Raw genomic sequence first — 71197 nt, 5'->3', positions numbered from 1 at the left:
CGTGGTAATTCTGTGAGAGTAAGGGAAAAGGTCTGCTGGGTTTGGGTGTCCTTTATCATAAAAAGCTACTGGGGAACCTTATCGCAAGTGTTTATAGACCTGCAGAGAGGAGAAGGGGGATTGTCACGATGGAGAGAAACCTACCTCCTCTCGGGGCAGAGGAGAAAAATTAAGTCCCAGCAAGCCTAGTACCACTATAAGCTGCTGTCTCCACCACAGTCTGAAGTCCTAAGAAAACAAGACCTGACTGCCCAAACAGCCTCAAAGATCCCAGCACCCAGGAACATGCTGTAGCTTGCAATACCTGGTGCAGCTCTGTACTTTTCTTGATCGCTACTGTAGAAAATTCAGGTATTGTCCATCATTTTTTGCACCCATATGTACCAAGAGCGCACTGATACAAGGCATAGAGCTTACCCTTTGTAGAATATTATGAGCAAAAAAGTGACTGGAGAAAACACAAACATTGAGAAACTCATATCTTTTAAAAAGAACTGTTGAGGCACAAAACTGTAGAATCAGAATCTAAGTTTCAGATGTTATCTAAAACTTAGATCTTACCTATAACTTACCCAAATACTAAAACGCAAATCTGGAACAGGTATATGGCCTTCAACGGCACACTCTTTGTACTCCTTTACTCCTCACCTAGATGGGTATCTCTGGCTACTTGAAATGACAGCTGGCATTCACGTGGAAGGACAGAGTTTCTTGTTTCACTATTACCTCATTGTATACACAAAAACGTTCTGAGATATGATGTGATTTGACACGAAGTGAAGCAATGGTAAAAGAGTTTTTAAAGATTTCTTTCAGCTTGGGTGATTCCTGTCAAATTACAAAACCACCACAGAGCAAAATGTTTTGTGAATAATTAGCAGGTTAATTACCCATAAGCAGTGAGTAATTTGTAGTACCTCTGTGGTTAGCTCACCACCCTAAGAGCCATGCTGATTGCACATGTCTGTGTTGCCTTACAAATTAAAGGATCAGCCCTGCAAGGCACTGTCTGTCCTCAAGTCCTGCTGTTGTTACAATAGGGCACAAAACCTAATCCAAAAGGGATTCCTAAGGGATGACAAATGTGTGGTGGATTTCAGATCGGATGCCCTAGGACAATGCACTTTATAAAATAGAACAGTCAAGAAAAGCAAAGAAAGATCCAAATTTAAATAACTGAGCCCCATCAGAGAAAAATGAAACAATTGTTGTTCTGGTTATTATAATAATTTTCCTTTATAGTCTGTTCAGTATTTATAAAATGACAGGAATCCTCTGTTGTTGGAGGAGCTGCAACAAACATTACTGCAGGAGCCGCCACTGCTGCTGACCGTATGTGTGCCTGCACACCTCATCTGCACACACCCCATGGTTAGACCCCCAGAGAAATTTCTTATTCTGCCCAGAGACACGTTCACAGAGTTCCCATCAGCCTTCTTTAGCAGGTGTCTCTACTTCTCAGCCATACAGAGACTTCCACATGGAATGTGCAGGTCAGCAGAGTTGGCTACCCCTTATTAAAAAGACCGTTCCGATTAAATTTGGAGAAGTTTCTGGAGTTTTATTCTACTGACCACAGTGAAACCAAAATTTCCCCTGACATCACTGTAATCCCAAGTCCCAGGAGAATCCATGAGGTCATTTGGTGCTCACCCTGACCCAAGTAGATGTAGCATAGCACCATGCCAAGACGCTTGCCAGGAAGCGAGTGGGTTCACAGCCCGTCCCCGCGGCACACAATGAGGCCGAGCACCAAGGACAAAGTGCCTCCTGGGGTGCTAGAACACAGCGAGTTGAAGGCCCATCCCTGCCACCCAACCACCTCCTCTCTCACCAGGCTGTGCAGCCCACCTATTATCTCACAAACGAGCCACTACTTTGAATAGATTTCTTTTTAATATCATAAATTTCAGGTGAGCTAAAGGACAACCTGCCTCTGGACTTTGCCTCAACTGGAAACTGCAATTTTAAAAAGGAAAATTACCAGTCAGCAACAATGACTCAAAAGTGAGTTCCCACTCTTTGGTATCCAGAAGCTATAAGTAAGCATCAGAATGCCAAGCAACCTAGGCTGCAAAGAAAAGTGTGTGTGAATGAGGAAGAAAAAAATATCCTGAACTATGTAGAAATTTTACACTGCAGTCCAAGGGAAACACGGCTGGAAGAATAATCATCTTTTATTCAATATCAAAGAACAGATACTGCTTTACAGTAGGCATAAAATAATGCCAGTTCCTTCAGTTTTCTGCAAACTGTGCACAAATTTCTTCCAGTAGAAAATTTTGCTTTGCTTTCTCACCAAAATTCCTAAAGGCTTACAAGGGCTTGCTTTCCCAAAGGCCTTGAGAACTGTTGGTAGACAGAGCTGTGACTCTACGGCTACAGATCCTACTACATGAGAATTACTGTATGCTACATATAGGAAAAATTAAAATTGCAAGCTGTAATATGGTCTAAACATAAAAATTAGATTAGTGCTTGTGTGAAATGGTGCTCCAAATAATGAGCAACTAATGTCCAACACGCCACAATTCTTCGATTCAACATTTGCTTAAAGATGGGGTTTTAACTCCGTTTCTGAAACAATCTGCTTCTGTGGGTTTGAACAAGACCTTTAATCGTTACTTGAACATGGATTTATGGGTGACGCATTTACCAGAAATTAAGTGTGTGAATTCTTAGTTGCAAATCATCAGTCTGTGGTCTGTTGAACAGATGTGCCTCCCTCGACTCAAAACCTGTGCACAAAATGTTTGCACTGGTGTTCGAAATGTTTCTTAAAACTGCGACTTTAACCACCGGAATAACGTCAGCACCACCTAGAGGCACACGTTAAAACCACGCTTACATTTTATCCGGAAAGATTTTAATTTGAAAACATCTGTATGTTTTACCTCTTCAGTTTAAGGAGGTCCGCCTATGGTTTTGAGGATTATTTCTGATATAAACTTGTACTCCAATGTCTTCATCCAACATGAGATTTTTAATTACAGAAAGGTATGTTTTCTTTGCTCATCTTCCACCTTGAAATAAAGAAACCTAGAAAGAAAATTAATTCAGATGTATTTTCACACAATTAAAATGGACAAAATCTCCTCAGCAATGAAAGAACAGATGAAAAGCACAAACTGTTCTGTTTCACTGTCTTTAAACAAATTAACAAATTCTATTAAAACTGCAATCTTACTACACCTGATATTGAACGCAGCTGATCTGTCCTGCAAGTGAGCTCATTCCCTTGAGAGTATATAACCACCACATGTAACCACCTTCAGCATCTCCTTAAGGCTCCAAAATATTTTGCCGGCTTGCTGTTGCCGCCTTCTTGGCCCTTATCATGTCAGGGACCCCCAGTCATCCTGTGTTTGTCTGGCACATCTGGGTCCTTCACTTCCTACCAAGGAGTTCTAAGTTTCTAGGAGAGCTTTGCAGCTGATCCCTCAACACAGGACTTCACATTCCACCATATTTTTTAGCCTGTGCCACGAAATGACAGGAATCCTCTGTTGTCGGAGGAGCTGGGACAAACATTACTGCAGGAGTGGCCACTGCTGCTGACCGTATGTGTGCCTGCACGCCTTGTCTGCACCCACCCCGTCCGGGGACCCTGAGAAATTCCTCATTTTGCCAAGAGACATGTTCCCAGAGTTCCCCTCAGCCCTCTTCAGTACGTGTCTGTCGTTTTCGGTCCTCCAAACACTTTCTATCACTCCGCTTTTCAAAACAACCTGATTTTTCTAGTATTTTTTTTCTATTTTCTGGTACAGTATTCCAGTTCTTCATCATCTCGAAAAAGTTTCCAAACTCATTTTGACAGAAATGTCATTAGCAGATGACAAAGGCATTTTCATTCTCATCTCTAAATAGCTTGTATCTTTTTGAAGACAAGGCTTTGAATATTTGTCTGTTTCTTATTATATTTTATTTCATTTGAATAAATTCAGTTACTTTACCCAGCTCCTCTATGGTATCCTAACAGCTTTTTAAAAGCTTGTTTAATAAAACATACTGGTATTCTCAGATCGGAGACTCTTTGATGAAGAAGTCTGTTAACTTTCACTAGGAATAACCATGTCCCACTGTTATTAATATAACTTCACTCTCCGGCCTTTACTGGGAAATTAAATCCAGCCGTCACGACTAACCACTTCATTGAATTTATCTTCCTAATAACATTAGGCTCTCAAGACAGGCGTAACCAAATGGGAGTCAAAGTTTTCAGCAGATACCCAACATGATACATTTTTTAATTTTTTCTGGAAAGTGAATTTGAACCTACCCATCTCTTTTCCTCTCCCTTCAGTGTCTGTCACCAGCACACAGCAGTATCTCATCATTTCGCAGTGTCTTTATTTCTCACTTCCTTGAACAGCAAAATATTTTTGCTTGTCATGATGTTACTCCATCTCATGATTTAAGATTTTACTATTGCTATTCCACCATTTTGTTTCTTTGAGATCCAGGTTTATATCTGTTACGGGTTTGCGTGTGGCAAGGTTTTGGTAGTGGGGGGGCTATAGGGGTAGCTTCTGTGAGAAGCTGAGAGAAGCTTCCCCCATGTCTGATAAAGCCAGTGCCAGCCGGCTCCAAGACGGAACCGCCGCTGGCCAACGCCAAGCCCATCAGCAATGGTGGTAGCACCTCTGTGACAATGTATTTAAGAAGGGGAAGCAAAAAACTGCGGTGAGACAGCAGTCGAGAGAGAGGAGTGAGACGATGTGAGAGAAACAACTCTGCAGACACCAAGGTCAGTGAAGAAGGAGGCGGGAGAAGGTGCTCGAGATGCCAGAGCAGAAAGTCTTCCCTTGCAACTCATGCTGAAGACCATGGTGAGGCAGGTTGTCCCCCTGCAGCCCATGGAGGTCCACAGTGGAGCAGATATCCACCTGTAGCCCGTGGAAGGGACCCCACATCAGAGCAAGTGGATGCCTGAAGGAAGCTGTGACCTGTGGGGAGCCCGCGCTGGAGCAGGCTCCTGCCAGGACCTGCAGACCCGAGGAGAGAGAAGTCCATGACGGAGTAGGTTTGCTGGCAGGGATTGTGACCCCATGGGGGACCCACGCTGGAGCAGCCTGTTCCTGAAGGACTGCACCCCGTGGGAAGGGACCCACGCTGGGCAGTTCGTGAAGAGCTGCAGCCCGTGGGAAGCATTCATGTTGGAGAATTTTGTGGAGAACTGTCTCCCATGAGAGGGATCTCACACTGGAGCAGAGGAAGAGTGTGAGGAGTCCTCCTCCTGAGGAGGAAGGAGTGGCAGAGACCACGTATGATGAACTGACCACAGTCCCCATTCCCCGTCCCCCTGCGCCGGTCGGGAGAGGAGGGAGAGAAATGGGAGTGAAGCTGAGCCCGGGAAGAAGGGAGGGGTGGGGGGAAGGTGTTTTAAGATCTGGATTTATTTCTCACTATCCTGCTCTGATTTGATTGGTGATGAATTAAACTCCCTTTCCTCCCCAAGTTCAGTCTGTTTCGTCTGTGACAGTAATTGGTGAGTGATCTCTCCCTGCCCTTATCTCGACCCTTGGGCCTTTCATCATGTTTCCTCTCCCCTGTCCAGCTGAGGAGGGGGAGTGATAGAGCGGTTTTGGTGGGCACCTGGCATTTATCCAGGCCAAATCAAAACCATATCTTACCACGATTATTTCTAGTCCTTTGCGTTAGCATGAAAATACACCAGTTTGGGTTTTCTTCCAATCTCACCCAATATCCCAACACTACATTACATATAAATTCTTTCATGACATGTATCGTCTGACTTCTACCAGTGTAATTTTCTTTCTCCTTGCTACCTTACTCTTTCTAATAGGTGCGAGCAGTTTCAGCCCACCGCATACCTTTGTGACACCTGAACGCTTCAAAAAGCCACACAAAACGGGTATTTGTTGGGAGTCTCTGCCTCAGCCTTCATGCCTGCATTTTCCTGAATTGACTTAAGCAGGAAAACATGCACTGGACGGTTAAATATTTCTTCCAGTCCCCAGAAAATATGAATTTTATTTAAATAAAGGTGTGAATGTGATAGCAGGTTTCTTGATCCTGAAAAATTAATTCACAGAAGCACAGAGGTCATCCAGCCCAACTGCTCTCCTCGCTTCACTGTCACCATGGACACATCATAGAACAGAATCATGGAATGCTTTGGGTTGGAAGGGACCTTCAGAGGTCATCTAGTCCAACACCCCCTGTAGTGAGCAGGGACATCTTCAACTAGACCAGGTTGCTCAGAGCGTCATCCAACCTGGCCTTGAATGTTTCCAGAGATGGGGCCTCCACTACCTCTCTGGGCAACCTGTTCCAGTGCTTCACCACCCTCACAGTAAAATATTTCTTCCTTATATCCAGCCTAAATCTACCCTCTTTTAGTTTAAAATCATTATTCCTTGTCCTATTGCAACAGGCCCTGCTAAAAACTTCATCCCTATCTTTCCTATAGGCACCCTTTAAATACGGGAGGGTGTCCCTGGAGCCTTCTCTTCTCCAGGGTGAGCAGCCCCAACTCTCTCAGCCTTTCCTCACACTAGAGGTGTTCCAGCCCTCGGATCATTTTTGTGGCCTCCTCTGGACCTGCTCCAGCAGGTCCATGTCTTTCCTGTGCTGAGGGATCCAGAGCTGGATGCAGGACTGCAGGTGGGGTCTCACCAGAGCAGAGTTGAAGGGCAGAATCCGCTCCCTCACCCTGCTGGCCACGCTGCTTTGGATGCAGCCCAGGATACAGTTGGCCTTCTGGACTGCGAGCACACACTGCTGGGTCATGTCCAGCTTTTCATCCATCAGTACTCCCAAGTCCTTCTCCGCAGGGCTAATCCACCAGCTGTGCTCTGCAAAAAACAAAACATGGTGCATCCTCATTTCCAGATAAAGCTTAACGGCTGAGACTCCTCACTGCTATACACAGGTGCCATTTTCTGCCACACAAAAGTGTTTAAATGCAGGAAAACGGGCAGTTTTCCCGCTGGCTGGACTGTGCATCTCTTTTCTCAGCACGGAGGTTGTGACACCGTCACTCCCAAATGTTTAATAACACAGCCCAGAGAGGCGAGCGCGAGCTCCACGACACGGCAGGACGCTGACGGGTGACACCACCAGGTCTGCCTGCCCACGGCCCGGGCCAGCACAACCTGGAAGATGACCGGTGACCCAAACCCTCCCACCCGCACCGGCCTCCTTGCCCTGCGCCAGGCCCGGAGCGGCCTGCTGGCCCTGCGCCGGGGCCTGGCCCTCGGGGCGGAGGCCTTGCAGCGGGCAGGCTTGGCCGAGGGGTCCCTCCAACCTCCTCCGGCCACCCCACGGCCCAGCGCCCCCTTGCCTTCTTTTTTTGCCACCGAGCGATCGCTTGGGGGCGGACACTGAGGCGGCAGCGAGCCACCCAGGCGGGCAGACAGGGGCAGGCCGACAGCCACGCTGGGAGCCACCCGCCCCAGGGGGCACGCAGGGAGTTCACACTAACAAATACAGCAAATGGCCGGCTGGGAGGGGGCACGGCGAGGGCTTCTTTGAACGGGGAACTAAGGAAATCGCAGCAACTACAGACACCTGCGAGCAGACAGCGATGGGGAAACGCCCTCCCGGGCACAGAGGAACAAGGGCGAAGCTACCACCACCCACAGCCTCTCTTCACAGAATCACAGAATAGTAGGGGTTGGAAGGGACCTCTGTGGGTCATCTAGTCCAACCCCCCTGCTGAAGCAGGGGCACCTACAGCAGGCTGCACAGGATCTTGTCCAGGCGGGTCTTGAATATCTCCAGAGAAGGAGACTCCACAACCTCCCTGGGCAGCCTGTTCCAGTGCTCCGTCACCCTCAGAGGGAAGAAGTTCTTCCTCATGTTCAGACGGAACTTCCTGTGCCTCAGTTTGTGCCTGTTGCCCCTTGTCCTGTCACTGGGCACCACTGAAAAGAGCTTGGCCCCATCCTCCTGACACCCACCCTTCAGATATTTGTAGGCATTTATAAGGTCCCCTCGCAGCCTTCTCTTCTTCAGGCTGAACAAGCCCAGCTCCCTCAGCCTCTCCTCGTAGGGGAGATGTTCCAGGCCCCTCACCATCCTTGTAGCCCTCCGCTGGACTCTCTCCAGTAGCTCTTCATCCTTCTTGAACTGGGGAGCCCAGAGCTGGACACAGTACTCCAGATGAGACCTCACCAGGGCAGTGTAGAGGGGAAGGAGAACCTCCCTCGTCCTGCTCGCCACACTCTTCTTGATGCACCCCAGAATGCCATTGGCTTTCTTGGCAGCCAGGGCACACTGCTGGCTCATGGTTAACCTGTCGTCCACCAGGACACCCAGGTGCCTCTCCGCACAGCTGCTCTCCAGCAGGTCCACCCCAAGCCTGTACTGGTGCATGAGGTTGTTCCTCCCCAGGTGCAGGACCCTGCACTTGCCCTTGTTGAACCTCATCAGGTTCCTCTCTGCCCAGCTTTCCAGCCTATCCAGGTCACGCCGAATGGCAGCACAGCCTTCTGGTGTATCTACCACACCTCCCAGTTTGGTGTCATCAGCAAACTTGCTGAGGGTACATTCTAACTCTTCATCCAGGTCGTTGATGAAGAAGTTAAACAAGACTGGGCCCAGTACTGACCCCTGAGGGACACCACTTGTCACCAGCCTCCAACTAGACTCAGCGCCGCTGATGACAACCCTCTGAGTTCTGCCATTCAGCCAGTTCCGCCATCTTGGTTAAGGGCAACACTCTCCCTCTGCCGGGAACGAGCGAGGACGCCGGCGCCACGGGACTTCCACCCCAGGCAAAGATGTCTGCCTCTTCCCGCGGGAAGGAGCGTCGTCGAGCTGTCGGCGCTCTACCCTGCTGCTCTGCCCGCCGTCAATGGTGCGGGAGGCCGCCGGCCGCCGGGGGGCAGTGGCGGCGGGAGGCGGTGGCGACCCGGCCCTGCGGGGGGCGGTGGGCGATCCCCGGGCCCGCGAGTTCGCTCCCGCCCCCCCTTGCGCCGTGAGGTGAGGGGCGCTCGGCCCCGGGGGAGAGTCGGGGCTTCGTTCCGCTGCCGGCGGCCTCGGCTGGCGCTGGGCGCCGGGGGAGCGGGTGCGGGGAGGGCCTGGCGGCGGGCGCTGTGCGGGCCGCCCGCGGGCAGCGGCTCCTTAAGGCGCCTTCCCGCGCTGCGGCAGAGCCGCGCTGGGAGGCGGGGTGCGGAGGGTGCCGCCGGCTGTGGGGGCCCCGCGGGTTCGAAACCCCAGGGCATCGCAGAGAGGAGCTGGAGCGTTGCTGGTAACGACCTGGCGGTGCGGACTGAGGCTCACTGGAACGGTCTGCGAAAGATCTGTGCTGCCTCTTGTTGCTGACTTTATTCTGCTCTTGCAAGAGCGTTAAAAGAAAGAAATTGCTTTCCCTAATACGGAAACAAGGCAGTCTTTTTTTTCTTTGTTTGTTTTGAGGCTGCTGCTTGCCTTTAGGTGAAATGTCAGTTTATGTAATAAAGCCACACTTATGATTCTTTTTTAAAAAAATTAAATATTGTCTTCTAATGTCTGAAATAGCAAAGGGCTCTGTGTGTTCTTGTGTGATTTCTTCAGGTGAAAGGATGAAGTGAGGCAAGGGCGGGGGAAGATGGTTGGTTTCAGCTGTGTCTGACAAATCTACCGTAATCCAGACATCTGGGTTTAAGCACTAGGCATGAAATGCAGCCGTTGCTACTCTTTTTAGTATAGATCTTTGTGTCTTTCTCAATCTGTTATCTTTTTTCAGAACTTCCTTAGGGTCGATGGTGTTAAAGGCTTCTGTGGCTGAGGAGTTCTGCTGGCAGTCATGGGTGGCAGCTGATCTGCCCAGCTCCTGTGCCTGTGTGAAGGCTATGCAGTGTGTGTGTGTGTGTGTGCCTTCACTCCTGTGACACCTGCACAGGGGCGGGTCCTCCAAATCTTACAAAACTTAGTGCCCTTGTGGAAGAGAAAGTCACAGGTTACTTGTACCACCCAGTGAAGGAATTAGGCAGCTGAACTGTTGCAAGAGGCAGTAGCCAGGTGGGCCATCACCCAGAGGACGCTGGTCAGAGCTCAGAGTCTCAGTGCCTTCAAGTCAGGTGCAGCACATCTTGCCTGTAATCCAGGTGGGTAGATAAGGGAAACTGGGGGAGTAATTTTAACAAAGTAAAAGGGAGAGGGGAAGAGTAGGAACCTACAGAGGACCTCCTTGGAAGAAGCCTCATCAAGAAAAGCACGGATTCTGTCTGATCTGTTAAATGCGTGGTTTGGCTCAGTCAAAATACGGCGAGGAGGCTTCGTACACTTGTGAGGTGCAGTTCTTTTTCAGCATGTGTGACTTGAATGGCGCAACAGACTGGACAGCCTCAGCTGAGGGTTCTCTTGGGAAGGAGTGTAGCCTGCACAAGAGAATGCAGGAGCTTTATTTATGTGAAGCTTGTGACTTACAGGTTTGTGTTATGTTTACGTTGTTGAGTGATAAACTGACAGTTGTGGCTGAAAACAACTTCTTAATCCGTGCCTGGCAGGAATGTGACAACTGTATCAGTAAATAATCTGTGGTTTTTCAGTCTTTTGTTAATTAAATGCATTACATTGGGTTTGCACATTTATTATTTTAGGATAGTATTGAATTTGTGGTTCACGGAGCAAGACTTGACACAGGGCTTGCTGCTCATGCTCCAAGGAACTTGGTAACTGCTCCTGAGGATTTTTTATGGTTCTTTGGATGTCAGGGTTTGAGACTTTTGATTTTTCTTTGTATATCTAAAAAAAAAATATGTGGAGTATGAGAGACTTCTATTTGGATGTCTTTTGAGACAGAGTCAGTGAGGAGTGTATCTCTGTATGTATGACTGGATTATGCAGGATTGGTTTATTTCATTCAGTAACTTTCATAATTGTTGTTTTGAATTCCAGAGTCGGGCTGGCTAACTGTTTCTGTTAGGATGATAGTTAAAAAACAAGGGCTGATCATCTTTGTCTTCACAGACTTGTGTGCTGGAGGGGAAGTATTTAGACTTCCCTGCCACCACCACCCCCCGCCGCCACCCCTTCCCTTTTTGTTTTTTTAGGAGGCTTTTTAGTTGTGAACTGCTGATGAAGGCGTCTCTGACCAACAGGTATTTCATGGAACACTGCCATTGAGTTACTTCGATTTCAGAAACCACACCGTGTGATGGCAGAAGTATTGTGTAGGTTTAAATAATGTTAACAGTTTTCCATTAAAATAATTGAAATGAGGAATTTCAATTCTGAAATAGTTGTGAAAAATAAGTTGTCATTCATTGCTAAAATGCGAGAGTTGCAAAATCCTGAGCCAGTAAAAGCTTTTCAGCTTTTAAAATGTTAACTTTGTGGCTTATTCTGTAAATGAAATGTATTTGGGCCTCTCAGTGCATCTTTTAAATAAGATGTCTGTTACAAGTCAGTGGTGTTTACAAGCTCTTGTCTGATGTGGTGTTGTGGTAGTTTCAGTGCAGCATGTAAATATGTGGCTAATATGACGAATATAGAACGTTGTGATCCTTAACAGATCCATTGGATAAATGCAAATCCTCTCTTTAAAGAGAGGTGGAGAAGTTGCCTAGAATGTCCTTTTTGTATTGACATCTCTCTGAATCTTTATTCCATCACTCCTTTCTTTCATGTATATTTTCTTTATTTGTAGTTTTGGGGTTGTGGTGTATGTCTGTGGTGGTTTGATTTTTTTGGAACAGTGTTTCCCAAATGAGCTTCAGGGACCAGAGTTAACTTCCCTGTTGTTTCCCTATTTGTGATGACAGGATCAATTAAAGCCTCATCTCTTAGTCTCTCAAGAACCTGCTTGGCTCCTCAGTGACCAAACCAGCCCCTGAGACCACCCTGAGCTGCAGCCAGCTCCTGTTAATGAGCTGAGAAGCAGGCAGGTGAGTTGCAAGTGAAGTGACTTGATGTACATTTTCTTGACCCTGCACTGCCTTCCAGGATCTGCCAGCTGTGAGCATGATTAGAAAGACAAAACAATAAAAAAGGTTAGTGATGGTAGTAAGTATTTCTGTGAAGGTTTAAAATTATTGAACTGAATTACAAAATCAAGATTACTTGTCCTGAAGTTCCTACAGAAGCCTTAACTGATAACACTTACTGGCTTGATTTGTTCCTGAGGTACGTTCATTGTGACTCTTGGTTGCATCACTGATTAAGTTTAAAAAAACACAGATCTTCAATTTTATGCATTCCCTTCACTGTCTGCACGTAACAGTTCCTGTAACAGTCTAAGACGAACAGGGTGCCCTGGTATTTATTGTCTGACTCCCTTGCATGGGAAGGAACATCACCAGAGCACTTGGTGCTTCTACCCCATCGTTCTCAATTGGAGCGCTAAATCAAAGTGGAAGTAATCATCTAGAATTGGAGTGTAATGTCAAGGCTGAAAGCGCAGGCTAATAATTTAACCTCCACATTGAAAAGGCAGGAGTTAGTTTGTTTTTGTCTCTTAAGAAATTATGACCTGCCCTAAGAGAAATTTTTCATGGGAAAGGGATGCCTGTAATATGTATGTAACTGTAAGTCAAGGGATAGGAATGAAAAATTGAAATCAATTGCATGGAAAGACTATTGGATTGATACTTTTTTTTAAAGAAACTAAAATGTGCAAGCTGAAACCTGTTCTTCTGACTCAAAAGAATGAAAACAGTATGTTTATTAAAACAGATCTCAAAGGTCCAAGTTGTTGGATTATCAGTGTGCCATTCTGGGCACTTGTAGTACTAGCTTAGCAGTTCCACTGGCAGGAAGAGCAACATGTTGTTTGGAAAGCTGTGCTAAGTTTTCTGACAAGTGCAGAGCAAGAATGAAAATACATTATTAGCTCAATTTTGTAAATTACTTAGCATCATTTAAAATTTTGTATTACTTTGGTATTTCAAATAATTTCTGTTAGTGAAGAGTTACTCAAAACCTGTCTTCTGTACGCTGTCTTCCATATATGTTAGTCCTCGTCTAGGTACTTTCTCTGCTTCTCTCTGCTCCTTCAAGTTGGTTGGTTTGGTTTTTTTTTTCCCCTGTGTAAAGATTAAGCTCATACATGCTGAAATCTGCAATTTTGGAATTTGTAGAAGTCTGTCCCCATAGCTCTAAAAATACTTTGGATCATCTTCGTTCTATCTATAGCTGTGTTATATCTGCTTGATTGTATTGTCCTATGTAGTATCTCACAGCACAGCCACAGGGGATGATTAGAAGCAAAGGCAGGATTAATCTTTCTAGCTTCAAAGCCCAGTACTTAAAGCATATATACACTTGGTTTGAAAAGTACTTACTTTGGTCTTAAGGCTTGAGTTGTGAAGCTGTCAATCAGATGAGTGTTCCTCTTATTTTTCTGCAGAAAAAGGTAGTGTTTCCTAACTTAAAATACACTGTGTCTACTGTCTAATTTATTAATGCATTATAGGTCACTTTGCATCTGATGAGATCTGTCTCATCAATTTTCTGAATTTATTTTTATCTTGGTTTTTATCCAGGTGTCCCCCTTGTAAAAGATTGCAAGTTCATCATTTTATGACCATTTCTCAGAGCTTGCTTCCACTTTAGTTTTCTTAGCTAGTTTCTCTTTGTTAGAGTGAAATCAAGGAGCATCTCATAAATATGTAAGCTGCAAGTCAGCCCAGCAAAACTGTTTTACTAACTTTTTTATAGATACATTCCAAGAACCTGCTGTCGTTCTTTCTATTTTCTTTTTGCACAAATTGTCTGAGTAATCAGCCAGTCACATCCTAGTGAAAAAAAACTGTTCCAAATATTGTGACAAGTTTTATAAATATTTTTTGTTATCTTAAGACAGCGACAAAGTTTTAATCTTTTGGGTCTGGTTTTTTCACACTCACCTACTTCTGTCCTTAATTCTTACATTCATATTAGCTTAATAGGAAAAAATATTTTATCTGTTATGTTTGGTAATTCAGTGGCAGCCATCAGAAACAGCTATAAAGTTTTAAGATAAACTGAAAAAAATGTGGTACTTAGTGAAAAATAAGATTTTGTGGGAGGAAAAAGGGTGTATGTTTACATTACCTAATATAAGCTCTTCTGATTTTGTCAGAGTACAGTTGTCATGTATTCCTCTTAATTCCTGTGTTAACTTTCCCCTCTTACTGTTTTCTGCCCCTAAGTAATATTCTGTAAGTCGTCTTTGCTGTGAACTGCTGTCCTTTTCAGCTCCTCAGTTGTAAGTTTGGTTTTTTTTGGCTGGGGAAGGGTGTGTAGGGGAGTTGTTCTTTTCTAAGAACTGCATTATTTAGTCTTACACTAAAGAACTTTTATGTGTTGGAGACTTCAAGTTAGTTTCTCAGTGGGTATCAAGATGCATGGTGCAGTTTTGTTGAACTGAGCATCTGGGCCGTATCCACTTACGGAAGCTGGGAATACAGCCTAAAGGTTTTATGGGGGCATGTTTGGGGGGGTGGGGGTGTGTTTTTTTCACTCTGGGACTTTGTCCAAACTTGTACACCACAGTTATTTAAACTTTAGGGTATTTGTAAAGGACCTTCAGATTCCAAAGGGAAAAGATTTCTTTCTCTCCTTCCCCCTCTCTCCCCTCCTCCGAGTTGCATTTTGGGGACAAACCTCAGGGTGTTTGTGTTTTCACAGAAGATCATAAGATCTTTGGACACATTCATGTCCAGTTTTGGCAGCTGAACACACTGTTGTCCTTGCTAATGCAAGTCTTGACTGTTTTGTTTTACCTTTTTATTTGGACATAGAGATGACACTTCACTAAAACTTTGTTTGTTTCTCATTTTAAATGACTTTCATAAAGTTATGCAGTGTGAGTTGGGCTTCACTAAGCAAGAACAATAGGGTTCTGGCAAGCACTAACATTCCTCTTTCAAAAAAGGACACGAAAAGTTGCTGCAAAAGATAAAAAGGAAAGTAAGTAACTTCCATTTATGTGTCTAGGTAAAATATCCTGAGTTCTTCAGTTTTAAATGTTATACTTCTACTTAGGATATCTGACAGATACGGATGCATTCTAGTCTTGGGTTAGTCATTCAGCTTGTAAGGTATGAGAAGCCTTTATCAAATGTTGCTGGAGAGCATCAGTATTGCTACTGTTAGGTTATTCTCGTTGCAGACATTATGACTACTGCTTCTGTAGTGCTCAATATTTGCACTGTGGTGCAAGAAAAGTTCATGGTGAGCAACCTAATACATTATCTTCAGTTAAAAGTGTCAAAAGACTCGAAGGCACCAACTCTGCTGTCTCAGAAGGCACAATTGTGTATGATCCCAAAACGCTGGCAGTTCTTGCAAATGTAACATCTGTGTCCAAAGAGCTCTATAAGCAGCATTCTTATTTTGGAATTTCAGTATCCCATTTCAATTAATGTGAATGTTAGATGTGCACAAGCTTGGTGTTCTGGTTCTTCAACCTCATTTTCCTTCCCCTATTCTGTCACCCGCCACTAAGGGGACAGAGGAGTTCTTTTGGAGATCCTTGGGAGAATGATGATGGCACTAAGCTCTGGTTAAAATTAAAGTTTCATTTTCTTTACAGGATATTATGATTAGCACAGAATTTATGATTAGAATGGCACAAGATTTCTAGAAGCGGAATGAACGTAGTGCAATTTGTATGTAGCATAATGCAGCGTTTATAATACAACTTAACTTACGGTTTCTTATCAGGTCAAACCTTAGCACCCAGTTTTCTGTATCAGTATAACCACCGTAATCCAGAGCTGAAAGTGAACAGGAGTCACCCCTCAGTCCCTGGGGAAGCAGACAGCAGCGGGGGCGTCCCTGGGCCTCGCTGTCCTGCAGCAGCTCCGGCCGCATTCCCCGCTTAGGGCTTGGCATTAGGGACGGTGCTCTGCGCTGTCACGCATCCCTGTCCTGCGACGGGGTCGCCCACGGCGCCTGGCTGGCTGGGAGCCTGGGACCTGCGGGGCCGGTGAGGGAGGGAGCGATGGGCCCGGCACCCGGGAGCCCTGGGGCCGGTCGGGAGGGGAGGAGGAGATCTGTTGGGTTTGTCTGCTTGGTTCACGGGACCTTCTGAGCCTGGTAATGAGGGAAGGGGAGAGAGTGCATGACCTGCTCAGTCACAGAGAGTGGCTGCTTGCCCTCTAAAATGGCGTTCATTGTGCTGACCACGCTGCCAAGCAGTACCTGTCACATAAACGTGCTTCTTTCCTATTCATGAGCCTTTTAAAAATGCAAGGGAAATGCTGGAGGTGTTCAGAAAACGTGTAGATGTGGCACTTCGGGATATGGTTTAGTAGGAATGGTGGTGCTGAGTTGATGGTTGGACCTGATGATCTTAGAGGTCTTTTCCAACCTATGCTTCTATGATTAAGCAGCTGTTTTGTCTCTTTCTCTCTGCTTTTATTTGGTGTTCTGTTCTGGTTGTTTTAGGGATTTTTACCTGGTGTAGAAATTGGTAAGCGTGATCTGGAGGAGATAAAGGTGTGAGCAGTTGTTCATCAGGTTCAAGGAAAACAGGATGTAATGGGTTCCACACGTTAATGATTAAAGCAGTATGTCGACTCCTTCTAAAGCTGGTGCGTATCAACACTGAGCACATGGGTGCTTTCTTGGTTTATGTGTGGGAGGTTTTTTGTTTTCCTTTCTATAGCACCATCATCAACAGTCAAAGTCCTTCTTTGTTTGGGAAACAGTCATTCCAGTTTTTCCTTTTGACTGTGAAAAACTATTCCATTATGAAATTGTATGTCTGTCAGTTGCTGCAAAGGCCTGCTTAATGGCATGGGACTGATCCTATAATGAAATGCAGTAGCCAACAGCCTGCTGTGTACTGCATTTCGTAGGCTGGGCCGCTGCATCTGTGTTATGTAAAGCATTGTCATTTTTTAACAATGCTGAAGCACATTCCCAAATAATGTCTTTAAGATCCCAGTACTTGCCAAATTAATAATAATTTTCTTTGTGTTCATGTGCCTAACAGGGTAGACAATTGACGAAAAAAGCTGTCTGCTGAACTGAGGAACTCTAGTTTGGAAATGAGATCTCTTAAGTCCCCTTCTAGTATGGGATAAATTACCTTTTGGATGTGTGTGGCTTTCTGAATCTGGAGTCATTAGCTTAGACATCATTTTTTTAGATGCCTGAAGTTGTCTGAAATGTCGTATGCCTGGAGTGCCTCATGCTTGTTGCAGGGTTACTCAGTTATGTCTGACGTGCAGTTATATTACGAGAACACATTTTTGAAGCAGAGGTTTGAATCCTGTAGTGTAAAAGAAACTTGGGGAACTCAAATTGTCTAACATGTTCTTGTGCAACTTGAAGCCTTTCTGAGAGAAATCATGGTGGAGAAAGCCAAGGAGCCAGCTGAAGACTGGTACCTCACTGAAACCTCTTCAGAGCTTTTGAGCACTTTCTTGAAGAGTTGACCTTTAAAGCTAACTCAGGAGGCTGTCAATGTGAGTAGCTTTGACGTACATAATCTCTGCTTCTCCAGGTGAAGTGCCATCTCTTTTCATCCGTTCAGGATGGATTGTTGGCTTTCCCATGTTGCTTTTTTTTTCTAAGAGAAACGGCTCCTGTAATACAGGAACTCCTTTTAATAAATACCACTGTGATAATTAAGTTATTTTCTGTTCCCAGGGACTGAATTCCCTCCTGTTGCCTTTTTCAATAGCATTGCATTACAGACTTAAAATAAGCAAGTAGAGTGCTGCTTCCTCAATCTGGGGAGTTTCCCAAATATACTGTCTTCCTTTTTATGAGGGCTTTTAGCTTGTTTAGCATAGCTTTTATTACTGCTAGTGACATTTTTATGAAGTGCTGTAAAAGTCTTGAGAGATTTTGTATTATGATGGTAGATGACTCTTTCTAAATCAGACTCTGTGTTTTTCACAGAATCACAGAATGGTAGGGGTTGGAAGGGACCTCTGTGGGTCATCTAGTCCAACCCTCCTGCCGAAGCAGGGGCACCTACAGCAGGCTGCACAGGACCTTGTCCAGGCGGGTCTTGAATATCTCCAGAGAAGGAGACTCCACACCCTCCCTGGGCAGCCTGTTCCAGTGCTCCGTCACCCTCAGAGGGAAGAAGTTCTTCCTCATGTTCATATTGAACTTCCTGTGCTTCAGTTTGTGCCTGTTGCCCCTTACCCTGTCGCTGGGCACCACTGAAAAGAGCTTGGCCCCATCCTCCCGACACCCGCCCTTGAGATATTTGCAAGCATTTATAAGGTCCCCTCGCAGCCTTCTCTTCTTCAGGCTGAACAAGCCCAGCTCCCTCAGCCTCTCCTCGTAGGAGAGATGTTCCAGTCCCCTCACCATCCTTGTAGCCCTCCGCTGGACTCTTTCCAGTAGCTCTTCAGCTTTCTGGAACTGGGGAGCCCAGAACTGGACACAGTACTTCAGACGAGGCCTCACTAGGGCAGTGTAGAGGGGAAGGAGATCTCTTTGCAGAAACTGCATGTGGTATAATAGTATATGTCGGATGAGGCTTGTTGAGAGAGGTAATTATCTTTTATATAGACTGGCTTATAATGGGACAGGATGCCACACAAGCTTTTGGTCACACGGTGACCTCAGAGAGCTTATGTGCCCAGATACACATCAGGTCTTTTTTCCACCTGTTAGTTAGCCTAATAAAAGGTATCACCTCTGCATAGAAACGTTGCCTGGCTTGCAGCCTTGGTGATCTAAGGATGCAACAACATGGCAACCATTACATGCTCTTCTGTGTACTGTTTCCAGTTCCCCCCTCTCGTTTGCTATATGTGCTTTTCTTCTCAGGTCCAGGGTTTTTGTATTCAAGATGTGATGAAGTCCTTTTTAATCAATATGATCTTAAATTAAAGTCTCACAATCTACTTAATCTAAATTGAAATGAAAAATTTCACTTTGCATCACTTTGCATCTTTTAACATCACTTTAGTGCATGTTTTTAATAAATGAGACCTGGATTTATAACTCTGGCAACCTAAAGATCATCCATGCTTCAGGTATAAGCATGTGTAATTTATTACTGTCATGTTTGTTTGCTTTAAAACTTAGTTGTGTTCATGAGCAACACAGTGGTTCATGGGATGACATTTACTGTTGCCTTTCAGTTACTAAGTGAAGGATACTAGAAACTTGTTTCTGATGTCCACTTTACGCAGGATGTATTTCCTGCTTGAGATAATACCTCAACTCAAAAGCAGTTTAACTAATAAGGTGTTAGGATGTGTCAGTAATCATCTCTTCACTTGCCCTGTTTTATCTCCATAGATCTGCTCTGTTTTTATGTAAATAGGTTTTACTTCATGATGAAGGAAGCATTCCATGATTCTTTGGAGGAGTTAAGTGCTACAAAATCCCAGTTTCCCCTCACCCTTTTTCTGCTAATGCTGGGCTTTTTTAAGATCTACTGAAATATTTCCCTTGAATTTTCAGGGAAAGAAAACCCTTTAGAAGGAAGTTACTGATCCTAAACAGAAGCAAATGAGGCATTTACAGCTCTATTGAGGCAGTGAGTAACCATAGCTACTGAGTGATGCTAAAACACAAAACTTTAGATAGTTTAAAATTGTGTGATTGTGTTCAGCTTACTGAGGAGTATACTGGTGTCCACCTGGAACTGCCAGCTGTATGGACTTCTAAGACATATTTTGGTTTTAATAAATAAGAATATCTAGCAGTGGTTTGTGTTACTGCTCTTTAGAATTCCTTATTTATACATGGTTACTCAGGTATTTCAGGTGAAATATTAATGTCTTTCCTCATAAAGATGTGACAATGAGCGTAGTAGTTAATTAGTGTAGAGTCAGTACTATTCAGCATTTCCTAAGAGTGTAGAGAAAATTCCTGTAAAGATTTTTAATTTTCCCCTGAGCTCTAACTCACTATTTTTTTAGCTTGGTAATAATAATCAATCATTTTTCATGGTCTTCAACCAACATTGATGCAGATAGTGGAGTTCTGACAGTGTGTTGGTTTTTCTTATTACCAATGTGAGATGTAAATAATTTTATATGAAAGCAGTAATGAATGCATACAGCTGAGAAGTATGGAGTGACTTTTGGGACCTCACTAAGACTGCTCTTGCCCCGTACTGCATAGTACCAGTGCAGTTTTTGGTAGTCTTAATGTTTTGAGTTTTTTTAAATTAAAAAAAAAAAAAAAGCTTAACCTGATCAGTTCTAATGTGTTCTGATGTGTATTTTTCAGTGTCAGATATCTGACTGAAAAAAGCTTATTCTTCATGGCATTCTGGAATTATGCCTTACGTGACACTAATTCTTAGTACCTACATATGGTTATTCTAAATTGCTGTTCTTGAGAATGTGTTTATTTTTAAGCATTCAAGTTGATATCATGAAGTGTTGAAATGGCATTTGTTCAGCCTTGAGACAAAGAACCTCAAAATGGTAGAAAAATCTTTTAGTAGTCACACAATACTGATAGCACAGTAATCTCAGTATGTGGAAATTGAAGAGTTAGCTTTTTTTGTTACTCATTTGGAAAATATTCACTTCCTGAAAGATATACTACATTAAGTATTGCTCTGCTACTTAATGCTTTATCTGAAATATTGAGAAAGAACGTTGTGTAACTTGAGTTTAATCTTTTACGTACTAGTTGTATGGGACTGTAATTTAGCAAGTAAGGATAGAATGTACTTAAATGAAGACATCTTTTTTTGTATGTTTTTGGTATTGTTACCTGGGATCATTCAGTTCCCTACAGAATTTTAAAGTGCCAGCTCTGTTTTCTGGATTAGCTTGAAAAGCTTTATTTATTAAAAACTCATGGTACAATTAAAGTATTCATTGTAATGGGGTTTGGAGCCTTCACAGATTAGAGGGTTTTGAGGGACTTTATAAAAAATAGTGTGCCTTGCTGAAAGAGTAGAAAAATAACTTGGTGGCCTCACAGTTTTAGTCATCAGAGGACCACGTTCCTTCCCATAACAGATATGAAGCTGTTGCTGCTCAGGCTGTTTGGATAATGAGGTTGATAGCCTACAAAGGTTCCCATAAAAACACTGAACAACTAAGAGGACAAAAATTAAGTTAAATGTAGTGTAAAATTTACTTTTCTCTTGAATTTTGATACATTCAATGTATCATGTTTCTGTATTTGAAAATACAGTGTTAGGAAGCCTATTTTTGATCCATGTTGATGTTGATCAACAAATCTGTGTTATCAGTGATTGAAGTTCAAAGCCCTCATACACTGTATATTATCTACACTTAGAACAAGCAAACTACTGGAGAGCCATCCACTCAGTTGTCCTTTCAGCAATGCTGAAGCGCAAGGGCAGCTAGAGGTTAATCAGTACTGTCATTAGGTATCCTCATTTCCCTGTTTGTGCCCGTAGCAGTCTCCTTCTCACATTCTTTGAATAACCTGAACTTAACTTGGATAATTCCTTATGTAATAAATAGGATCATACAGTTTTAAATTTTATTTTAATTTTGTTTCACACTGAATAAAGATTTAATTATTTCAAAAGAAGTGGCAGTTTGGTATAGGGCAAAGGTGTTTTTGCCTACAAGAAATTGCTGAGTTGCCTTTTTTTTCTTTCAGAGTTTGGAAAACCAATGTTGATGGGAACAAAGTTGAAGCTGGGGTTGGTGGCCTTGATCAATGAAGAGTTAGAGCAGATACATCTTGGACATATAAAAGCATGGCTGAAGAGTAAGATCAGTCCATTTAATTTTAAGAGGAAAACAGTACCAGAATTCTTGGATCTATCTAAGCAAGGAAAAAGACTGATCTGGGAGCTGAGCATTGTTGGCCTCTATGTAACAATGAGGGGGCAGCTTTGGTGTAAGCAAGTTGAACTAATATCCTTACTCCTTGTTTCCCATTCACCTTCAGCTGTGCCTGAAGTTGTTCTGGTTCATGGCAGTTGGTTCAGCATGTTCTAGCTTGCAGTCGTAGCTGGTTTGTTAGCTGTTTTTGAACTAAAAGATGGGTAAAGTAGTAGGAGAAAGCAAGAGTGGGGCAGGAGTGTCTGTTGGGAAGGGCTAGTAGGCATTCTGTGTGCTTGAATGTAGGAAAAGAGGAATGGGATTCCTCGAAAAAGTGTGCCATGAGTTATGAGTTGAAAAGTGAGTCTTGGGTTTTTTTGTTTGAGTTTTCTGTTTGTGTTGGAAGTAGAGTTAAAGCAGAAGCAGGCAGTGGTGACGGGAAAGCATTCAGTGAATGTAAGCTATTGTGGTCCGACAGTTGCTCTGAATGAGTGGCGAGAGACGTATTCTAGTTCTTGCTGTTGAATGTGAATGGAGTTCTGCCATGTACAAAAGCAAAGGCTTCAGAATGGCAGCTTGGGGTTCGGTTCGCTTTGCTTTAGTGAAGACCTTCTCCCTTTTTTACCGCTTTGCTCATACAGCTTGAGAGAGACTGTGCATCTGCACAGTGCTATTACAGAGGTTAAAACAGAACTTACTCCATAGAAAGATACTCCAGCTGAGGTGCAAGACAAGTCAGTCATTTAAGAAAAAATAGTCATGGGCTGTGTGTGCACATGAAAATTTTCCTCACGACTTACATTTCAACTCCTGTCTGGCATGGTTAGTAACTTTGTTAACAAGGAAAACTCTTTAACTGGGTCTATGTTGTCCTAAAGCTTGTGTAAAATGAAACTAAATTGTTAGATAAAACTTGTGTTTATTTTATGCAGTTAAGCATGTGGCTGACTTAAGTCACCTCCATGTTTTTTTTAGTAGGTCTGAACTTTTGCCATCGTTAGCTTTTATTGGAACCCTTCTAAATAACGCTGTTTGCTGTTGCACAGCATATGGTGTGTTAATGCTTTCTTTTTATTTTTAGTATGCCAGAACGATGTGTTCCTCCCTACAGCATGATCTGGCTTTCCTTGTTCACATTCCTTGCAGTCCATCTGCCTATAAATGTTTTTAGAGTGCATCAAATTATGATGCTAAGATACCGATGTGTTAAGTCATTAACAGTAAAAATCAAACATAAAATTTTGTGATGTATTTGGCCTGAACACATTCCACTACCACCCCAAAATCAAGTAGCCCCTGGTTTTTAACTGAAATCTTACTTGGAAGCTTTTAATCTGAAAATTAGCATTTGTCACATTTATTGAGAGCATGTTTGGGAGCAAATCTGAAATGTTCTCCTGTAGAATGCCTGGCGTTTTGTAGGGAGGAAAGATCAAAAGATGACTTGTCATTAGGGCAGGCAGTGTAAAACAAATTCTCTGAGACTTGGGGAGAATCTGGGTGTGTTTTCCAAGTCATTGTGAAATGAAGGAGCCTAAAAGAGGATACGTGCCTGTTAAGAGACGATTCAGCTAGTAAGTTATATTTTCTGAGAGGTAGGTGACTTTCATTGGATAATCCTCATCTAAAACAAAACTATTCTTTCGGAATGTTGTGGTATAAAACACTGTATATTTGCAAAATAGAGGTTGCCACCTCTTCTTGCTTTACCTCAGTGGTTATTGATCTAAAAATACTAACAAACTTACAGTTGTCTGTAGTTCACAAGTTGCATTTTTCGCAGTGGACTCTTCAGGATTATTGAGCGTACTTTAGGAGTAATGCTTGCTCTGGCAGAGCCTTGAACTTAAGCTGCTGTTAAGCAAGAATCCCAGATCTTGTGATCCCACAGTGGAGAAAAGGAAAACAGGCATGTTTCATTCACTAGCACTGTAGCTAAATTAGTGTTGTCTGTCACCGCCTATATATAGCTTTAAAAAAAAATCTTGAGTAAACAGTTGATTCATAGCAATATCTCTGTATTCTTTACCAGTTTCAGATCAGTATCTAAATAGTAGACCAGCATACACCCACAGTCTTGTATGTAGTAATACTTTTGTATTTAATAGCAGCATTTTCTAACACAGTCCATTTTTGCCAGGGTAGAAGAGGTTTTGAGGTGAGAATTCTGTGCTGTGTTTGAGTCGGTATAGATAGATTTGTATTAGTAAATGGGCATATTGTTCTCATCAACAGCTGCTCAGGGATGAGCAGAAACCATCAAATCACTGGTGCAAACCTAGGTTATATTAAGATAGAAGAAATAGGCAGAACTGATGCTGCTTCATCTGGATCAGCGAGGCAGATACTAAGTCAGAACCCTTCGACATCCAAATAAGTATTGTATTCAGGTTTGGATCTTCTTTGGCAGAACGCTTGGGAAAGTGAGTCTTAAATACCTGTGCCACTTCTGGCATGTCAGTATCCAAAATTTGGCGGGTTAACCAAACTTTCTTGTAAAAAGCATGTCCGTCTACCTCCTCTAATTTCCTCTATGATGCAGCCTTTTCTTCAAACTCTTGTGCTAGTGATTAAGTATAGCAGTATCTAGCTTACGTGAGTTATCTCAAGTGGGTAAAGGGTTAGGCCCTGATTAAAATCACTCTGATTCTATACTTTAGGTAGTAGAGTGACTCAAAATGCCTTTGTCAGATGTTTTTAACCTCTGCAGCTGTCCTGTTGGTGAGGATGAGTCAGAAGCTGGAGTCCTGCAACTAACACTAAATCTGGAAGGCTGAACTGTTAGCAGAACTGATTTGGCAGCCTGGGGCAGGGTGTGGACTGGTGCATGACTGGGGTGACAGCAGCCTTCCTGGAGTGCTGCCGCATCTTTTGGAGAAGAGAGGAAAGTCTCTTGGTCCTGTGTTTTATTTTATGCTGACAGTGAAAACAGGATTTTCCAGGACAACTGAGCTGTCTGTGGGCTTGATAGTAGGAACACTGTTCATGGGAACTTCTCAGGCTGGTTGTATGGCGAACCCTTTGTTCACTTTCTGTGCAGAAACAGCAAGTCTGGTATTTGTGGGAAGGTGCTCAACTCGCAGAATGTGCATGATACAGGAGGTGACTGGCCGGCATTCGCCTGAGCCTGAAAGGAAGTAGGTGGGTGGCCCAGTCAGAGGTCTCCATTAAGACTTGGGCATCCCTACTGTTTAGTAGCGAGATACGTATATATGCAGCATACATGCAAACTGAGTCCGTGCGTTCAGTCCTGCTGTATCCACACCGGTGTCACCCAGCACTAAGGGGACAGAGAGGTTCTTTTGGAGATCCTTGGGAGAATGATGATGGCACTAAGCTGTAGTTAAAATTAAAGCTCTATTTTCTTTACAGGATATTATGATTAGTATAGCACAGAATTTATGGTTAGAGTGGCACAAGATTTCTAGCAGCAGAATGAACATAGTGCAATTTGTATGTAGCATAATGCAGCATTTATGATACAACTTAACTTACATTTTCCTATAACCTGGATCCTCTGCAGGTCAGGTCGAACCTTAGTGCCCGGTTTGCTGTATCGGTATAACCAACGTAATCCAGAGCCGAAAGTGATGCAGAAGAACAGGAGTCACCCCTCAGTCCCTGGGGAAGCAGACAGCAGTGGGGGTGACCCTGGGCCTTGCTGTCCTGCAGCAGCTCCGGCCGCATTCCCTGCTTAGGGCTTGGCATTAGGGACGGTGCTCTGCGCTGTTGCGCGTCCCTGTCCTGCGACGGGGTCGCCCACGGCGCCTGGCTGGCTGGGAGCCTGGGACCTGCGGGGCCGGTGAGGGAGGGAGCGATGGGCCCGGCGCCCGGGAGCCCTGGGCCGGGTCGGGAGGGGAGGAGGAGATCTGTTGGGTTTGTCTGCTTGGTTCACGGGACCTTCTGGGCCTGGTAATGAGGGAAGGGGAAAGAGTGCATGACCTGCTCGGTCGCAGAGAGTGGCTGCTTGCCCTCTAAAATGGCGTTCATTGTGCTGACCACGCTGCCAGGGGTCAGGGGCAGGGGGTACCCGTCACACACCGGATGCTGGTTTTGGTAGCGCTGTCCTATGGAAACACCACTGCTCACAATGAGGATAAAACAAGACTTCCCAGAAAATCATCCTGTGCAAACCGTGCTTAGAGCCCGTGTGTCGGATTTGTGGCCTTCCCTGCCTGTGAGCCTTGGAAAGGAGAGCTCTGCGCTTCGTGGTCACCTGGCAACTGCGTACACAATACAAGAGAGTGATTTTTCTCTGTTCAAGTTACATCATCTTGATTTAGCCGTAGTTACAAACTGCTCTTGTCAGGTTATCAGTTTTTTCTTTTTTCCAGAGAAACGCCACAGATCCAACAGCAAGTTTTTTTGTAAATTTTAAATGAAATATTGATAGACTTGTAATTTTAGGTCTATAGGCATAGAGACACATTGTTTTTCTGTATTTTGTTAGTGGTTACCCTGGCTGCATGTTTGAGTACGTTTGTGTTTTCATTTTGCTTTTAGTGTAGTGTTAAAACTATTACACAAACAGTGCTTTCATTTTACTTCCACGATATCTCCTACAGGCTTCAGTAGAAGTGAATACAGGAAACAAGATTTAGTCCTAGCTTTATAATGCCATTTGAATTGTCCTTTTAAAAATACCACTCTTACAGCGGTAATCGTAAAATTTTCAACTGTGTTTGAAGATTTTTTTTTTTTTTTTTTTAAGCCAAGTGGATTTGTAGGACTCTGCTGGATAGTTGTGAAAAGAAACTAGTAGTGACTAAGTGACTAAGCCTGAGATCTGCTTTAGTCAGGGGCAGAATAAAACAAACTGCAATAAAAACTTTCAAGTTCAGTAACTACGAACGAGTATCCTGACAAACCAAGTTTTTGAAAAATTAGGGAAACTGGCAAGCTAAAAGGGCAGAAAATCTTTAAGTGTAAATGCTTGTTAAGGAGACAAGTTTATCGGATTGGATAAATCCCTGTAAAAATTAATCTTTCTTCTGTCCTCGGAACAGATGCCACTTCCCTGGAAATGGTAGCGGAGACATGTAAGAAAGTGAGAGTAAGGCAGCACACCAGTAGTGTTTTGAGACCAGGCGAGGGTACACTTTATAGAAAGTACCCCTGATGTCCTCCGCAACGTAAGGTATTTTCTAGAACTAGTGGAAGAGTTGCTGTGTTTGGATTTAATTCCTATGTTTGTTTTCACTGTTGGAAAAAAAAGAAGAAAACTGGTCTAAAAGTATGGGTGTTTTTCCATGGCCGAAATTACGCATAGTGTTATCCTACACAGATTACACCTAGGTTTACCTTCTCTTTCCAGAATACATCCATCCAATACTGACTGGGTACTTGGACATCGGAATAGAAGCTGCAAAAATCAAAAACATCTACTAAGAAAAAATACTGTATTCTTCTGCCTGCTGTTTATTTACATAGGGACTTCTTATAACCCAAGGCTGTACTGTTTCTGTCTTTTTCTGGTTGATACAAATTTTGTTTTGGCACTTGTCTATGTTGATCAGGAAAATACTCAGCACTTGGAATATGGTTTAACATGTGCTTCATCCTATGATTTAAAGTATTTGAAAACAGAATTGTCTTGCTTTTATTGTACTTTACCCCTCTTCATAAATCCTTCACTGGGATGAGAGAATCTCAAGGTATAATATGCCATAACTCAAGCTTCCTAGCTCTTCACTTCCAGTCCTAGACCATTCTTTCAGCTGGGATAATGCAACTGCTTTTGCATCTTAATTACCTGAACTGGATTATAGAACTGATACAGGTTGAAAACTTACTCTCCCTCAGGTTTTTAAGGAATTTTTGTGTGTGTGTTTTTTTAAATCCAATTTGGCTGGGTCTAACAATTATTGCAGCGTAGTGCAGGAGGTAGCACAGCAGGGAGGGTGTGGGAAGGACTGAATAACGCCATGGCATTGTAGGGGAAGGTAGGGAAGGTAAAATGTTACCAAACTAGAGTCTTTTATGTCCTGAGGTTGCTTGCAGTGTTCTGTTTTTGAAGGAGCTGGCCCCTAGCTGAAGACAACTAGAAGACAGCAGTTTCTGGACAATAACATTGGGATAAAGCTTTCTTTCTTGGGGGGGGGGGGGAATTTGTTATGTTTATGGGGCTTCTTTAGTAATATAACTAGTAAATCTGTAAGTGGAATGTCCTAGCAGTGTATGAATGTCCTCTGTGTGTATGACTGGCTTGGTAAAAGAAGAATAGTTAGTACATAGCTTTAGAGTATGGATTCTGGTTCATAATACTTGTCACTAATACAGAGTACCATAGCCTGAGACTCATTCCTCAGCACTGACGGACCTTAATGATGAGTAGGGAAATGAAAGAAATATTAATTTGTTATTTGTAATGTGCCTAAAGGAGGTGATTTTGGGATACGATTGTAGCTCTTACCTAGAGGAGGGGAGAGGAGGAGGTGATACATTGCTGAGACTACATTAAAGCTTCAGGATAGGGCACCAAACACGTGTGGACCACAGACAGAATCTGACAGAACTGTGAAGTCCAGATGCTCTGTCTGTATTTAGTTCTTAGATCTGCAGAATACAGAAGACTACCAGTTGTGGCTTTGTCTTTTTTTTAACGTACGGTCTCAACATAATGGCAAATTTGTGTGGGGAAGAAAAAGCAACCTAGTAAGGGAAAAAACATTGATGCAAATTCAAAAATAGCTTGATTGCATTTCACTAACTAAACAAAGGTGATGACAGCTGCAATTGCAGTTGCAGCATAGATAGCATTTCAGTCACCAGCTGTCCACTGAACTGTGGTGTGTGGCTGCTGCAGCAGTAGTTTTAACCAAACTGGGAAGGAAAAAGCAGGATCCTGTGAATACTACAGCAAGTCATTGCTTTCTCTAGTATTTCTCGCAATACAGGAAAACTAGTAATTTGGGTCATGTTTTTGGAAGTCAAGTAATTTTTTTCCCTTTATAAAAACTTCCAGGAATCTGAACAAGCAATGAACAGTGGACTAGACACAGACATGGAAGATTAGTTCTACCTGTTCAGATTCAGGTAAATTAGATTGAGATTAATCAGTTTGGTTTATCCTATTTTCAGTCTGATGGGTTTGTAGTTTAAACAGGCTGAAGAGAGTTGTTAAATGGCCGTTAGCACAAGGAGAGATGGGACATGACGGACTCCACAGCCACAGAGCAGGTGGGTTTTGTCCATTCAAACCATATCTCTGAATGGCCTTAAGAAGCAGACTAATATGATAGAATTTATTCTTCAAAATAAACTTAATTTTAAAACTTAATAAGGACACCATTTGTTTTCGTGTCAAATATATTGTTAAAGTTGCTCACCGGTACTTTGTGAGGAATTTCTACAGCGCTTTGGTAAGAGTAGACCAATGCAATGGATGTTTGTCTTTGAAGAAAGGTTTCCCATGCTCTGAAAGTGAGCTGGCAGGAGAGTTATTTTATGGAGGTCCTAATGTTTGGAATGTGAAATAGAATGAATGGAGGCCTTTGAATAATTAAATCACGGCTGTAGTCTGTGCTTGCTAAACTAGCTTCAGGTTAGATAAAAGCTTCTTTTCATGCCTTACTTAGTTTGATCTATGAGCCCTTTATTGCCATAATGTTCATAACTTCTATGTTATGAAATCCTACTTGAAGAAACAAAATTCTGAGGAAATTTCTGCTAACAGTTTGTATCTGCTTTTAATTTTGGAGTAAAACAGTGTGAAGTTTAGATGACCAAATGAGCATATATGGTTAGGTGATTTTACCATAGGAAGTGTTTTTCCACAATTACCAACACATGGCCACAGCAAACTGCTCTAAAACTTCTAGAAAGCTTTCTGCCAGCCATGCTGCCTATGAAGCCTCCTTCCTTTTTTTTCCCAAATCTACCATCCCTCCAAAAACTTCTATAAAAAGATAAACTTTGCAGAAATCCTTGATGATCAGATAATCTGGCCAGAATTTGGAACTTGTTTTTAGCATGTTAAGAAACGGGTATAGGCTCAGACTTTTTGTTTTTCTCCTTTTTAAAGGGGGGGTGGGATGGGGGGGTGTGCTTATGTCTTCAAGCATTTTAAGACTGGATTTTTTTTAAAGAAACTGACTGTATTTAATTGAATGCAATCTTTGCTTGTTTAAAATACACCTTTTCCAAGTTTTTAACTCTTTTCCTCGTAGTATGAGAAAGTAGTCTTTTAAGATATACCGAGCATTCTCCTGGAGCAGAGAAGATCTTGTCTAATAGGAAAAGCCTAAATCAAGTATTCCTCATACATAAGCAAGTAAGAAATGGATACCACTTCTGTGCCATTTCTATAGCAAGCTGTCTTGAAGGTTTAGTAGTAAATATGAATGTAGGTCTGGATTTTCCTTTCAAGAAAAAAAAGCCATTGATCGTGAATGGTAGTGGGGTTTCAGTTATCGTAGCTTAATTTTAAAAACAGTGGGGATCAGTTATAATTAATTTTAAAACTTACTGCCAGTCTTTATTGTATCATTGTTTATTAGATATCTGGTGTGCTGACTGCCATCTGCTTTTCCTGCAGGGCATGTGGAGAAGAGAAGGAAAATTAATCACTTAGCCGTCAAAAAAGCTGAACAGTACTTGAATCGGATGCACAAGGACAGCATAAAACTTCAACTGAAAAGGATGTTGGCTTTGGAAGAACAAGCTCTTCAGAAGCTCTCTGAAATGTCATCTGCCTTGCCTACTCTAGCCAGTTGCATCATGAACACAGAAATCTCAAAGGCTGTCCCAGGTTCAAGGAGGATTATTTTAAAGCTAGGCCTCTTAGGGCCACTTTTAATTTGAGGAGATCCTAATATGTGCAGAGTTGGGACTCCTAGGAACACTTTCAGTTATTTAAATGGCGCAGTACCTTTTTTAAAGGGGGAAGGCTTGCATCAAACTTGGCTGTGAAGTGCTGTGCACAGCGTATGATACAAGTAAAGCATCCTGGAATGTCTGTAGTGGCAGCCTGTGCTTGTTCCAGGGGTAACTCAGGTGCAAGCTCAGTGACTGATTAGTCTTTTGCTTTCACAGGGATCAATATAGATGAATCAGTAAAGATAACTGGATCCGAAACACAAATTGTAGCATGATGGCGAGTTACAGGGTGACTGTGGTGCTCTTTATTACCTTGTCATTGGCAGAACCTTTGAATGTCATGCATTTTGGTCAGAACAAATAATGGTCACAAGAAGAGTGTCGCCTTCAAATCTGTCACCCTACCTTTGACTCCCTTGTCATTTTCAGTTGCTTGTTTTGCATCTTGCTGTTTGTCTTAAGGAAAATCTATAGACTGGTATCCCTTGGAGAGTTGACTTAGGCTTTAGTCAGGGTCTGATGTTAACAAGAATTCGCACAGGTTGCCCGTCAGCCTTACAAGAGCCATAGCTACAGCCTGTAAGGAGAGCTTGACTGTTGACCCTTGCTGTATGTTTCACTATGGTGGAAGAAAGTAGGAAGCGAGAGAAGATAGGTGAAGTTCGTCTCAGAAAAGTATTGTTACATGAGGGCTGTTTTGTGACCTTGACTTGTAAGCATGCTGTAGAACAAAGAATCCCCATTCCAAAATAATTTTCTTAAACCACTGCAGAACTGGACTATCAGTGGCCAAAGTTCTTTTAAGAGAGTGTAGGGCTTGCCTGCTGCTCTAGCAGGAGAGGGAAGAGACCAGTGGTAGCTGTGATTCTAAGCACAAGTAATGTCAAAATAAACAGGTAGTGATAGGAACAGATATCTAGATTTATTCCCTTGGCTTCCTGCCCAGATTCGAAGTGCTGCTACCTATATAGCCTCTCTATGTAAGCTGTAAGAAAGAGCACACTGGAAATGAGATATTCCCTGTTGGCAGCGCTCCCTTAGTCCCTGAGCACTAAGTCTTAGCTGGAACTCCTGCACGTGGTGGGATTGTGGGCCCTAAGGAGGGGGAAAGAGGCTGGGGAGGAGCAGCATCTGCTGAAGCTCGAGGCGTTAGTTAAGGGATGTGGGGAGAGATCTGTTGTTTCTGAATTCCCAGCGTTTCACAATACTCAGAAAGTTTTACAGTGTTAGGTTTTTCTGGTGAGGTGTGGGCGAGAACTGTATTGTGAAAGATTCAGATAGCTTGACCTGTCTCGGAATTGGTAATTACCAGATTTCTGACAGCTGAATGGAGGAAAATCCTACTGCAGAGTGGAAAAAGACGATTGGTAGCACTGCTTATGAAGATACCAGGAAGTCAAATAGCCCAGGGTTAAAGACCGGCAAGTTCTACAATTGCTGACTTGTAAAATAACGTTAACGGGAGTTTTATGAACATGGGCAAGCAATTACCTTGTGCTCAGACCTTGTAAGATAATAAAAAACTAATTGAAGGGTTACTCGAGTTGTACATCGCTAACGTTTTATGCTAAGTATTAAATTAATAACTTCCAGCCTTAAGGCTTCAGAAGAAAATTTTTTTCCTACACTGAGATTTAGCAAGAAAGGTTAAAAGGCTTCCCTCAACTGTAAGACACTGGAAATCGAGTTAGACAATGGTCTTTCTCACCAAGATGATGTTCAATCTACTAGTGAAAAGCAAAAAATTAAGCGCGTGGTTCCACTTCTGTCTGAGCAAAAGGTATTGATACAGTGTTCTACCTTTTGAAATAATTCACCATTCACAAGCACAATTTGAAATATCATCCAGCAGTTCTGCAAATCAACTCCTACTTCAAATGTACATTGTAAACAAAACATGCAAGATGGAGAGCAATACCATGTCCAGATTAAATTACAACCGTATTCTCTCTGCTTACCTAGCATTGATAGCTAGATAAATGGAATGTGGTAGGAGCTTGCTGCATGGGTGTCAGGATGAAAAATGACTTGGACAATTACTGTAAACTTGTGTTTAAATTTAAAAGGCATTCTTTTAAGTTTTGTCATTCCAGATATTGACCCTGACAAGCTAAGCCATAAACTTAGTAACTGTGACTTCTCCTCCCAGGAATGATCTAGTGAATGTCAGTCAACGAGTTTGTTACAAGCTGTTGTAGCTTGCTAGTGCTACGAGAAAAGAGCAGCTGTGTGACATACAGCTTGAAATATTTAAATTAATTTTCCTGCAGGCTACCAGGCTAAAGGTTCTCAGTTTCTTTCCTGTGCCATTGTGCTTTATTCTCACCACAAACTGAAGCAGATCAAGCTGACCTTGATTTTTTGAGACTTTTTTGAGAACTCTCAACAAAACATCAGTAACACTGTCAATTGATGAGGATTTATTGTGAAAATACTAGTTTTAGTTCCATAGAACAGTTTCTTAAAAGTTATTAGCAATTAAGTTTGTGATTAAGTTATGCAAAATACTTGGTAGAGTATGGAATTAAGTTAATTTTATGGCATTTTGCTATTCATTAGGCTGTTTTCGTAGAGACACCCTTTTTGATTTAAATTAGTTTCTTTTCAGAGCCTCTGTAGCCAATAGGTCTGAAGTCTGAACACAACTTGCCTTTGAGAGAGATCTCCTTGGGGACTGCCTGACTTCTGGTCTAGAGAGTTAGCCTGAATGTTTCTGTTGTGCATATGCTTATATTATCATGTGTTCTTTTTCTTTGGATAATGTATGTAATGGTTTGCCACGCTATGCATGCCCGTGTTTTTCAGCTATTTCTTTACCTTTCTACTAGACCTTTCTGAAAACTTAGGGTTGGGTCGTCTTTAAAAAAAGGCATCTTCTCTGCACCCGTGGGTCGCTGCTGCTGAGACCTTGCCGGTGGGTTCCGCTCCCCTCCCTGGATCCCCATCGCAAGCGAGACCGTGTGGCCGAGAGGTGGCTGGCAGCAGCGCGAGCAACTGTTGCAGAAAAACCTGACCAGTTTTGTGTTTACTTTCATTGAAAACATCGTCAAACTGAGGAGCTTGAAAACTTGGAAGTCTGCTTTTTTAATTATTATTTATTACAGCTCTGAGAAGCGTGAGTCTCCAAGCTCTGCCTACGCTGGCAAGTGCCTCGCTAAAATGGAAGCCAAACCCTCGGTCCAAGGCGACGGTGCTGCCCAGCGTTTGGGGTTTTGGCGGCCTCCCTCTTCCCTTCGTGTCTGATGCTCCCCAGGGCAGGGGTCGGGTAACCTCTCCTCAGCCGAGGCAGCAGCTCTGCCCTCAGCGCCTCACGCAGCCGGCATTGACCCGCGGGGCGCAGCAGCTGTTCGTCGCGTCGGGCGCGCGGGGCCGGTCCGCGGCGGGGGGGCCGACGGACGCCTCCGCAGATACCCTCACAGCTGCCGCGGGCCCTGGGCGCGGGGCTTGGCACCGCGGCGCCAGTGCCGGCCGCCATGGCTGCCCCGCCGGAGCCCTCCCTCCCGGCGCCGCGGCGGGAACGGGAGCCCCGCGTGGCCCCACCCCCAGGCGAGAGCCGTGCCCCCATTGGCCCTGGGCCCTCCTCGTTTGCATGGGCGGCACCCAGCCGCCTCCGGCCTCCCTCTCCACGCGCTGTTGTGACACGTGAGGGCGGCGCACGTGGGGGCGTTATGCAAAGCGCTCAGGGGGGAAAGGGGCGGGGAGGCGGCGGGCCGGCACGCACGCGCGGCGGGCCGGCGCGCATGCGGGGGCCGCCCGGCGCGCAGGCGTGGGAGGGGCGGGGCGGGGGAAGGCCGGTGCGCCACTCCCCCGGGCAGACGGCGGAGGCTCCCGGGCGACAATGAAGCAGCAGCAGCAGCCGCCGCCGGCGCCCTCCCAGCCCCAGGCGCCGCTCCTCGCCTGCGCGGGGGTCCCGGCCTTCCTCAGCAAGCTGTGGGCGCTGGTGGGCGAGGCCCCCAGCAGCCAGCTCATCACCTGGAGCCAGGTGCGGCTGCCCGGCCCGGCCCGCCCGCGTGCGCGCGGCGGAGGGAGGTGCCCCCCCCTCCCGAGCCCCTGCCCGGGCCGGCGGGCGCGCGGGGCCTGCGCGGGGAGGGGAGGGGAGGAAGGGCCTTCCGGGGGGCCCGCGGGCCGCGGCGCGCGTGGGGATGGCGGGAAACACGGGGCGCGCCCGCGTCGCTTGGCCAGGCTCCCCTCAGGCCCCCCCCCCCCCCCCCCCGCGGGGGAGCGACCCCCGCCGCGATCCCGGCCCGGCGGGGCTGCTGCGGAGAGGCCGGTTCGCTGCGGGCGCCGGGGAGTACGAGCGCGGGGGGGAAGCGGGCTGGTGGGGGCAGGGGCCCGCGTGCGGTGCGGCGCGGCGGGGGTTTCCACGGCGGGCGGCGGGGTGAGAGGAGGAGGAGCGGGGCGGGGCCGGGCCGGTGCTCCACGTGTGCCCCCGCGGTGACGCCGCCAGACCCGGCCCGGCGGGCAGCGGCCACGTGGGGCGGCGGCCGCGGGGCTCCCGCTGGAGGGAGCCGGGCTGGGTGCCCGCCGGCGGCCGGTGTCGGGCTGCCGCGGCCCGCTTCGGTCCGTGAAGGGGAGCCGCGGGTCACAGGTGCGTGGCGACCCCGTTGATTTTTGGGAGAAAAAAAAAAAAGGAAAACCCGGGTTGGGTGGTTCTTTCGTCTTGAAATCTGCGTGTTCAAGCGTAGGCTGTTGTAGTGAGTAATAAAGAGGCGTTATCAGGGCATACGGTTTTGTAAGTATCCTAAAATATTGATTCATAGAATAGTTTGGATTGGAAGGGACCTTTAGAGGTCATCTAGTCCAGCCCCCCTGCAGTGAGCAGGGACATCTTCAGCTAGACCAGGTTGCTCAGAGCCCCATCCAACCTGGCCTTGAACGGTTCCAGGGATGGGGCATCGACCACCGCTCTGGGAAACCTGATCCAGTGTTTCACCACCCTCACTGTAAAAAAATTTCTTCCTTATATCCAGCCTAAATCTACTCTCTTTTTAAAGTCATTACACCTCGTCCTATCACAACAGGCCCTGCTAAAGTTTCTCCCCATCTTTCTTACAAGCCCCCTTTCAGTATTGGAAGGCTGCAGCAAGGTCTCCGTGCAGCCTTCTCTTCTCCAGGCTGAACAGCCCCAACTCCCTCAGCCTTTCCTCCCAGGAGAGCTGCTCCGTCCCTGTTGGAAGGCAGGAAGTAACCACCCTCCTACGATGTAATGAAGGACTGGCAGGTTTGCTGCAGTAAGCATCGTTAGCTCTTGAGAGAAGTGCTAAGTGGGTTTGTTTAGGAATAACTTAATTTTTCTCTTTATCTTATATAAATTATTTTTAAAACATCAAAAATAATCCTGTTCTCAAACTATATCAACGTATTTAAGTGGTGTTGAGATGGCAGCTCTCAACTGAATTGCTTTCAAATACTCAAAGAACGATGAAATGTCGTCTTAAACATTTTGCTGATAGTGAGTTACCAGTAACTTCTGCTAAAACTTCCTGAAGAAGGAAGCAGGTAGACTTTGTAGATTATGGCAGCTTTTCCTGCTAATTTCTTTTTTTTTTTTTTCCTGGAATAGAGATGCTAAGACCTATATAAAGGTTCAGATTCTGTCTAGCTTAAGAAGTGCCGTTTTTCCCACCTTATTATTGGAGACTTTCCAAATTCATTGCTTTTTTTCAAGCACACCAAGACCATTATTAGGTATTTTTGTATTATTTTCTTAATTAAAAATAAAGACTAATTATTTGAGATTCTGCAAGGCTGTTTATGGAAGGAAGATCCGGTAATCACAGTTGATGTTCTCAGCATCCAGCACTTATTGTGTGGGGGAAGGTATTGGGATCACTTTGTACACAAGTGATGGCATCTTTTAAAAATACACTATGTCAATATTACGGGGCACAGAAAGTGTACCAGGCATAATAGGGGAGGAAGAGTACCGTTGCTACAGTATTTCACCGTCCTCCTATACAAATCCGTATCCTCACACTGTAAGGATAAACACCTTCTGCAGCTGCACAGCCAGAATTGTCTCCCTGCATACATATCCCAGTGAAGGCGTGGGTATGGGCTGTCTGTGGGAATGCGTGCGAGGAGCACCAAGTGAAGTACATGGAGGATTGATGTACGCTGCAGTCGGTAGTGCTAGGACTTGAAAAGTGTGTTTAGCTTTGTGGTGATGCTTCAGTGAGCTCAAGTCAGGCCTTGACATGTGTACAGCTTTGCTGTAAACGACTGTCAGGGCAGCAAGAACTAGTAGACGTGTTTCCCAGATTTTTCTGCGCTAGGCCTGAATGATGTCAAAAAGAATAAGGTGAGGCGCCGCATGAAAGCTGTGTGTTGGCATCACAGGTCACTGTAGTGCCGCTTGTTGGAGTAACTTCAGCTGGTGAGTTTCATTAAGCTATTGGTTAAAATGTTGTGTTCCCATCCTTTGCTTCCCTTTCCTTTCCACTCACTGGTTCTCAGCGGGAGATGGGTAGGTGTTACTGGGAGATTTTCATCTTCCTGTCCTCCTCTTGGTCTTAAGCTCCTAACTCATCCAGTGGTGAGCCATTTATAAACCCTGTTTCTGGCTGTCCTTGCTGGCTTGTCAGAAACGAGTTCTTCAGCAAGAATCTTTGCATGGTCTCATGGTTGGTTCTTCAAGCTTCTTGGGATCATAGAACTGCTGGCATTTGGGGGTAAGAAACACATGCAACTTGTTGAAATAAAGAACTTCTGAGAAGATGCAGTATCAGTGTGGACATTTGCCGAAGAGGACAGGCTTCTCATTAAATACAGGGTGAGAGTATTGTGGATGTACAGACAAAATCTAAACCATTTTTGTAGTAGCTAATTTAGATTCTACTGATTACTTGTCCTTTAGTTAATGGAGCATAGTTTCTGAAGAACAAAGAGCTGAGACTTCCATTTTAGTCAAAACCAGTGGATGAAGTAGCTGGCATCCCAGGAAGACGGGGATATTGCCTTGGGTAGTTACCTTTTTGGTAACTCCAAAACCCAGTACACACCCTCAGCTCTTTGACATCTCTATCTGCTCTACATTCCTATCAAACTAATCATTCTTTTATACTGGAAAGCAGAAGGGACTCAGCTGGTGGTGGTTTTTTTTTTCCCTTGGACAATCTCTTTGCTAGATTCCTTCCCAATACTTTGACGCTACATACAGAATGGGTGATATTGTCCTGTGGTGAAACTGTGGTAATTGTTGCTAAACAATTCATTTCTTGTGGAAACAATGAGTAACAATAGAGACATTCACCTTCAGATATGGATAGTGATGTAAATTGGTGATACTCTGTTGCTTTGCAACTGCAGGGTTGGTACACTTTTTGTTGTGGAAATTGTAGGCAAGGAGATCAGTTACCTACTGCATGCACAAAGGAGACATTCCTATCTGGTGATTAATTCTAAAAGCCCAGCATGTTTTCTACAATGGTCCTTAAGTAGCTTAATGTGTCTCTCTCATTTTAGAATGGCCAGAGTTTCTTGGTGTTGGATGAACAGAGATTCGCAAAAGAGATTCTTCCGAAGTACTTCAAGCACAACAACATGGCAAGCTTTGTCAGACAGTTGAACATGTGTAAGTTCTTGGGCTTTTGCTTTCTAGCATAGCTCTAGATCCTGTACATGTTTAGTTATAGACAATTTCTTTTGAGCAGTGGCCCTGTGTTCTCTGCAGCTAGGATAGCGTCTCATTCTCAAAACTGGTAACAGGATAGTTGGAACAGCATAGTTTTGATTTCTTAATGTGGGTTTTGAGAGTTTTGTGGTTTTTTTTCTTTTTTTAAAGATGGCTTCCGTAAAGTTGTCCATGTTGATTCTGGGGTTGTCAAACAGGAGCGAGATGGTCCAGTAGAGTTTCAGCACCCGTGTTTTAAGCAGGGCCGGGAAGACTTGTTGGAACACATTAAAAGGAAGGTTAGTGAAAACTCAGTATGTGCAAAACCTGTGCTAGTAAGTATGAATGAACAGCAAAGTTGATGTCACATTTAATTGCAGGAATGTGAGTGCAAGTAAGTGTGGAGTTTGGGGAAGCAAACTGCACAGCTCTTGTAGATTTTGACTTGTTTAAAGATACTTTGGGGGATTTCACTACGCTCCTTTATGTAACCTGCTTTGCTGTCATTATAGCAAGTTTCGCGGGTGACAAAAATGAGCAAGGTATGCAAATACATCATTTTGCAAATGGGTATTAGAAGCATGGAGCATGTTTTGACTTTACCATCAGTAATGTAAGAATGTGCTTGTTTATGTAGCTTGTTTCAGAACAAAACTACTGTAAGCGTTAAACTTTCCACCAAAGAGAACAGGGGGCAAACCTATAAACATGTTTGTTGTGCTGCTGAATGTGATTCTGAAATGTGCTCTGCTGTTACTGTGAGTCAGGTGAATATAGATATCAAATAGAAATATGGCAATTTAAACTGTGGTGAGAGGGACGTACTTATTAAAAAGATCACCAAAAGAAATTAGTAGTTAACAATGAGTAAAGGAAAATGTTGTTTCTGGATTCTAATCTTTTAAAGGTTTCTTCTTCGAGACCTGAAGAAAACAAGATACGTCAGGAGGATCTCTCTGAAATAATAAGTAGTGCTCAAAAGGTGCAGATTAAACAAGAGACTATTGAATCGCGGTTGTCTGCTTTGAAGAGGTAAGTTGCTCCGTCAGCATCTGGTCGCTAAAATTGAGTCATTCTCAGATATCAGACAAAGACCTGATTTTAGGTGTCTCTTGATTTCTTATTGCCTAACTTTATTGCTTTAGGAAAATAAATTTCAATAAAAGAATAGCATTAAAAATGTAATATTTTAATACAGCTATAAGTGATAGGCAGTGCTGGTGTTTGAAGAACTGTCCAGTAGTGGGCAATTAACTAACACCTTTAACAGTAGTTCCATCATGCTACTGAGGCTGAATGTTCAACTCTGCTCTTAGCATAAAGTGTGCTGGTTTACATCTTCAAGTTTGAAGTAGCTACTGTGTTTAGTTTGAGGCAGAGTTTGGTTTGTGCAAATTGCTTATAATACTTTCTTACTACAGTTAATGTCTTTGCTCATTGCTTTTCATTATCCTGTTGTTGTCGTCTTCATTCCCTCACTGCTAAAAATTGCAGAAGAGTTGATGCCTGTGAAAGTCTGTTTAGAAGTCTGATTTGGAACTTCATTAGTTACTTAAGCAACAGAGGCACAGAATCTGAACCCCAAATGTAAATAGAGTGTTTTTAGAATTGTGTGATTACCTACTTAGTAATTACGATTTCTTCTCAACAATAAGTGAGATGTGTGACACAAATTAATCCTTTAGAGTTTGTAGAAACAGGATATATGAGCGTAAGCTCATGTACTGTAAGTCACAGCACCTCAACAGTAATTCCATCTCAGGACTCCTTAACTTACGTTGAGAACGTAAAAGATTGTGTATCTCTGTGGTAGAGGTCACTGAAGTTTTCAGAAGTAAATGTTCACATTTCTAGTCTCCAGTTCTAATTACTTGTGGTAGAATATTCGGAGTCAAACTTACTTTGTGTAGGAAGAGTCTTTGTTAGAATATGTCCAGTCTAGACTAAAAGTGTTCATATGCACCCTTTTCAAATCATGGACAAATTTGGGTTGGAAGGAACCTCACAAGGCGGTCAGGTACAGACCCCTGCCCAGAGCAGGGCTGAACTTGGCTGAAATGACATCCAGTTGCTAACGACCCGACCGTTGGTAGAGATGAGAAAATAGAATGGTTGGTCTTTGGCATCTTTGTTGTCCCACAAGTTTAAAATTATTGACGTAGAAACTGGAGCTAAATTAGAAGACCTAGTCCTACAAAACATGGTAATAAAACTGTTGGGAAGATTGAGAAAGTTCAGAATCCCTGACCTCAGTTGTTAAATTTGTGATGGAACTGTACTCTTCAGTTGTATGTTGGACATAGAGCAGCTTGAAGAATGAGCGATAAGCTTCATCACACTGCATATAAACAGCTGTTCCCAAAAACTTCGCTTAAGGTTTCCTAAAAACCCAAACACCGGTGGAGAGATTTTCCTCCTTTTTTGGCATACATCTCTGTTGAAAACTAAACTGCAAGAGAGAGGAGGGTGATACATTGTCTTTCCTTATTCACTGAAGCCGTTCTGTGATTCTGTGAAGCTTTCGATGTTCATTATCTACCTCTTAATATGCTTTATGCTGTTGGAAGCAACGAGGTTTGTGGATACGATAGCAAGGGGCACTTTACAGCAGTTTTTATACTGTCTCAGTAACTGGACTCTTGTGAGCACTGGAACAACCAAGGTTTGTAAAATGACAGTGTTTCATGAAAGCTGCCCTCTCTGCTTGCTCCTGTTGTTTTTTAACACCGAACAGTTTTTTAGACCTACAGCTGCGTGTATGACTTGAGAGCTCGTTCTGTAAAGATGCTTTCAAGATGGGTGTGCTGTTGCTGACAGGTAGCTTGCATCTAGCAAGAGGAGTGTGAGGGAGGACAAACAGGCTTGATACAGATGAAGATCTCTTGTTTTTTGGTGGTGAGAGGAAGCTGCATTCTTATGCTATTTGGTCCTTTGCTGCTGCGAGAAACCAGTTGTATGCTTGATTTTTTTTTATTTTAATTTCTTAGGAGTGAATTACTAGAAGGAAGAGGAGAAGGGAACTTTGTTACAGGAAAGGAAACAAAACAGTTAATTTTTAAATGCTGATTGTATGTGCAATGCGTATCGCCAAATTTGGGAACTTTTTTTTTTTTTTAATAAGGGGGCTGGAACTTCTCTGCAGACTAGTTGTTGTGTTTATGTCTCCATTTTGTAATTAGTTGCCAAGGCTGCTGAGTGTGTGACTTTCCCCTCCACCCCTCCCATTCTAAAAACACACTGCAAAGAGCTTTATTGGAGCCAAGTAATCTTAACAAAAATGGTTAATGTAAATATTTTAAAACTTTGTTTTATTTTGACTTTTAAATCATCCTTTTCAAACAGGGAGAATGAATCACTTTGGAGGGAAGTGGCAGAACTGAGAGCAAAACACTTGCAGCAGCAGCAAGTCATTCGGAAGGTGAGGCTTCCTGCAGGTGTATGCAAATGAGTGAGTGAGTGCTTCTGAGCAAGGGATGCTGTGCCACATGTTACCCTGCTTTGCCCTCACTCTTTTTTTCTGTTGTGTGTGAAATGTCTGTAATAGAAAAAACAACAGGGTGGGGTATTGTGAACAAATCTTTGTGGAACAAACGTTCATTGTGTTTCACCGCATAAGCAGAAGATAAGGGCAAACCCTTGTAAACATTTTTAGAGAAAGAGGTTCAAGAACATCATACATCGTTCATTAAGGTACCCTTAAACTGATCCATCCATTTTTTATTATTTCAGTAATCAGATGACTAATACTCTGTGTTGGATGAATTCGCAGGAAAAACTTTTTCCCGCTGCAAGAATTAGAGTTCTGTATTGGAAATTCACTACTATCCCACTTAACTGATCCACTGACTGTATATTTCTGAAGTTAGCAGAAGAATAGATTATTGAGTGGAACCCCCTGATCATACGTTAGCTTAGTTTAGTTTTAACAGTTAGATTTATGAGCTACCAGACTGATGCAAATGCAAAGAGTTTACAGATTTATTTTTGTTTTACGTATGAGAAATAGCACTGAAACAGACTTGTAGCAGAGACTCGTACTGACTTTTTTTCCCAGTTTGTTCAAGCCAGATACACACATTTAATCCTTAAATTTAAAACATAAGGGAAGAAAATCTAACATTTCAAAAGGAAAGGCGGCTGATGAATACTGTTAAGTGTACATGTCACTTTTTCTGAATCTGTCTAAAATGCCTTTCACCAGAACCAGTATTTACAGATGCAGGTTATGTGTGCAATCAACATCCCTGTGTGCCTTCTGCCATTGCTTATTAGAGTTCTTCTAGTAGTTTGAGTTACTGGATGCTTTTCTTTCTGCTGTAGGATGTAGTGTAAAAGTCTACTCTTATTGCATGCTATGTGAAGAACCTTTCTCAGACAAGTGAAGAACTATTCTTTTTAGGTATTACCAACACTGTTTCTATTCTACCACGATTTTTAACTTTTCTGAACAGTTCTATATGAGAGTTACTACACAGAATAAGTGTTCTGCTCTGTATGCATAGGTTTTATTACTGAAGTCTTCTCCTATAAGGTATCTTTGTACTCTGAGAGAAACAATTACAAAGCAGAGATACTAACAATAGTGTTCTTTTCCTTATAGATTGTACAATTTATTGTTACCTTGGTGCAGAATAACCAACTAGTGAGCCTAAAACGTAAGAGGTAAATATGGTCTTGAAAACTTGCTGTCCAGTCAATATACTGACATGTTTTGTTGAAAAAACTCAAAGAATTAGTTTTGAGATGGCTTTCTTACTTTACTCTTTCTGATTTAGGCCTCTACTTCTGAACACTAACGGACCTACAAAGTCAAATGTATTTCAGCAAATTGTGAAAGAACCAGCTGACAGTAACCACCATGTAAGTTTTATTTCACGCATACTCTTTGTTGTGGTGAAGGAAGGAGTGGAGGGGGGCAGAGAAATGAAGTAGCTTCTCTTATGGGGAACAAAACATAACTGTATACTGAGAGCTGTCAACTTTTGGAAGTGGTATACCATGTTGTGTTTCCTTCAGAAGCCAAATGTGTTGATAATCACCATTCACTTTTCAACAGAAGCATGTGTCAGCCAGTTGCCTGTGTATTACATACAGCTTGATGTGATGCTACTGAAAGCAGTTTGCTCGTAATAATAGTGCTGTTAGAAATAGCATATGTATGTTGTGTTGTTATCTGTGGGAGTTAGGTGCTACTAGCCCCAAACAGGGACAAGGATCTCGCGTGTTGCTCTGCAAGGCAGCAACCAACCCAGCAAAATCATGTCAAGTTCCTGTGCCATTTGAATGTGTCACACCACTGAAAGTTATTTTCTGCTGTCCAAATAATGGTTGGTGAGGAAATCATTAGAATGAGTGCTGTAGCATGGTACTAGAATTATTAGCTTTATTATAAAGTACTGTTTAAATGGCAGTCACTGTTCTAATATTTTTAGTTCTTGTGTAGTCCTATTGTTGGAGCTTTGTTGTTGCTTTTGCTGACAGTGCTAGTATATTTTTACTTCTATGCCTGTAGTATTTTGCCAAACGGGGTTTTTTCTGTAGCTGCTGTTCTCCAGCATGTTCATTTATTTGTATGTTTTTTCTATTAAATGTAGATCTGTACAAACAGCTTGGAGTCTCCAAGCTGTAGGAAAGCTCTTACACCTATTTAGAATTGAAGCATTGTAAGATACAATTATAACTGCCAGAATGCTGAAGCTTGTTGTCTTTCTGCCCCCTGACTCTTCTTAAAATAATTCACAGGTACCTCTCAAGAGAAATGAGGGCTTAAAAGAAAGGGAGCAGATTTCAGATGACATCATTATCTATGATGTCACTGAGGATGTTGGTGATGAAGAAAATCATATGGGTGATGAAGAAAATCTTTCTGTTACAACAGAAGCAAATGAAGATACCACTTCAGATTCTTCCAAGTAAGAAGTGTTTAGAAGTCTGTATAGATAACCGGCTTTCCGTGTTGTATAGTATGCAATAATTCAGATGTCTTAGCTGATTTTTTTTAACGAAGTGGTCAGAATTATTCAGTACTCCTGCACATATTGAAGCTTCATCTGTGAATTTGTGTTAGGTTCTGATTTGTTGACCTCTGGATTTGTTCCAAATGGTTAATTGGCTGTTGGAGTTCTGATAGGCTGAGGAGAGAAACTAGTGAGCAACAATCTGTATTATTGTACTCTTGTTAAATATATTACTTGTCCAAAGACAGAGTAAGTGATGTCTCCTTACTTTTGGTTATGAATGCAGACAGGAATAACTTCCCTTGTTTTTACAGATTTTTATGGAGAATAATCTGCATGTGCTGTTTGTTTATGTTGATGTGGTCTTTGAAGTTTATTAAGCCAGTTAACTTGTTTCTTTTTTTTTCAGTCCCAAGTGTTTTGTGACTATGTTCCTTCCTGTCTATAATTAGCACTATAGAAGTTGCTCATCTTTCAGCTATGAGCACCTGAAACTTGGTCCACGGATTGAGATGCAGCTCTCTTCCTGAGTTGCATTGATAGGGCCTGTGCTATGCCTCGAGGAATAAAACATGGACATTTCTAGCTTGTATTTGAACTAGTACCATTGTTCTTGTTCAGCTGATGTCTGGGCCTGCATTCTCTGATAGAAAAGCTTCATGAAGATAAGGCTACGATAGAGAGGCGGCACAGCTAACAGCTACTTAAGGGTTAAGAAAACAAGAATATGGAGGAAAGCAAATTATTTGAGACTCTGTCTTGGTTTTTAGGTCGCCTTGTTGGTATACATAACAAGGTTAATTAACTACAACACTATCAACTGAGATACTTTATGCTATGGGTGCTCCAGAGGTGATTCTGTTTGACAGGAAAGATGTAAAATACATGTTGTCTGTCTAGTTCAGTGGCCTCATATGCTTTGGTCCACTTTGTACTTTACATTTATATGTGACCTTATATTTGTTCTAATGCAAAAAATACCAGTGTTCCCGTATCTTTAGTATTTGTTATTGTGGCCTAGCACAACAGTGTCTGCTAGCTGAGCTGCATATACTGTATTGAGCGTGACAGCACCAAATCAATGGAAAATAGATGTTTAGGCTATCTGGCTGTGTTCTGTATTTAAAAAGTGATAGGAAAGTTTATTTCCTTACAGTAGCTTGACTAAGATGAGAAGAAACTAAAGCTGTGGAATAGTACGGTTTAAATGAGTGCATGAAATACTTTAATTCATTTGTCTCATATTACAGCTGTAGTCATTCTCCCGATATTGTAATTGTGGAAGATGATAACGAAGAAGAATATGCCCCTGTAATCCAAGGGGATGAAAGCACGGAATCGATTGCTGTCCCAGCTAGCGATCCCCTCAGCCCTGTCAGTGACAGTACGAGCCCACTCATGTCAAGTGCCGTACAGCTGAATAACCAGTCGGCTTTAACTGCGGAAGATCCGGTCTCAATGATGGATTCCATACTCAGTGAGAATGGAGTAATATCACAGAACATAAATCTTCTTGGAAAGTGAGTAGCCTGGTCTTCTGCTCTTTCAAGTATTAGAACCATTCGTTTGGCTGAAGCAAAAGTAACTGAGTAGTAGTTTCTGTTGAGAACTTTAAATTTCTAGGCCACTTTTATTCTGGCCAGTTTCTAAAGCTCCTTCTATTTTAGTTATTTTAAGATGGGACCTCTTGATTTTAACCGTGGGAAGTGAGTGAAGTAGGGGGGTGTATAATCTGACAGCGTTGTGGGTGTCATTGTTTAAACTGTCAGGACTTACCTGCGTAGCTCTTGCAGGCAGATGCAACTCATTGGGGCTACCTGGATGCAAGAGTTGCATCTCTGCTGATGTTATCTCACAGTGTTACATTGATGTGATGTCTACTTTGGAGCACCTGTCTGCTTTACGTGGATTCTCCTCTAAAGAGGCTAAAAGTTTTCATTTTTTTCCAGAGGTTGTTGCTAATGAACGACTTAATTCATTATAGTTCTGGTGAAGATTTTTAGATGCATGTAGTCCATCTGTGTAAAGCTTAATTGTGTATTTCTCTTCCTCTTGTTAAGGGATACAGCAATAAAATATTGTTTGTCTCCTAGAGTTGAACTTCTGGATTACCTTGACAGTATCGACTGCAGTTTAGAGGACTTCCAAGCTATGTTATCAGGACGACAGTTCAGCATAGATCCAGATCTCCTGGTCAATGTAATTTTCACTGTTTATTTTAAGTATTTTGGTAATACACTACAGAAAACATTGGTGTGGGTTGTTACTGTTTAAAATAGATTTAAAACACAACAGATTTTTTTATTGTTTTTTTTGCCTTTCTTCCCTTTAAAAAAGCAAAGTTGCAAGTATTTGCAAATATGTGTTTGTGGCGCACTGGTGCAACTCTCAGTGTTACACCACTGCTCTCAAGTGAATGCTTAAGGTTTTGATTGACGAATGGCTTTCTTAATGAAATAATGCTTTTATTTGTTGCTGTGGGAACTCAGACACCAATTAGACTAATACTTCTGCTTTGAAATAGCCCGGCACATCATCTGTGGTCTTCTCGATGAACTGGGGTTAAAAAGGCTCTTGGCATTGGTTGTACAAGTTTCTCTGCTATTTCAGGTTATTTCTTAAGAGTGTGTGTACGTTCTCAGTTTCTCTTCAGATTTATGTCGAGTAGAATGGTCTAGGTTGGAAAGGATCTGTGCATGTCATCTAGTCCAGCTCCCTCACTCAAAGCAGGGCCAGCTTGAAAGCTGGATCATGTTGCTCAGGACCTTGTTGACTCAAATTGTGAAATCTCCAAAGATGGGAGATTCCACAGCCTCTTGGGTGCCAGTTCCAGTGCTTGACTCTTCTCTGTGAGGAATTTCCTTGTGTCAGTCACCACCTTCCCTGCTGCAGCTGGTAGCTCTTGCCTCTTGTCCTTTGTCCACCTCTGTGGAGTTTGTCTCCTCCATAACACCTCTTTAGAAGCAGTGGAAGAGTGCAGTTGTCCTCCCTTGTCTGCCCTCTCCAGACAAGATTAGCCAAGCTCCCTCAGTCTCTGGTACGCCGTAAGCCCCCAGACGTCTGTGGCCCTCCAGACGCTCTCTAGTTTGGAAACTCTTGTACTGGGAGGCCTAAAACAGGGCACTCTCCCGCAGGTGGCCTCAGGTGCTGTGCAGAGAGAAGGAATTGCATCTAGTGACCTCCTGGCTGTGCTCTGCCTGCAGCAGGGCTGCCTCCCTGTAGCAAGGCCCTGTGCCGGTGCCGCGACTGCCAGGGCCCGCTCTGAGCAGCTGCTCCCTGTCCGCTTGTTCCCTGACCAGGGCCAGCACCTGAGGTCGTGGTGTCCTAAACGCCTTTGTCTGTTGGACCTGGTGCCCCGTGTCTGTTGGCCCCTCTTAGCAGCAGCGCTGCTCTCCCACGTGCTGATGGCTCCTTCCAGTGTGGCGTCGCTTGCCAACTCGATCAGGGCGTGTTCTTCCTTACAAGAGTTCTCCATGCAGCGATGTGAGAAGGAATCGGTATTTTAAGGCTGCAGCAAACCTTGTTGGCTGAAGTTAGATATAGTATAGTTGTTTCCCTTGTGATGGAGGTTCATGGAATTCCAAACCATTACGCTCCAGAGCTAAGTTTTCTTAGTGGCAAAAGTGGTAACCACCTGTAAATAAACTCTAATCCTGGTAGAGGGTGAAAATGTTAAATACAGGGATTATTCTCACATGTGCAGATGTGATGTTGTTATATTCTTAATAGCAACATTGAGATACCTAAAACTTGATGTGTTTTTTCAGCTTTTTACAAGCTCCGTGCAGATGAATCCCACAGATCATATCACTAATACCAAAGTAAGTCTTAAATCCATTGCTCAATGTACGCAGTAGTGAGAGATGCAAACTTTATTCATCCTTTACTGTTTTCTTTAGTGGTATAATAGCACTTTTTCATGCTTTGGCTTTGAAGACTTCCATGAGAATAGGAAAGCTGCAGCTGAGTTCCTCCTGTTTGTTAGGTTTTAAATGGAAAAGGGAAAAGCACGCTGATTAACAATGCCCTTTACAACTCATATTACCTTGAGGCGAATACCTGTGCGTTGTACAGGTGTACTGACTTTTATATCCTCTAAGATTTTAATACTTGCAAGCATGGTACACGCCTTGTCAGAATGGTTCCGTCTGTATTGTCTGGTGGGAAAAGAAACAGCATAAGCAGCAGAGCAAAGATCCCGCCCTCTGAATTTGTCCCGTTCATCTGTCAGCATCAGTTTTGGTTCTTGCTTGAGCAAGCCTGTGCTTCCATTCCACACAGTCTCAGACAAGGTCTGTTAGCGTCGGTAGCTGATACCACTGCATCCCTTTGCAAAGAAAAGTTGGATTCTTTTTAGTAGTTGGTCAGCTGTGTTCTAGTGGCATTGGAAAAGGCTTTAAGCCTGTGTTTAAGATTTTGCTTTCATTTCCAGATGGACACAAAGGGAATAGAAACTACCAAGAATAATGCTGGCCCAGCGGCTTCGCAGGAAACAGAAGATTCTAAGCCCAAATCAGGTTAGTTGTGTTTTGTTGAAACAGTTTAACAGTTGAACAAGCCTTGTTCTAAAAACCATCGTGGTTATTTGCTCTGTCTGGTTTTGTATCATGCTGATAAGCAAATAACCAAAACAGAAGACTTTCTATACTTGCTTTTTAGGTTTTTTGGCACTGCACCCGGTGCAGAGCAGCAGATGTTTTTGCAGGAGAATATGAACAAACAGTATTTATGCATGAATGTAACAATTCTCTCATCACTCATTCAAAACAAACACCTATAATGTTTTTTATTAAAGAGTCTTTCAGTAAATTCGGGGGGGGATTCTGTTTTTTTCCTTCTGCACGACATGTGAGCTGATACTGTGTCGGGAATTTCTTCCCCCGTAGATAAGCAGCTCATACAGTACACCGCGTTTCCACTCCTTGCGTTCCTCGATGGGAACCCCGGCTCCGCCGCCGAGAGCGGGACCTTTGAAGCTGAGACTCCCCCTTGCGTCGACAAACCCCTGGAGATGGACGAGCTCCTGGATCCCAGCCTGGATCCTGAGCCCACCCAGAGCAAACTGGTGCGGCTGGAGCCGCTGACGGAGGCCGAAGCCAGCGAGGCCACGCTGTTCTATCTGTGCGAACTTGCACCGGCACCCATGGACACAGACATGCCCTTCTTGGATAACTGATGCAGTGGGGACTCTGTACATAGTCATGAAGATGAACTATTTATTTAGAATATTGTTTGGTATATGAGTTTTTTTGTAAATCAGTTTTATGTAACCAGATAATGTGGAATTTAAAATACCTTTCCTATGTTACTTCTACAAGCAATTGCTTAACCAGAGGGTTGGGCAGGCTGTTATACACGGTTGGCAATACCAAGTCAGACTGTTACCGTGCTGCTGTCAAATACTTGGCGTTACACAGATGGTGAAATACCCCAGGTAACTGAACACTTGGTAAGAGTACGCTTTGGTTTATGGTTTCTTAACTTCTGGTCTTACATACGATGACGTAAACTAGTAGTGTATGGTTAGGGAGCACTGACTTTATGTATCTTGGGTTTTTTTCTATTTTTTACAACATTTTGTTTAACAAACACGAGGCTTTTTTGGGGTGGGGGGACCAGAACCTGGTGTAGGCTTTTTTTTTTCCCTGCTTGAACTGGGAACAAAGTGCCTGTACCTTGCTAACTCTTGGTTCTGCCTTACTTTCACTTCAGTGGAAGTGCTCACACACAGCACAAACTGGGGAAGAGTTCCTTACAGCCGCCAGGCCCCTCGATTGCATGAGTACCTTTAACTTGGACCATCTACTCTGATAAAATAAATGTTAAGTAAGTGTGAAAGAGTTGCCTCTTACTGCATGGGGATGTGGATTTAACAGCCCCTGTTTTTCACACCTTACTTGGTAGCTGTGCAGTGACAGCTGCATCTGCATGTTTATTGGAAATAGTTTCATTATCTCCAAACTTCAAGGTTTACTTATAAGCCTCCATCCAAATGGAGCAGCTAATGCAGCAAAACATCAGTAGGATACAAAAGAGTGTTTTCTCCTTTGTTTCCTTACTGAAACCTGTGGCAGAGCCCCCCCAGCTTTGCCTCCCGTGGCAGGACACTGCCCCTGCTCGGAAGGTCCGTTACCATCGCTGCATCCACTTCAGTCTTCCATGTCTGTCCCAGTGAACCGACTGCAGCTGTATTATTGTGTGGCTGCGTGCCAGAGGTGTTACTGCAAGGCTAGGTGAAGGTGCATTTGACATCCTTTTCATGAAATCATCTCTGTCTGCTCCTGGTTTAACACAAACAGTAAGTTAAACCATAACTGAGCATAAATGCTATCTGCCCTTTCTGCCTTCAGAGCTGTAGCTGGGGAGTCTGGAGAAGCTCAGGTGTGTAAGATGTTCCAGTGAAGGGAAAAATTGTATGTTAGTAACTTCATACACAAAACAGCAAGAACATCTTCCACCCCCGGTTCCACCCCCAGGCACTGCACTCGAAGCCTCCTTTGAAGGGAGCAGCCCAGCCCCTCTTCACAGAGCTGAACCCGCAGCCAGCTGCTCACACACCACCCCCCCACCCCCCCCACCCCCCCACCCCGGTTCAGTGCCTGGTTACTTGTAGCAGGACTCAGAGCTGCTGTATTCCAAGGCGTGTTCAGGTGTCACGTCCGCCCTTAAGTGGGAGCACAGGTCCCAGCATGAAGCATCTTCGTGTTTTCAGAGCCACAGCTGCACAGGGCACAGAGAAGAGCAGCCAGAGAACCCCACAGGGGGTGACATGCAGCCACCCGCAGCGCCAGGCACTGACCTGCTCCCAGCTGTTGCTTCCCTGGTGACAAGGGCCATAAGCCACCCCAGGAACAGAAGGGGAGAACACAACACAAAACCGTACCCTGCCCACCCATGGGAGTACGTGCAGCTACCAGGAGTCACTGGACATCTTCACCCAAATTTATTTATTAATAAGGTAACAGCATATTCCAAATTATTACAAGCCTTTACTCATCTTTCCATTGCCATCTCAAGTTTGACTGACACATCAGACTTCTGCAGTAGATGCCAGTGTTTAGGTGCAGATTTAAAATAAAAGCTTAGAGAACAGTATGAACACCACGGTAACGGGTGAGGGTGACGTCAGCTGGAGCCCCAGGGTGGCTCCCAGCCAGGCTGCTCTAGTCTCAAGTTGTAGCAAGTAACAGGGAGACAGGTAAGTAGCACAGCTTACATCAGTTACAGAGCAGCAAGCACAACAGCATTTAAGGTTTCCTAACTGCAGAGGAACTATACAGTATTTTAATCAAACAGATTAATGTCTTACCTCAGGCCTAGATGTAGACTTCCTAGGCTCTGGCACTGGACAACAAGCAAAATACCCAATACATTAAAAGATTTCAAAATTTAAGAGCTCCAGATATATTAAGAAACACTTTTGTTGAAGCCTCCTTTAGTTACTTTAATTTCAGTGCTCCTCTTCCTCTGTTTCTTCTTTCAACCACAATACTAAAAAGAATTCCTCTCAAGGGCTTACACGGTTGGTTCTCACCACTCGGCTCCTGCAAACTCTGATTGTGGCTTAGCCAAGAAAGAAAGCGGCACACGAAACAGCAATAAATTACAGCACAGCTATCCCATTTAAACTACTACTTAAAAAAAAAAAAAGATTATAGATGCACAGTGTGAACAGGTGCCTTAGAAAACATGCTTGTGAGCATCAAATGTTTCCCTGCCAGGTGCCCGTCCCCGCATCTGCAGTGGGACCCTTGGGAGCCAGGCACACCACGGAGGCCACCAGCTCCCCCGCAGCTGCAGGTTCCCCCAGCTGTGCTGAAGGCACCGCTGCCCTCGGCATGGGGGGAGGCCAGGCAGGCCAGGCTGCCCCTGCCAAAGCGCCGCAAGGTGCCCGCGAGCTCCTGCACACGCGACTGGGAGCCCAGCGGTGCTTTGGAATCAAGGCAACAGGGGTTATCAAAGGCGGCCCCTCCTCCGCTTGCCAAGCCTCATCTAATACTGCTCTGTTACCCTAATTAACACTTGCACTTTTTTCCCTACAACTGTTTTAACGCAATCAAGGGGGAAAGACCTACTTCCAAAAGGTCTTGATTTTACATCTAATGCTCCCTAAGCACACGGGCTAGGAGTAATCCTATGAAAACCATCATTAGCGCAACGGCCACTGAGCTCAGCTAGGAAGGGTCACCGAGTGACACAACGAAAGACGTGATTGAAGGTGATCATGCAGAATAAAGCAGGGTACACTACACGGACAGCACACACGCGTATTTACAGCTGCGCCAGGATCTGGAACGCCGTCTGTCTCACAGACAGGGCCAGGCTATCGCAGCCTCCCAGAGAGCAGCGCAGCTCAGTCAAAGTCGCGGTTTGTAAGAACCAGCGGAGCAACCAGAGTCCACACGTACAGCACGATGCCAATCCAGCTGGAAGATATCTTCACCCAGACAGACGGCCACTTGCTGGTCATGGTCTCATAAGAAGAATCCGGGCTGTGAAAGAAAGGGAAGAAAAAAAACAATATGCAATTTTTGTTTCAATGTGACATACTTGTGTAGCAGCCGCTCTCCAACACTCTTTTCACAGTAGGTCATCTTCACTTCAGCTCCACACCTCAAAGGACATCTCTGCCCTTCTTCCAGGCAGTTCACACCAGCCCATACAAGAACACCACTTGTAAGCTGGTGTCACAGGTAGGTGGAAAGCAACAGCAGCCCCAAAAAATACTTAGAAAGAAGCTGTCAAGAAGCAGAAATAATTACGAGGAATCTCTAAGCACATCTGTGGAAAGGCAGGAATCGGACAGCATTTATAGATACAAACGATGCCTTTTACCTTGCCAAAAGACAACACCTAGAATTAATAATCCCGATATTGATCCAAGGAGGGTCACAAATCAAATCCACAGCAGGACAATCTACCAAGAGTTACTTCTGAAGGAAATACCTTTCTAGTGCTGCTATTATGATACAAATTGTCCTTTAACAAATTAGAGACCATAATTTGTATTTTTCAATTCTGAACAACATCTGCTCAAGCTGTTAACGTAACAGCAATGCACACATCGGAGGACTATTTTATTGTGAGGATCTTTTCAGGAAGCAGACAACCCAATTTCCTTCCACCAGACTCCATCCCAGAATGGCTGGGATTGGAAGGGACCTCTGAAGGCCACCTGGCCCAACCCCCTTGCTCCAGCAGGGACAGCTAACCAGGACTGCGCCCAGGTGGCTTCTGAGTATCTCCAAAGGCATTGACTCCACAAACCCTGGGCAACCTGTGTTGGTGCTTGGCCATCCTTTGAATGAAAAGGTGTTTCCTCATGTTGAAAGGGAACCTCCCACGTTTCAGTCTGTGCCCACTGCCTCTGGTCCTGTCACTGGGCACCATGGGCAAGAGCCTGGCTCCATTCTCTTCACACCCTCCCTTCAGGTATTTATCTGCATTGATGAGATCGCCCTGAGCCTTCTCTTCCCCAGGCTGAACAGTCCCAGCTCTCTCAGCCTCTCCTTGTGTGACAGATGCGCCAGTCCCCTGATCACCTCTGTAGCCCTTTGCTGGACTCTCTCCAGTATGTCCATGTCTCTCCTGTACTGGGGAGCCCAGGACTGGATCCAGCACTCCAGGTGTGGCCTCACCAGTGCTTAGCAGAAGGGAAGAATCACCTCCCTTGACCTCCTGATATAACATGTCCTATCTCTCCTTTTCCCAGCTCTCTGCACCAGACATGGGCCTGGTGTTTACTTATTCTTAGTTGTTACAGAATTTAAGACTCTATCCTGTTCATTTCAGCAGAACGTACTTCAGCAGTCCAGTGAATCACGAGAATTGTCCTAAAAAATACGACAGGCACTTGTGAACAAGGCTGGCTACTCCAGTTCTCCAATACGGTTCATTTAATACGGATGAAACAGTGTACTTCCCTTGAGAAGTCCCATTCGAGACCCACATTCCTCACAGCACACAACTTACACCTCCTTGTCCAGCATTTTGTATGCTCATTACTAGCACAATATATTCTCAAATGTAAATACCTGTACCAGTTGGTAAGTGTCATCATGATATACAGGGATGCCAGGAAAAGCATGAAATGAAAGAAGGAGTAGCTGTAAGTAACTCCATCCCTCTCATTATCTATGGCTCGGTGAACATTATCTCCATCATCAAGCGAGCCGTCACTCCTGGGCATTCCATCCTCTATCAGTGTCGACTCATCACTGGTCAGCATCAGCTTGTTAACTTGGCTGTTGTTGGACGTCCGGATGCTGCATTTGACAGGAAAGGACACGGTACAATTACCCAAATAAATACAATTTAGTATCTGACAACAAGAAGTAGTACAAGATAACAAGGAATTTTTTTAAAGGACTCTTACCTTGAATAGAGAACACACAGCAAAAACAAAACCAGTCCTACAATCCCTTGTGCATCCCACCACTGAACTACTTGACCTTGGGCTGGAATGGTGGTGCTGTTGTAACCAATGATGCTCAGCAAACTTGGGTTACAGCGCCTGTCTGTGGGGGAAATTACATTAGTACCTACATAAAACAGTAACAGAATAAATATTTAGTAGTACATTTCCACACCGAACGCGGTAATAGAAAGGAAACTTGTGACTGTGACAGGCTTGAAGTAAAAAAAGCTTTGAATCTAATTTTAGCCTACTGAGTCTCCCTAGAGCAGGCAAATGACAGTACGTGGCATAAAAACCCATCTCTGAGCAGATAAAAGGATTTTAAACTCATATAAGATACGCATCGACTGCTTTACTGTTCCATCTCATATAATTAGATGCAACAAAATAAAAATGCTCTGCATATTAAGCTTTAGAAATTTTACTGCTAGAAAGCAAGTTTGACAAACATCTCCATAGACGGAGGACCAGTCATCTTGGGGTTGGAAAAAAATGCTACGAAGTCAGTTTTGTATTGTCAACGGTTCCCAGCCCACAGCATCCACAGGCAACTCAGGTGCAGCAGCTGAAAGTAGGAGGCAATCTTATTTTCCCATAATTATGGCAAGAATTAGACATGACTCATATGTATGCTGTTACACCAAGGCACAGAAGGTTGTCCATCATTAATATACAAGGGCCAGAGACCCAATTAAAACACCAACATCGGTATTTGGCCATTTATTTTAATCACCAGAACTTCTGAATTATTTAAGTTTGGGGGTTTGTTTTGGGTTTTTTGTTGTTTGGGGTTTTGTGGGGTTTTTTTTTTTGCTTGCTTGTGTTTAAGAGATGCTCAGTTGTTTTCAGACACAAGAAGCACTGAAAACATTCACTAATACATTTTTAAAAACACTCAGGGAAAAATACATTCAGTAGATCTCCAACACCAGGTAAGAAACCTGAAACTTGATAGGGAGATGAAATATCACCTGGGAAGAGTTGTGGTAATCTGCAAAATCCAAGATTTAGAATACTGCAATCCTGTCAACAATGGGTGGAAATTCTTCCACATGATAAACACAAGAACAAGCGACAAACACATTCACAGAATCATAGAATGGCTGGGGTTGGAAGGGAACTTTAGAGGTCATCTAGTCCAACCCCCCTGCAGTGAGCAGCAACATCCTCAACTAGACCAGGTTGCTCAGAGTCCCGTTCAACCTGGCCCTGAATGTTTCCAGGGATGGGACATCAACCACCTCTCTGGGGCAACCTGTTCCAGTTTTTTCACAATGAGGGTGGTGAAACTTTCTTCCTTATATCCAGTCTAAATCTACCCTCCCTTAGCTTAAAGCCATTACTCCTTGTCCTGTCACAACAGGCCTTGCCAAAGCTTGTTCCCATCTTTCCTACAGGCCCCCTTCAGGTACTGGAATGCCATAGTAAGGTCTCCCGGGAGCCTTTTCTTCTCCAGGCTGAACAGTCCCAACAGTCTCAGCCTTTCCCTACAGGAGAGGTGTTCCAGCCCTCTGACCGTTTTTGTGGCCCTCCTCTGGACCTGCTCCAACAGGTCCAGGTCCTTCTTGTGCTGAGGGCTCCAGAGCTGGACACAGGACTCCAGGTGGGGTCTCACCACAGCAGAGCAAAGGGGCAGAATCAGCTCCCTTGCCCTGCTGGCCACGCTTCTTTTGATGCGGCCCAGGATATGGTTGGCCTTCTGGACTGTGAGAACACATTGGTGGCTCATGTCCAGCTTTTCATCCACCAGTACCCCCAAGTCCTTCCCGGCAGGGCTGCTCTCAATCCCTTCATTCCCCAGCCTGTATTGATAGCAGGGGTTGCCCTGACCCAGATGCAGGACCCTGCACTTGGCCTTGTTGAACTTCATGAGGTTCACATGGACCCAGTTCTCCAGTTTGTCCAGGTCCTTCTGGACAGCATCCCGTCCTTCTGGTGCACCACTCGGCTTGGTGTCATCTGCAAACTTGCTGAGGATGCACTCGATCTTGCTGTCTATGTCACTGATGAAGATATTAAACAGCACTGGTCCCAATACAGACCCCTGAGGAACACCACTTGTCACCAGCCTCCATCTGGTCATCTGGCTGTGACCTTCCAAGCAATTCCTTAGTCACTGAACAGCCCACCTATCAAATCCCTATTGCCCCAATTTAGCGAGAAGGACGTTGTGAGGGACTGTGTGAAAGGCTTTACAGAAGTCCAGATAGATTACATCCATAGCTCCTCCCTTATCCACTGATGTAGTCAGTCCATCACAGAAAGCTACTAGGTTGGTCAGGCAGGACTTGCCCTTGGTGAAGCCATGCTGGCTGTCCCGCAATCACCTCCCTCCATGTGCCTTAGCATAGCTTCTAGGAGGATCTGTTCCATGATCTTCCCAGGCAGGGAGGTGAGGCTGACAGGTCAGTTGTTCCCACGGTCCTTCTTTCTACTCTTTTCAAAAACGGGTGCAATTGTACCCTTTTCACAGTCATCAGGGACTTCACCTGACTGCCACGACTTCTCAAATACGACAGAGAGTGGCTTGACAATGACATCAGCTAATTCCCTCAGGACTCTGGGATGCATCTCATTGGGTCCCATAGACTTATGTATGTTTAGGTTCCTCAGGTGGTCACGAACCTGATCTTCCCTTACTGTGGGAGGGACTTCGCTCCCCTAATCCCTCATCACATGTTATTTTTGGAAGAACTATTTCTTCAACACTATTACAGAAAGTTGGGGTGGGGGGAGAGAACACAAGCTAATAACTCCTGCCTGTAATTTGCACGCATTATAGCACCCCATTCTAATATTGCTTTGCAAAAAGGTGAAGGTACAATTTACTGCTGAATTGGTTACCCAACAGGCCATATATTGCTACTACACTTACCTGGTTCATTGGTCATAGCTGACCACGTCAAATACATTGTGTAAATTGTGATCACAGAAGACTGCAGCAAACCGGATCTCGGCTGAGATTCCTGTACGAAGAAGTCATGAAACAGCAACGTTAGGCAATTAAAAGATCTCAGGCATGATTATATTATAGGTTTCTGGGACTGTTAATACAGAAACCCCAAAAGATAACAGAATTATAACTATACCTGAATCCTTGGCAGAATTGACATTACAGAAGCACCAATGCACAGCAGCATATTAACACTGATGAATGCCTTGTTTTCAGAGCAACCTTCTGGATGAGTGTAATAAACATAAAACAAGACGATGGCTACTAGAGACAGCAGGTAATTGACAGCTGTAGCTGACAGCAGAGCTGTGAAGAGGCAAAACCAGAGTTAAACTAGTTATTAATGGAGAGCATTAGAACTGAAGTAACATTGCAGGATTATCAGGTTTTGGATATGGTATACAATGACAGAATTGGGAAGCAACTCTGGGCACTGAAATGTAATGAAAATAAGATCCTCTCAGTACCGTGAGGTGTTAAAAAGAAAGAACACAGTAACTGGAAAGCCTTCAACCATACTTGATTTTAGTGCTTTAACAGCAACCAAGAAGGGCAAATATGAAAGAATACAGTTATACTACATACACTTTGGCGAAAAGCTTAAGAAAGAAAGTGAAGAGCTACTTCTCCAATAAAAGTAAAAACAAAACCTTATTTCCAAATTCCATCTTATTAAAACCACTAAAGAGTGAAGTAGATATTGCAAGAAGACAGGCTGTGCTTTTTTTTTTTGAAACACCTAAATTATCACATTTGAAACACTTTATTAATTTCTCCAGTGAGATGACTTGTACTCTCCTTCACTATCCTGGCCTTTCACTCAGCATATACCTTCGAAGAATGAGTGACCAGCAGACAGAAAGAAAAAACAATTGAGATACTTATGCTCAACACAAAACAGCAGCAGGCTAGTTTGTTTTTCATCAGTGCTGAGGTGTAACAAAGGCTGTGGATGAAAAAAAATCTAAAAACCTACAATTGCCATTTCTCTGCTACCATAAACTGATGCCCTGCTCCCAGGGATTAGATCTTATTACTCAGAGGCTGCTGCCCCTCACCCTGCCACGCCCTTATTTAACTTGACATCAAAAGGACAGCAAGCCAAGAGATGTGAACTGTACCATCTGAGAAAGTGATAGTTAGTCACAAAGCAGCCCTTCAGCACTCTGGTAAAATGCATTGCTCGGTGAATAACTTATTTAACTTAATGTACAATTAAATCAAACTTGATGGTAGCACAGTCCTTTACCTGCATACCAGCATCTTGAGTTTCCTTCCTCCATTTTTTCAACCCAAGATTCATTCCAGGAGTGGGCAAAGTCAATCAGCAAGACCAGCTGAATAAGAATAAAGCAGAATGCTCCAGCCATACCTACATAAAACCACACTAAAAGAGAAATAAACCAAAACCAGTTCAGAAACATAGGTAATGTACCACTCTGTCTTTATATCTCTAAACACAGGAAAGATCTATAGTTACACAGCTACAATAAAACCTGTAAGACATCAGCATGCACTTAGTTTTGTTTCAAAACCAGTTATGACTGCACCACAATACAGTAGGAGACAATATTCCCTTACCAGTTGTAAATGGTCCCTCTGGTATGAAGAAAGCTCCAACACTAATCGCAAGAGCTGTTGCAAATTTAAAGAACCAGAATCTAAAGGGAAGTTTTAAAATAAAAAAAAAAAAAGTCAGGCAACTGCTGAAGTCTGATCCAATTCACAAAAACTCGAAAGTAAGCAAAATGCACATCCTTAAGAGTTGTTTTTTTAATTCACTCATTCTTAACTCACTACTTTTGAAGTAGGATAAAAACTTATTTCATCTGCCCACGATTTTTGTTCTCCAGAAATTTAGGCTTAAACTGTTCTAGACTGACACAGAGTTTGACACATTTCCCAGAGACATCTCACTGATGTACTACAAACGAAGCTAGGGTGGAATATAATTGTGAGTTGTTGGTTTGGGTTTTTTTAAGAAGGTTTTTAACTAGAGCAGCAAGGTCATTGAACTGCCTGCATATTAGAAAAACGGGTTAAAAAAATCCCTGTCTGTTCTTAGTATCAAAAGCAAAAAGGCAGAAGATCTGGTTGGTGCCTACAACCACAGAAAACATTATGCTGGAATTCCTCACCAGTCTCAATTTACTTCCTACAAGAAAGAGATGTACAAAAGCCTAGATTCTCCCCACCTAACTTCAGACTCTTTAGGCCTACATCTGATGAGGATTTATCACAACAAAAGCAAAGGATTTATCCTTGACAGCAAGGACACAATCAAATTCTACATCTCTGTTCCAGTGCAGTAGAATTGGATTTCCTTTTCCAGTAGCAGATACAAACTCATGGACAAAACCAGATGAGATGTCTCCTAGAAAGCTGACAAGGAAGTATCTTCCACCAAAGATCCACCAAACTCCCCCCAAACACAGAATGTGTACGAATATACCCTGCATAGTGATCTTCAAACCAAAAAGTTACACCAACCAAACTATCACAAAGTGAAGACTGTTTTTTTCTGATCAGAGTGACAGGCAGGTCCAAATAGAGGCACAGTGCCATCTGCATGTACTTCAAAACTGAATATAGCAAAGACGTGTACCACACCCCCACGATGTCAAACACCTGCGTGGTTTTCAGGTTTTCTATCCCTTCCCATACTTTAGTCACCCCCACCCAATCATTACAGCCAGAAAGAGAGACTGAACTTGTTCAGAGGAATAAATGCCAATTCTGCAGAGAGGAACTACGTGAGATGACAGAAGTGCAGAATACAGAAAAACAGACTAATTCACTGGAACATAGAAAAGTGACTAAATCCAGCTTGAAAGCTGAATTGAGTTGTTACATTTACTATGTAATACCCCACTAAAACTAGTTTTTGAATCCACATGTGCAATTTTTTTTCTTGTTCAAAATAAATGTCATTCTCAATTACAGAAATAAGAACAGGTTCAAGTTTGTATAAGTTTCATCTCTAATTCCAGACTTCCAGGGATCTTAATGCTCTACCCATATAACGTGTGTGACAGCCAAAAATAACACCTACAATTGCTATGAGTTGCATGCAAGCCAGCAACAGTCCTGTGGATACATTATAACTGATATTTTCTATTATAATTATTAACCTGAGGCAAGAAACAATTCTGACTGCTGTTACAAAAGCAGAGGTGGTGAACACTGGCACTGGACCATATTACTGGGCTTAACTTGCATGCAAGTATGAAAAAGTACACATACATGGGAAACCAAATATTTTGAATATTTCAAATCACTGACAGAAAGATTACATTGCAAAGTATTACTGAAGATACATATAATTTCAATCAAAAGCCATGATTTTCAAAAAGCTACCTGTAATGCATACTCCTGAAGCAAGCAGTTCTTGCGGAAGTGTTGGAAGGAACATTATTTAATATTTCACCAGTAACAATTAACAAGTATCGTTTTTTCTTTTATCCTGTTGCTGATATTAAGACTGGCAAAGAGTAAACTGCTACGGGTTGCATAAATAGTACCAAATTTTGTACTGGAGAGCACAACTCCAGATAAGGGTATCGGGAAGACCCCAAACACGTAAGAAGCGGTTTTAGGTAAAAAGATTCCACATCATGTAAAAGGCATCTCTTATTGTGAAAAACGTTAAGCGCTGAAATAGAATGTACCTGAAGCATTTTCTTCCTGCTTGTAACAAGTATGCTCTCCTGAACAAAGCAGGGCAGAGGAAAAGGCTGAACTGAGTTACTGCTGCTAATGCATCTTAACACTGCACCACCCTGCCTCTTTTTCTTTAGATCAAAACAAACAAAAGAATAAACAAAGAAATACTCTGCTCAGTCTTAATTATTTTATTTTCCCCTACCGAAATAATTTGAAGTTTTTTCTCATTTTACGCTGGAAATGCTTAATCTTATTATACTGAATATAAAATAAAATGACTTCTTCATTTTTACAGCTTAGCTGTTAACAGCTTCTGTTAAATATAATCACCTTGAAAAAGCAACAGTCTAAGCAATCACTGTGACCACTAAGACTATGCACCACAAACAGCTTTATGCTTTTTGTGCCATGCCCCATCACAAAAACTTGCATCTCCACGATTCAAGAAGCTACACTAAAAGTAGGTTGAGCCTGGATGAAGACTACGACTTGGGTCAACCCCCAAGCTGAAATTCCACTATTATCTTCCACCTGATAATCCTAACTATAATGAAATACAAAAGAAAAATTTATTGGGAAGATCAGAAACTAAATACATAACTCACTCTTCTTTACGCAGAGGAGAAGACTGAAGAAAAGACAGCAGAGGTGGAAGAGATATGTTATATATCTATGTGTGTGTATACATATACATATATAACTGTTACCATCTTTAAAATAGAACTGTTCGGCAAAGAGCAAGCCCTTACAAACATCAAAGTTTGGAGAAATGTAATCCCTAGAGGACAGATGAGGCTCTTTAATCTTTCTATTTGCTGAAAACATCTCAGTGGAATGAAACTTAGTACCATTATTTATCTCTGAATTTTGTCACCTTTGGATAAAAGCAGAATCTCTCATCTTTGGAAACCTCTGGACAGATTATCCGCTGCCGTAATTCAGGCTCTGAAAAGCGACAGCCATTTGTATCGTTTCCTCTTATAAAAATTAATCTGCCATGTGTAAGAACTGTAGTAACTTTGAATGCCCTCTACTGCAACAATAATCCTCTAGCTACTATGAAATTCTTTTGTTTGTGGAACAGTAGATTTGACCAGCATGCCTCAAAACAGGCTTTGTTTTCACCGTAGCTGTATTTCATACGCACACACCGTTCTCATTTCTGTATCTTACCCATTGTGCACCGCTGCTCTTGGGTCATTGCTGCTCTTCACTTTGATCATCAATAAGGAGAAGAGAAGGAAAAACATGGCCATACCAAAGCACACACGGTACACGGCTTTGTAACCAACTAGTACGTCGCAATTCACGTGGCCATGCACACCAGGAATAGTTGTTCCCATCCCTCCATCACAAAATCCAGGAATCTGTGATAAACACAAGATATTTCAGTGATCTGTAAAAGGCCTCCTGTGAGTAAATATGTATTAGCAATTTATTAATATACAACTCTAAGATTTTAACATTATGCAACTCCTAACGTTGCTAGAAAATTTGATACTGAAGGGCTGTATTGTTAGTTACAGTCTAATCAGAATATTAAACACATTCAAGGGAACAAATCCCACACAAAAAAAACCAAAAAAACCCAAAAAAGATCTTATTAACAGTGGTGGGGTGGAGAGTTTTTTGTTATTAGCAACTTCAGAAACTTCTCAAAGAAACATAATTTTCAGTTGTTGATCTGAATCAGAAGATAAATAAAAGAATTGGGATTTGGTAAATTTGACTTCACAGTTGCTATCAACTTCATGACATAGCTAGGAGCAGGCAGGCTGCTTACATCTCTAAAACTGAAGCAGCCTCCCCCAAACAAGTAACATCACAAGCAATTATAAGTATCTGTAACTTCCACATGAAACAGATGAGAATACTCTTTCCAGTCACCACAAGGACACGAGCAACACCTTTGTGGGGTCAAATCACACTCCAAAAGGCTGTCATTTTCCTTCCTAGGTGACCAACATGGCTCTCACTGAAGCTCTAGTGTGGTTACTATACCACACTGAAATTAACATTTACAGATGAATCATTTGGGGGGAAGAAAATCAGAAGCGTTCCTAACAGAAGTTACTATCTACTAGAAAAAAATTAAAGACAGCAAAACAAAGACTAGCAGAAATAAAGCACATGCAACCCGAGTTCAGTGAATCTCTAAGTTCTCCCATAACTCAAATTACCACTCAGTAATTTTACCTGCACTATCATCTTCATATAACTAATAAACTGTAAAGTCCTTTAAGCACCTCCTAATATCCTTTGTGAAAAATACACCACTATCACTAGTGAAAAATATTTTTGTTACGCATTTGCAGGCTTCAAAATAGAATTTTAAGTAGTACAGCACAATGAAACTAGAAGGCACCTTAGACTGTGGTTATTTTTCATTCCTTTACTAACAGCAATCAAAACTAATGAAGTGTCACAAATACAAGCATCTCAATATATAATTTAAACAAATTATATTTTTTGTTTGAGTCAAGATTTATTTTTTCTGCTCTGAGCTATTAAAGAAGAGGTGCGACTTTATTTCTGAATAGTGCTTTCAATCTATGCACTGACTGTCCCACGAGTTCTTTGTTTATTTGATCTACAATCAAATGAATTGTGACTGTGAAGCACCGGTGGCAGCACAGTTACATATTTCCAAATAAAGCCTGTGCTTTCAAGATGTGGTTTACAATTATCTGCAACATTTGTTCAACCAAACACGTTAGCAAAGAAGTAACCTCACCTTCTTCAGCTGTTCTTCCATGCCTGGTATCAACATTACACAGGCAACGCTCACGCCAAGGAGTAAAAAGAATGCATAAATCAGCCGAGTTATGGTGGAGTTGTTTCCACTGGGGCAGCATCGGCAGAGCAGGCACGGGGCACTTCCACACAAGCACGGTATCTGACAGAGACAGAACATAAAACCAAATTCTTAAAAAAGTTTTGCATCACCACATTTCATTATTTCAGTAGGCTGCGTAGATCATCAGAAGTTATGATGGAAAATGACTCATCCCATGCATCTCATCACTGGTGTAAACTAAGTTGCTGCAACATGTTACAGAACCTCCTAACAATCTTGTCAACGCTTCCTAATGCACCACTGTACAGTGTAATTAGTGCCACATCAAAAGTAATTACTTATCCACACAGAGGAAATAAAGACTGGATTCAGGCTTATCTGTTCTCTTGAATTTTACTTCATTTCAGCTAAATGAGATGCAAGGATTGCATCCTCCCCTCCAGAGCTGTACAGATTAAACAAATACACCGTGAAAAAAAATTTGAGTGCAATGGGGATCTAGGTACACATTCAGTATCTGGCAGAGCAGGGCCACAATCCTCACTGGGGCCGTAGGCATTACTGGAGCACAAACAATAGGTAAAATAGCCTAAAGCTTAGGTTGCAAATTATTGCATATTTAGCAACTACTTATGTGTCACATAACTGTCAGCTGGCAAATTAACTTAAGCAATGTAAAAAGTTAAACTGCAAAAACAAAGCAAACACACAGTACACATATTACCGTCACTGCCAAATATAAATGGCAAAAGTGGACAGGAGTGCTGCACAGCTGTAATACTACGAGGGAAAAAGCTAGGACAGAAGTTATCTGTATTAAACTCTGAAACAGAAAAATTCTGGGAAGAAGGAAAGGGAACAGAGAGCGCTATTTCACCAGGGGGGAAATAAAAAAAAAACACCCACGAACTTCATCCCATTGCCATTTTCTGCCACTTCCTGAGTGACAATTCAGGAAGCGAAAGAAGGGCAAGATTCCACAAGTAAACATAAGCCAAAACAGGAAAGGCAGAATCACAATGTTTGAGGGTTGGGGTTTTCTTCTACAAATCACTTATTTTGCTTAGAAGACAATATCCCAGAGAGCAGTTAACAACTCAGCTCTGGAGGCCACGAGTTTTTCAGCTACAGTGAAGCTACATTGCGAGCGCTGCCCTGTCCCAGCTCCAGCAGCCTCTGCCAGACACCGACTGGCAGCGAAACCCTGCGTCTCCCCCAGCGCCCACGCAGGGATGCCTCAGGTATCAATCACCGCATGAAAGACAACCAGTCAGTCACCTAAGAACATGACTGGTTACACGGCCACATGACCTGCGCAAGTCAATCATCCAGTATGACTGGCACGTGTCAGAAAGAGTTCTTAAAAGTTCAGTCATACGATGAGCAAAAATGTCAGCAATCTGCCACTGCCGGGAGGGCCCCGGGGATTGAGGCGCTGAGCAGACAGAGAGCCACAACACTCCCGGCAGCCTCCTGAGAGGCCCTCAGGAAAGAGACACAGATGGCCTGTTCCTACAGGTTCCACCAGACCCACACGCTGGACCAGCAAACTGGGTCTTCTACGTAATTTCCTTGCATTCTTTTTGTGCTTGTGTTCCTTTCCAAGGATGGAGGAGCCAAGAATTTTCACTCCACTGTGCTACAGAATCATTTTTAAACTGGCAAACTTCAGTTTTTAGTGAAACTAGATTATAACTATTTCAGTATGTATAAGATGTCATACTGCCCTTTTTTACCTCCTCCTCCACTCAGCATCATTAGAGCACAGAGAATATGAAGGTGTCGATTCTAGGAGAGGTTTCAACTGGATGTAAGAAAAAGGTTTTTTTACAGTGACAACCATCGGTCACCACAACAACATGCCCAGGGACGTGGCAAGGTCCCCGTCACTGGAGGTTCTCAAGACGCAAGCGGACATGGTGCCAGATCATCTCATCTGGGCTCCCCTTCCCACGAGAGGCTGGACCAGATGGTCCTTCGAGGCTGTTCTATGACTGCAAGCAGCTGCATTAGGGGCATTACGCTTAGTCAGCAGGAAATGTATGACAAATACTGGCTTAGGATGCTCCTACATACACACAAATAACCTTTCTTGTGAAGAGTATTTCTCTTCTCTGTTCGAAAAAATACTTTCCTGAACTGAACTAATTCTGGCTGCATTAATATTTTCTTAAGATATCGTTGAATAAAAGATTGAATTTGGCAGGGTCGAATGTAAGACTAGGCTCATCTGCTGCAGAGAATTTCGTGCAAGGACCATCTGGCATAAAAGTCACTTATCTGGAGAATCCCAGTGTTAAATCGTTTGTTAAATACTTAAAAATAATTCAAGCTGCTTCCTCCTGAGTGTATCAAGGGGGACACAAACGAATGCATGTTTCTAGGGAGAAGGGAGGCTTGCAGTAGCTGAAAAACATGTGTCTTCCCCTCACTGGGAAGCCAGGTGCCTCAAACAAGGCAATATACCTCATGTAAGTGTCTGAGCTCCAGTACCAGCTTTTAAAAGATTCTGCCCCCAAACAGCTCACCCTTACAAGCTGTCATCATGCACACCTCTGAACAAGAGACATCTACTGATAACTGATACTATTTATAGAAGTTGTCCTCTTCTACAAGGAATCACATTACAGTCCAAGTCCCTCTTTGGTTTAGCAAGACAGAATAAAATACATACCATTCCAATAAAAAAGTATTATTGTACTATTGGCAAAAACACTTCTAACAAGCAACAGACTTCAGAAAGAACAGAAAGCAAAGAACATGTGGCCCATGGAATTGAGGAGACAAGGACAGTTTGTGTCACATTCTTTCTTCCTAAATTCAGAGCTCGGCTCCTACAAAAAACACTACAGTACAAACAGTAAGACACTACTACACAGATCAAAGCTTCATATTAACTCCCCAGGTGAAGCCCAGCTTACTCATAGATGCAAAGAGTTACACTGCACTTAGCTTTGAGCTTGCTTTCTTAAGGAAGCTCAGACAGCAGTTACCAAGTCACACCTGCATAAACCTATTGCCATCCAGTAACTTCTGGACCCACCAACCAACTCACATCCCCGCATGTTTTGGAGAAAAATAAGCAGCTCGGTGGTGTTCACTGAGGCAAAATAAGAAGCAGCGACCCACACACCTATTCTGGGAGCAGCCAGCTGGGCAGACAAGTTAATTCATGCCTGCTAAACTAGTCATTTCATTCCCTTGGGCAGTGGAAATTGCAGGAGGAACACGTAACAAGATTAATACTGCGAGAGAAATGGAGAGACAAAATCCCACAAAACTACTGAAAGTCAAGCGTTATTGACCCTGATGCACACCGAACAAGTTTTTAATATCAAACCTAATCTTCTTACTGGGGTAATGACTAAATGATTATATACTGAATTAAGTATTGCCAAAACACTAAGCCTCCCCGTCAGGCCTACTCAGTTTTAGCTACCTCATCCCTACTCATATGCTTAAAGAAACTGATTCAGTCAAGATCTTTGCCTTGACAGAGAACATTACAGTGAGCAAAACAGCAGCTGTGCCATTTCAGGGAACACTGCAACAGAAGTAAGGCCCAACAGAGTGAAAACAGCACTGCCTGACTAATCTAGGTCATCAGGATCAGAAGACTTTTGCAGAGACGACAGTGCTTTTAAGGCCTTCCCCCCGCCTCAGACAGGCTCATTTTTGCTCTTAATAATGCTGAACTGAAACACTGCCTGATCAGCACACAGTAGGGCAGAGCTACAACCAGCAGTAACAACCACACAAAAAAAAAAAATCCAGAAGGAATAAAGGTATGAAGCCAGACGCCGAGGCCAGTTACCCAGAGCAGCTCTGCAGGGCACACACAACCCATGGCCCCGCAGAGAAGCGGCACAGCTGAAGCTACACTGACAGCAGCGTCTTCCCAGGTAAAAGAGGAGCAGTTTTCCTGGCTGTGACACAGTCTACACTAGCACAAACTCTGCTACCTCTGGCTCCCCTGCTACCTCACCCTCACAGTTTGTTTCTCTTCCAGAGCCACAAAGGGTGTTTATGCCAACACAACTCAGAGACCAGAGCAGGCAGATGTCTCCTATAAGAACTACCCTGTAGCCTTTAAGTGATGATTAGATGCGTTTTTAAATGCAGAAAGAAAATCTTTGAAGTCATCAGGGGAAAGAAAAAAGAACCTCAAAACAAAAAAAAAAAAATTATTTGTTTGGGCACTTTAAAGGAAGGGATGGGAGTTAGTTACCCACAGTAAATCTGACCTAATCAAGATTACATGCTCATGTAAATCATTTTATCTAAAAGACCATTAGCTGAAATGCTCTGTACAGACACACAAAACCAAGAGCAAGTATACAGGGATTCTTCATGCACTACAAACACCAGCCAGTTATCAGAAAGCCTGTTTATGCACTTGAAAATGCAGTATATATTAACTCAAGCATTTAAATTAAAACCTATAGTTACACTGTCGCTTAGTGTTTGACAATAATTAAAAATGTTAACGTTAACTATATTCAGCTAGTAATTAAAGCCTAACTGGCTAATCCATTAAGTAGTGTTTAAAATGTTAATTAAAGTAAAATGAACACTGACAGTACTTTGTTACAGGATATTATCAGTCTTCTAGTCGCTTATTTACATGCGTATCAGCCTGGAAGCTTAGCTCATACAAATTTACCAATTCTAGCATCATGTCACAGAATTTGTACAAGAGATTAAGGAGTTGAGCATCATCTCTCCAATTAAATACCACACTGCAATAGGGGAAACAAAGTCCATATATTTTGACAGCACAAAAAATAGGACCTTGAATCAATATGAGGTTTTGTTAGACCACTAAGTTGTGTGTGTGAACTGTTTAAATACATGTAGGTTCATTTAACCTAAGCATGGTACAATATTTTTTGGTATGGAAAATTCAGGTTTCCACAATCCCACTGGCATTTTTAAGACAAACGTCCACAGATTCACAATCCACCTGACCGTGTCTATCTGCATCAGGACTAGACCTGGAAAGACATATTGTCACTCAAAGATAAGACAGCAGTGCCTCAGCTAAGGACTGCTATGCGGGAGCTCTACTGACTTCTCTGTTATTCTGCATAGTGCCGACAGTTTCAAAACCATCTCAAACTACCGTTTCCCACTAAGAAAAACCACCTGATGATGCTCAGCACGGTGCCGACACATCACCACAGACTACCGTGCGGCGAGAAACCGACGGCTCGGTCAGACAAAGGTGCTACAAAGGGTGGAGCTGCTCAAGACAAAGCCGTAAGAAAAGAGGAATTAAATACAATACGGCCGAGGAAGCACGAAGCTCCCCATCTCCCCAGCGAAACGGCTCAGACACACACCCCCTCCCTCGCCGCGGCGGTGCCCGGTCCGTGCCCCCCCCCTCCGGGGGGGGGGTGGGGGTGGGAACGGACCGGGCACCGCCGCGGGGCGCGCCCCAAGGCCCATCGCCTCCCGGGGAGAGAGCCATGCCCCGCAGGAGCGGGCCCGCAGCCTCCCCGCGCTTGACAAGGGGTAAGGCGGGCAGCGCCGCAGACGCCCCCGCCCCTAAGAGACAAAGGCCCCGGGGGGGGGGGGGGGCAGGGCCGGCCGCGGGCCTGCGGCGGGCACAGAGGTGCAGGGAACCACCGCGCCCGCCCGCCCCGTCGCGCCGCGCCGCCTCACCCAGCTCGCCATGGAGCAGAGGCCCAGGACGCCGCCCATGATCCGCCGCCCGCTCCGGCCCTGGTCCCGGCGCCTCAAAGATGGAAGCGCGGCGGCCGCGGCCTCCCGACGGGGTTGTTTACTGCTCCCGGCGGCGCTTCCGGCTGCTCCGGCGGCGGCGTCAACGTCACTTCCGGGGCGGGACGGGCGTCTCCGCGGAGCTATGGCGGTCGGGCCACCTTTGACAGGGGCCGGCCCGGCGGGTCTCCCCTCACGGGCCCCCACCGCACAAGGGCAGGCTTCGTCCCGAAAAAAGCGGGTGAAACCCCGCGGGGCCTTCAGGCCGCCGTGGCGGTGCCGCGTAGGAGATGATGAACATCGCCCTGAAAATAAAACAGTCTGGAAAGAAGACGTGTTCCTCAAAGGTCTTCATAAAATAGTTGGACCACCGAGGAACAGAAAATGTGCATTTTAGTGATAGAGACGTCGTAGCACGGAGGATACCGTCCTGCTGAGAAAAGGCAGCGGTTTGTTCTGTCAAATGCGTTCTGGTGTCCAAAAGTAGGCCCTTAAGAAGGATAAATAATTTTTAAATAAAAGCAGTATGAGGTAGGACATTCCACATGGAGTAAAACGTCTGTAAATTTTGTGAATTAAGAAACATTTTTGACTCCCAGGTTTGTCTTCTTACAAACACGTGAAGCGATCACAGTGCTACAGACAGAGCTACTGCCCAGGCTGGACTCACCTAGCTGCCAAATCTATCGTTTGTCACAGATTTTAAAGGCGATCCTATTTCCAAAATCAAAATCAAACATGACGAGAAAAAGCTGAGAAGGAGCTTTTGCACTCTGAAGGTTTAGGGCCGCGATTGTCATTCAGTGGTGAAAAAGGGAATGGGGATAATGAAGAACATGGTTATAGCTGTTCGTTTGCGAGGCAAGCGCGTGGCGTTGGCAGACGTTGAGCGCTGAACGGAAATAGCATGCAGCGCGCTGGTCCTTGCCGAAAGGTGAAGAAAGCGTTTGTCAGTCTCTGTAAAAGTAGAAATGTTGGTGGCGTGGAGGTACTTGAGGGTGGGACGGGGATCAACAGCCAGCTGGGGTACCTCTGCTCTGTGGCCAAATGATCTGCCTGCCCCTGGCCACCGGGTTGTCCTCAGCCTCCTGCCGCCACTTCGCCCTGCCCCGAGACAGCAGTTGGGACACGGGTGAGCGCCGGTGGGAGCCATCTTCCCCCGCAAGACTCGCTGTAGCATGGCGGGACCTTCCTCCATGTGAGGCAGGGGGCTGGGAGAGGATTTGCAGCTACATCAAGGAGGAGAAAAGCTGTGGGGAAAGGGAGGCGGCGAGTGGGGCTCTCTTCTGCTCCCAGCTGCAGGGACACGAGGCTGGGACTGGCGGTCAATGAGGACTGGGTCATCCTGCGTCCCGCATCTGCCCAGAAGAGCAACAGGTGGACAGGGGCCGGGGAAAAATGTTTGGAGTCCATCTAGTTCGGCCAGTGGATCCCCAACAGTGATTCTTAATGATCGCTTGGGCACTAGTCTGAGCCAGTCAGGTGCGCTGTCTTCATCTACGAAGCACGGCCAGGACAGCCAGACGGTCCTGCAGGCTCAGCGTCAGCTCACAGCTGACACCGTGGCTTGCTTTGGGTGATGGGTTTGTAATCTCTCAAAACGGGAGTACGTTCCCTCTCCTTTCAGAAGCCCTTACCCTTTT

General features: G+C 43.7%; 2 protein-coding genes across 2 annotated transcripts; one reads left to right on the top strand and one right to left on the bottom strand.

Annotated features, from left to right (window-relative positions):
• Nucleotides 1-34208: 34208 nt before the first annotated feature.
• On the top strand, nucleotides 34209-49834 carry HSF2 (heat shock transcription factor 2). The gene is made up of 13 exons (XM_075414145.1): nucleotides 34209-34416; nucleotides 37899-38007; nucleotides 38218-38345; nucleotides 38954-39078; nucleotides 41389-41464; nucleotides 42647-42708; nucleotides 42822-42906; nucleotides 43789-43958; nucleotides 45254-45523; nucleotides 46097-46202; nucleotides 47771-47824; nucleotides 48436-48520; nucleotides 48890-49834. The coding sequence occupies exons 1-13, from the start codon at nucleotides 34273-34275 to the stop codon at nucleotides 49177-49179; spliced, it is 1704 nt and encodes a 567-aa protein (XP_075270260.1). The 5' UTR covers nucleotides 34209-34272; the 3' UTR covers nucleotides 49180-49834.
• Nucleotides 49835-50930: 1096 nt separating this feature from the next.
• Nucleotides 50931-69657, bottom strand: SERINC1 (serine incorporator 1). Its single transcript, XM_075414143.1, has 10 exons — nucleotides 69498-69657; nucleotides 63771-63932; nucleotides 62210-62403; nucleotides 58955-59034; nucleotides 58623-58760; nucleotides 57510-57679; nucleotides 57296-57386; nucleotides 54379-54520; nucleotides 54038-54268; nucleotides 50931-52495 (listed from the first exon to the last, which is right to left on the bottom strand). The coding sequence occupies exons 1-10, from the start codon at nucleotides 69534-69536 to the stop codon at nucleotides 52357-52359; spliced, it is 1386 nt and encodes a 461-aa protein (XP_075270258.1). The 5' UTR covers nucleotides 69537-69657; the 3' UTR covers nucleotides 50931-52356.
• Nucleotides 69658-71197: the final 1540 nt, after the last annotated feature.

Source organism: Opisthocomus hoazin, chromosome 2 (genome assembly GCF_030867145.1).
Source record: "Opisthocomus hoazin isolate bOpiHoa1 chromosome 2, bOpiHoa1.hap1, whole genome shotgun sequence".
Taxonomy (NCBI): Eukaryota; Metazoa; Chordata; class Aves; order Opisthocomiformes; family Opisthocomidae; genus Opisthocomus; species Opisthocomus hoazin.
This window is presented reverse-complemented; position numbering and strand designations above follow the sequence as displayed.

Bases quoted from the DNA above. Each gene is read 5' to 3' on its own strand.
- HSF2 (XM_075414145.1), top strand. From the start codon at position 34,273: ATGAAGCAGCAGCAGCAGCCGCCGCCGGCGCCCTCCCAGCCCCAGGCG. The intron at 38,008-38,217 runs GTAAGTTCTTGG...CTTTTTTTAAAG, and splicing joins TGTCAGACAGTTGAACATGT to ATGGCTTCCGTAAAGTTGTC. The intron at 45,524-46,096 runs GTGAGTAGCCTG...TTTGTCTCCTAG, and splicing joins AACATAAATCTTCTTGGAAA to AGTTGAACTTCTGGATTACC.
- SERINC1 (XM_075414143.1), bottom strand. From the start codon at position 69,536: ATGGGCGGCGTCCTGGGCCTCTGCTCCATGGCGAGCTGG. The intron at 57,387-57,509 runs GTATAGTTATAA...TTCTTCGTACAG, and splicing joins CAATTCTGCCAAGGATTCAG to GAATCTCAGCCGAGATCCGG. The intron at 54,269-54,378 runs GTAAGAGTCCTT...TGTCAAATGCAG, and splicing joins CTGTGTGTTCTCTATTCAAG to CATCCGGACGTCCAACAACA.